Here is a 72,089-nt window from a genome sequence, read left to right on the forward strand (position 1 = left end):
CAATAAATGTGCATAATAAAAGTTATGAAGTTTTTAAGTTTTGAAATAACAAAATAAAAGTAATGAAGCTTCGTTTGGTTTTAGATTTTTGGCTAATAAAGCATAAAAAAACAAAATTGACTACATAAGCTAATAAGAAAAAAATATCACATCTAAACCATAAGCATTATACTTTTTCCCTTACAAAAGTCAGAAAAACTAAAAAAGCCAAACCAAACGAGGCTAAAAAAATCAGGCTAAAAAGTCCCAACACAAAAAAATCAACTAAAAAAGTCAATGCCAAACAAAGACTGAGTTAGGAGAAGTTATCAAGTGCTTTTGGGGCATAGTCACGTGGTGCCCAAAAGAACTGTGATTAGTAGAAAGAGTGGGCCTATAATTTTGTATTAGTGTAGGGGACATAATGTTTCATAATTGATAGATAACATTATCAAGTGATGCTCTTAGAATGCTTAATAATTTTTTTAGCACTTAATTAATTAATGCTTTTCAATTTCTTTTGCCTTTTTATAAGAGTAAAACAATCATATAAATAAAAATCATTTCGGACCTTATTGATTAAAAACAATGAAGTAGGATTTAATAAAGGATTTAATCGTGTATTTTTTTTTAAAATTTTTTAAATGCCCTTTATTTTCAATCATGATTAAATTGTATAGTGTAAGGAAAATAAAGAACATATATATTTCGTATATTTATATGCCCTTTATATTTCGTATATAGAAAAAATTATATGCCTTTTTAAAAAAAAATAATTTATATGCCCTTTATTTTTATAACAAATATAAAAAATTATATGTCCTTTTTATTTTTAATTTTTAGATTCATTTTTTTACACCATATGATTGAAAATAGAGGGCATTTAAAAAAAAATTTATTTAAAAATAAATGCATTATTTTTATGATTAAAAAATGTTTAAAAAAACCTCTATTACAAAAAGTATATAATTTTAAAATAGAAAGAATTAGAGAAAATGGTGTTAGTCTCTTACAAAACATATTTATTGTCTTTTCATATCCCCATAATAATGGAGGTGGTTAACTGTATTTTAATGTATCAGTACTTAAGGCTCGGTTTGGTTAGATAGATAATACATGAAAGTGAAAGAAAAAGAAAAAAATAAAATAAAAAATTATGTGTTTGTTTATGTAAAGAGTCTTAGAAAGTAATGAAAATTAAAGTTTCATGAACAACTCAAATTAGTTTGTTAGTTAACTTAACAATTTCTAATAAAATATACAGAGAAATTTATTTTTTTTCACAAATCTTGACCAAGTTTATTTTGTTTTTCTTTTTACCCATGTTTCTCTCCACAACTCCCTATTATACAGTAATTATATTTTTTCTCCATCATTTTCTTACAAAATTTTTCATCAATTCAAATACATGTAAAAAAATAAATTTTCTTTTCTTTTTTCCTTTCTTTCATCTCACTTTCTACCATTTTTATTTTTTATCATCAGTTTCTTTCTAAACAAACAGAGCCTAAGAGCACTTGTTAACAAAATCTTAAATTAAAATACGACATGAAAATATCTTAAGACAACCAATAATTTCTAATTAACCAACCAATAATTTCTAATTAACCAAATACGGAAACTTAAGCAAGATGAAGAGATTGGCAGTTTTGGAATTATAATAAAAGGTCTTCAATGCCTTGAATGTGTCTTTCTTTAACAAATCTCTCCTACATTTGTTCCCAATAACACGAGAGATTACGTGTTTATTTTTCATTTGTCATAGACAGATTACGTGTTTATTTTTCATTTGTCATAAACTCAATCATGTTAGACTTAAGTCAATTGTCATATTGGCCTATTTGAGATTGTTTGGAATGAACTATATAAGTGTACTTTTTAATTTTTTAGATAAAAAAGTAGAGGAAAAAAAAGATGATTATTTGGGATAACTTTTCGACTTTTTGCAAAAAAATGTATATTAAAATATTGTATAAATTAGCAAAATTACCGTATTATCCCTATGCCCTAAGCTACTGACAGTGACAGTTGAATAGTGCAGTACAGATTGCTTTGGAATGAGATGGTGAATATATATATAGGATGAGGTTTCCCTGTAGTCCCTCATCGGACTGGATGGCACTGTTGGGTCCGTGGGGGCCTATCAGGGTCCCGTTTCGATAATCCGAACCGTTCAATGTATAAAAATCGTCGAGTATTATATGCATGTAAAAAATCACGTTGATCGGATATCGATAACTATGTAATCAAATCAGTTTTGTATGAAAAAAAATGGACGGTGCAAAATAAACGGCTAACAAAAATCTGATTTGATCACATAGCTATCAATATCTGAAATTTTTTTATAGGCATATAGTACTCGACGAGTTCTACACATTGAATGGTTCAAATTATCGAAACAGGACCAGTGGTAGGCCCTCACGGATCCAACAGTACCCTTCAGTTCAATGAATATATATATCTAATTTTTTCATAAGATATATGAAAAGTACCCCATGGGCCCACACGTGAGCTTGTACGGGAGGGAACAATTTTGGCTTGCACCTTTTTTTTTTTTTTTTGTACTTTTTTGGTTAATAGTGATAAATTTTTGACTTTTTAATAATTTTTTGACTTTTATAGACTATACCAAATAAGCACTTGGTATTAATTTTAAAAACTTAAAATAAATTATATTTTTGTTTTGTATAACTTTTAATATTATGTGAAAATAACACGATGATATTTTCTTAAATTGTCAATAAAATTTGACACCCTCCCCGCAAAGTAAGTTGTCACATATATAGTTTTTTTGTTAAATATCTGTAACACTCTCAAAAGTTATAATTATGATAAAAGATATTACAGATTTTTATGTCTATGCATAATTAAGAGCTCCAAAATAAATTGAGAAAGCTATAAATCACAACTTAAAAAATATCACTTTTTTTGGGACAAATAAACTTAAAAATTCAAATAATTTAAAATTACAACAAAACACAATTAAATAAGTTAAATAAATTAATTTATAAGTATTATCAAACAAGGTCAAAGCAAATTTAAGATTTTATACATCATTCCTCTTACATTAATGACGCATATTTGTCACAAAATTGAGAGCACAGGCTTCTTCATCTACCAATTGAAAAGGTGTCATCACACAACTTTAATTAACTTATTTCAAAAGCAACATCAGACAATGGACATCCCCACAAAACCTTGAAAAGTTAAAGACTAGCAAACAAATTGCAAAGAACCTTCGTCTTCTTCACTGACCATGCATATGTGAAGGACAATCAATACGTAAGAGAAAAGCTTACCAACAAAACAAAACAAAAAACTTATGCAATTGCAAATTGCATTAAGTAATTAACGGATTAAGTTTATTGTTTTTTATCTGTGTTCTTTTTTTTTCTTTTTTTTCTTTTTTTATGCATATTACTAGTTATGGATCCATTTTTTAGGCGGGGTGGGCTTATTGACAGCTGGTCATGGTTTGAAATACTAGTTGTTACAGAAGAGTCATTGTTTGAAATACCAATTGATGGTGAATGTGATTCCCTAGATGAAGACATCGACTCCTTTCTCAGGTATTTTTTTAGAGAAAATTGGTGATAAATTCAAAGGTACATGTTTTGTAAAATATTGTGGTAAAACGTACATTTTGTTATTTTGAAAGACATTGGCCTTGTTTGGTTTGTGTTTTCCAAAAATTTTTGGGAAAAATTCTCTACAAATAAGTTTTCAAAAGTAATCAAACCAAACAAATTTTTTCAAAAAAATTTCCCAAAACTTGTTTGGTTTATAAGTTTTCCAAACAAATCTCTCTCTCATACACATCAAATCAATCACTTTTTCCAAAACTCTCTCTCAAAATAATTTTCCAAAACATCTTTTGAAAAAAACCAAACCAAACAACTTTTCGTACTTTTTATCTCTATCGTGTTTTTAGTTTTGTCCTTTTCTTAATCTATCGTTCGAATCTTTTTTTATTTGTTTAATTTTTAAACCTACTTGTCAAAATTATTAACCTATCTGTTGAAAACAATTTATCTGTTGAAATGTCTTATCTGTCCAAATTATATAATCTATCTATTGAAATGTCTAATTTGTTCAAATTAACACTTATCTGTTAATTCTTTTTATATATAACCTATCTATTAAAAAATCTATATGTTGAAATATGCCTTAATTTTTTCTTATTTGTCCAAATTATTTTAATATTTTAATCTATCTGTTGAAAGATTTGTATATATATACAAAATTTGAAAGATTTGCATATATAGATATGGCGACGATGAAATAGAAGTGAGGTGTGAGAATGAAGCTCAGAGGAGTTGCATGACATTACAATAGTAGAGAGAAAAAGAGAGAGAGATTTAAAGAGAGAAAGAGATTTACATAGAAATTTAATTATCTGTGAACAAAGCCAAAGAAATTTCAATTTTCTTTAGTTGAACCAAGAGAAATTCTCTGCAAGTAATTTTTCTAGATCGAAATTTTTCTGGAAAAATATTAAGAGACCTTAGCCATTATGAAAATATTTCACTAGTATTACCATCTTACGATGTTTGTTCATTTTTTAGAACTTGCTTTTTGATTTTTTTGATTTTTTTTTTTTGAAAAATCAGTAACTAGTTTGAGATTCTTTCTCTTGTTAATGCTGAGGTTCTTTCTTTGGAAAGAAATTGTCTAGAGAATTTCTCTGGAGAGAAATTCTTTGGGAAGTCCAGAATTTATCTGGAGAGAATTTCTTTGAAAAGTGGAAAAGAATTTTTCTGGAGAGAATTTTTAGGAAGTCCAGAGAAATTCTCTGAATTGAATTTTCTCTGAATCGATGTTGATGGACCTTAGATATTATGACAATATTAGATGCCTTTTATGTTACAAAATCTTAATACCAAGTACCCTAAAAAACATATCCCCATTTATTCACCTTATATCTTAATTAAAAAAATCAAAAAGGCACTACAAAATTCACTTTCCAAAAGACTTCTGTTCACAAGTGGGAAGCCATTTTTTTTTTTAAAAAAAAGGAAAAAAAATATTAGCATATATATAAATATACATGTCACCCTTGAAAAGGGGCAGAGCCAGGATTCATGGAATAGATCTGCCGAGTTGTTGATGGATCGACTCGAGTTTTATTTGATTAAATTATTATTAAATATTATATAGAATAATGCTTGGGACCCCCTTTTGGGGGTCACCCCCTCACCCCCCTTTGCCACGTGGCAGGGGGTGATTGGAGGAGCAGGAAAAAAAAGAAAAAGAAAAAGAAAAGATAACCAATGAGAGAGAGAGGGGGTCAAAGGGGGTGGGAGGAAAGGGGGAATGAATCATTACTCTATTATATAATAGAGATTAATTGGACTAATAAAATTATATAATTATAAGTGAATAATCTCAATTAAATATTATTTGTACAAGTTTTATCGTAAAGGAGGTCAAAAAGTAGAGATTTATAGATAAGCAAAAAACATGTCAATAGCTTTAGGCCCATAAAATTTCACAATTACTCCAATAAATAAATTATAAGAACTCAGAAGTCTGTTATATTCTTTCTCTAAAAATTTAATTTTTAGCAACATTTTTTTATCTAATATGATTTCATACCAATTAAATAAATTATATTATTTGTTTATCATAAGGTTTTTTAACATATGATTACTAATAAGTTTTTAACATGAGCCAGATTAACATTTTCAATAATATTAGGATGAGCATTTTTTTACTACAATTTGTTTATCATCTTAACCACTCATACTTGATACTAATGTAATACTGACACATGATATGATAAATAAAATATGATACAAAAATATAGTTATCATAACATTATTGTAAACATTTATGAGAATATTATATGAGTCATTAAATTTTGAAAAGCAACTCTACTATATTGTGAAATTTACAAATTTTTTGCAAGTGAAATTGAGTTTGGGAGCCATTGTGTAATATACAAGTTTTTCTTTTTTTTTTTTTTTTTTTTAGGAATAACATGCATATAAACTTGACAATTTTGAGAAAGTTGGAGGGTCAGGACCCTGCCTGCCTCCGCCCCTCCCTTTGAAATCGGGTCACTCTACGCATGTGATGCACTACAACAATAATCAAGGTTGCAACATTTTTTCCAACTGCACGACCTACCAATTTATGCTCACCCCACACTTTTTATGAATTACAGAAGTAAATTATGTCTCCATAAGTAAAGACCAATTCTTGAGACATTTAATTTATCATCTCTAAAAATTATTTTTAATAATATGTTTAGTAAGTGTCAAATTTTAATTTGTCAATCATTTCATCATGTGGGGTCTAATATCAATGTTACATAATTAGAAATCATTTAAAAACAATAAATTAGGAGAATATAGCATTATTAGTAAGTCAAATAGGGTATACGCATAATTGTAGAGTTTTATTTTATTTTATTTTTCTGTTGTGAATATTTTAAAATATTAAACTATTTAGGAAAGTAACCAATGTTTCAAATTATTTATCAAAATAATTGCTTTTTTTAAATTACAAAAAATAAGCCGAAAGCAATAAGAAAACTCATTGTTGATACGCTTACAGATATCTCCATCTAGAATACAAGTACTAATATATAAGTGTGTTCCCAATAAGCATAATAACTATTCTCGAACAATTTGTAACATTGAGTAACATGTCTCAATTAAATCAACCATAACTCTCGTATAAATGATATATTGATGAAAGTGTGTGTTAGACAAGATTAAATTCGACCGGCTAGTGAATAAAAAACCAATACTTAATATGAATGTATTTTAAAATATGTTGATACAGTTTATCTCAGTGAATGGAGCGAACTGGTCCAAGCTCCTCAAGTCTAAATCCAAATGATCGAGCCCACTGAATAACCTGCAAACAAGTTCAACGGGGAACGGGTTAGTCCCCCAGTGAACCCTCCGATGAGCAAGTTAGGAAGAGAAGTAGAGTTTATGGGGAGAGATTAGAGATAGAAAGCTTAACCTTTTTCTTGTCTTCAACATTCGCTTATATCCTTTGGCAATCATTTCGCTGTCTCTTCCGACCTGCTCTCCTCGCCGAAAGTCTATGTTGTAGCTTACCTTGCTCAGGGTAAGGGGTCCTGTTTCGGCGGAGAGGTGTTGTCGTAATAAATGCTGTGATGGGCTGCATTAATGGTGATGTACAGTGGCAATAACTTTGCAGATCTTTGTCTGCTGATGTGGCTCGTTCTTCTCTTGCCGTGTGTCTGAATGTCATTGGCTCTTTATGCCATGTTGGACTCTAGCTGTCCTGGACCTCACCAGTTGGGTTATGCACTGGGCTCCAAGTGATGGGCTTGGATTGTCCATAGGTGATTCGTGGCCTTTATGGGCTTATACATGTCAGTAGTCCCCCATTCCCGAGTGCAGCTTTAGTCCAACGAAGGGAATATTAATGACGTAGATGAGTGTGTTAGGGATTGGCAGGATGGAGGTCGACCGGAAGGGGTGATCGAGGGGGGTGAACCGACCGGGAGGTGGTCCGACTGCGCAGGGCGACCGAGTGGAAGGGCCGATCATGGAGAGGACCGACCGCAAGGTTGGCCGAGTGGGATGGTCGATACCAAGGAGGGCCGACCGCGAAGGGGGGCCGATCGCGGTGGTTGGCTGAGCAGGAGGGCCGATCGCGAGGAGGGCCGACCACGATGTTGGCCGACTGCGGTGGTTGGCCGAGCGGGAGGGCTGACCGCGACGAGGGCCAACTGCGGTGTTGGCCAAGTGGTATGGTCGACAGCAAGAAGGGCCGACCGCAAAGGGTGAGGTGGAGGGGCATGGGGCTCGAGACGCGGCGTGTCACGTGGTGAGTTGAAGTGGAAAAGACAGGGTAAGGGGAAGAGACAGTGGATCGTGGTCATACACGTGGCAACATCCCGTAGGGGAGGGAAGATTAGGCGTTGGATCAGAAATGAAACGGTAAGTCATTATGGGTGTTGAAAAGACAGTTTTGGCGGATGATTTTGAAAAGTTTTCAAATTGGCGAAAATTAATTGGGATCCTTGGAATACGGGCAAACCGTGGGCTTTTGGCATTATTCGATTCACTTACTTGTTTACGAAAAATCAAAATATTCCAAGTGTGAATTCCTTTGTTGCTCATGATACACCTCTGCAACACTTTTTCGATTTCCTTGTACCCGCCGCCGAAGTAATTTGAAAACATACCACAGAAATGGCCCAAGAAGGAAATGCGATTGTCAGGGTGGACCCACTTGGAGATGATGATGCAGTGGAGCTAGCGGCGCAGTATAGGACAGAGAGGGTGGGGGAGTGGTGGTACGATCCCATGGTTCCACCATGATAGCAGCTCCAAAGCCAATCAGCCAGGCGGAACCAGATCATTGGCACACGAAGGCTGACAAATCTACGATTACTGCGGCGGAGTTGGAGGCTATCCGTGAAAAATACCAGATCTCTGGGGAAATGGAGTTATTGCTGCTGACATCAATGGAAAGGCCGTCTGACGCCAGGCCAGGAGAGTTTTTCCTTTATGAGGAAGCTCTGAAGGGTGGATTGAGGTTGCCACTACCGCAAGTGGTAGTGGATGTGCTCAACCGTCTGGAGGTAACACCGGGGCAACTAATGCCGAATGCATGGAAGATCCTGCTGGCCTGTGCAAGTGCGTGACCGAAGGCGAATGGAGGGGAGGCCATGACAGTAGACGAATTCTTTGCATGTTATAAGGCCTCGGGGCAACAGGAGACGTGGGTCACTCTGCAGGCAGCAGTGGGAAAAGGGTTAGTGGCGGGGCTGCCGTCGTCGATCAAGGGGTGGCGACCACGATGGTTCTACGTGACTGCCAATGGGGGGCTTGGAGTGCGCACCATTTGGAAAGTACCCATAAGGTCTGTGGAGTTGAAACTGGGAACAGCCGTGGAGGGGAGGGTGAAGAGGGTGAAGGAGTGGAGGGAGAAAGAAGGGGCCAAATGGGACGAGCTTGTTCAGCCGTCTGCATTGCTTGAGGCAGGGTTGGGTCCAAAGCCAAGTAGTGGGGACCTCGACCGAGCCGAGTTGGAGGCGAGGAGAAGGGCTCAAGAGGAGGAGGATCAGGCCATCCTTGCTAAAGCCCAAAAATTCAAAGAGTCCTAGGCCGACCGACCACCAAAACCGGTTGCGAGGGAGAGGATTCGACCTCGCCCCAAACCCTTGGGAGAGAAAAACTTAGGCGATTTTGTGCCACGGCCGCCCCCAACAGACCCTTTGAAGGAGATGGAGGCGTTGGGCGTGGGGAAGAAGAAGAAGAAGAAGAGGGTGAGGCGGAGTGAGGGAGTGCTTGCCCAGAAGAGGAGGAGGGAGACAAGTGTGAAGGAAACCAGTGCTGCCAAGAGGGCAGAGGGTTAGAAGTGGAGGGGACCCCAGGAAGGGTAGGTGGCCCAAAAGCGGTGGATGTTGCTTCAGAGGGCATGGAGGTGGTGCCAGTGGTGGCGGTGATCACCTCAGGGGTCACGAGGGCCCCTCCTGAAGGGCAAGGAGAAGATGGGGTAAACGGCCCCGGCTCAAGAAGAGAAGAGCAGCCCCAGGGGGGCCCTACACCCCAAGGAGGGGGAGTTAGTCTGACCACAGCGATCTACCACGCTCGTGCGGTGGTTGGGCGGCTGGAGGGAGAAGAAGGCCCAGCTAGGGCTGGGGCAGACCGCCTGGTGGGGATAGTAGAAGAGGCAGCCCTGCGCTCGGCATCCAGATTCAATGAGGCTGAACTGTTGAGGGGGTTATGCTCCGCCCCAATGAAGGTAACCACCTTAGCAGGGGCTCTGTTGAGGAAAGCGGGGGTTGCCAAACTCAAGGCAGATGAGGCCAAGGCCCAGCTTGCGAAGTTGGAGAGGGAGAGGGCGAGTTGGAAAGCTGCCCATGCTGATCTGCAAGCAGTTGAGGTGGAGCTGGAGAGCACAGCCGCCAGGTTGTGTCGCTCGAGTTCCAACTTGCTGGCGAGCAGAAGAAGTTGGAGGAGGCCCAAAGAGCCTGTGCCGTTGCGGTCGAGCGACATAAAGAGGCCATGAGCAGTAATGAAGAGCTGGTCAGGCAAAAAGATGAGGCCGATGGCAAAGTGGGCGATCTCCAGAATGAATTGGAGGGCGAGCGCGCCAAGGCAGTAGAGGAGAAGGGGAGGCTTCAGAAGGAGTTGGAAATAGAGAGAGCGCAGGCGACGGCAGGGAATGAGAGCCTGAAGAAGGAATTGGAGGCGGAAAAGGCAAAGGCTGCGTCAGAAAGGGCGACCCTACAGAAAGAGCTGGACGAAGAGAGGGCGAAGGCAGCCTCTGAAAGGGCGGCTTATCCCGATCTATGCGTCGCAGTAGTGGAGCAATTCAAAGGGTCTGCCGAATTTCAGATGGCGGTTGATGCCGCGGTTGCGAGCAGCCTAACTAGGCAAGAATCTGGGAAGACGAGCCCATCAAGGACGACTGCTGGAGGCAGAACTGAAGCAGAAGTTATTGAGAGTTTCCAGTAGTCAGACTTTTATAAGCACGAAATGACTGAGTACTGGGACAGTGGCTGGAAGACGTTCAAACGTAGAGCTGAAGAGTTGCTCCCAAACTTAGACCTTAGTAGTGTAACGATTGGCGAAGACAATGTGGCCCAAACCCCCCTGGATGAGGGCATTGAAGAAGAAGACCTCCTCTCCAGTGAGGAGGAGTAACTGGGGAGGAAGGAGAAAGAGACTGTGCACCAACATTGTTTTTGTTGTTGTTGTTGTTGTTTTTTTTTTTTTTTTTTAATTGCTGTAATGAACTTTTGTATAAAGTTGTGGATAAATAAAATTTCAGTTGTGTTGTGCATTTCACTGTTTTTGCTTGTGCGTCTGAAGTTGAACTTATGATAAAAACTCAATGCAGAGTAAACGTGTAATAAAAACTCAATGCAGAGTGAAGGTGAGCTTGTAATAAAAACTCAATGCAGAGTAAACGTATAATAAAAACTCAGTGCAGAGTGAAGGTGAACTTGTAATAAAAACTCAATGCAGAGTAAACGTATAATAAAAACTCAATGCAGAGTGAAGGTGAACTTGTAATAAAAACTCAATGCAGAGTAAATTTAGAATGTAGTAAAATTACAAGTTTGCGTTTGCCACACTGCTCAAGTAGGTTAGCGGTTTTTCGGAGTGAGGCTTGGTTTGTGAGTGTGATTGAGAAAAGCATAACCTGACTTGTGTAAGAACGGTTTCGGAATTCGATTGAGCAAAGAGTGGTCTAGAGATTTGGAGCTGGAATTGTGACTAAGTGTGTCTACTAATTCCACGAGCATGGAATTTGCATGGGTGGTCTTGATCGAGTCCTGCATGCGTGCTCATTTGGGGCAAGACATTGTAGGTAACTGAGTCTGACTCTGAGACTGTGGCGCTCGGTCTGCCAGAGGATGTTAGTGCTCAGTCTGGCTGAGGCTTTTGGTGCTCGGTCTGGCTGAGGCTTTTTAGGCAGGCCGAGTACTTCATGTTCGGTCTGGCAGAGGCTGTTAGTGCTCGGTCTGGCCGAGGCTTTTTCATGCTCAGTCTGGCTGAGGCTTTTAGTGCTCAGTCTGGCTAAGGTTTTTGGTGCTCAGTCTGGCTGAGGCTTTTAGTGCTCGGTTTGGCTGAGGCTTTTTAGGCAGGCCGAGTACTTCATGTTCGGTCTGGCAGAGGCTGTTAGTGCTCCGTCTGGCCGAGGTTTTTTCGTGCTCAGTCTGGCTGAGACTTTTTAAGTGCTCAGTCTGGCTGAGACTGTTGATGATCAGTCTGGCTGAGACTTTTAATAAGTGCTGCAAATGAGAATGTTATTGAGACAACACATAGATAGCCAAGGTATAGATTTGTTGTCATGATCAGTGTAATTCAGTCGATACAAGTTTACATTATGTAACAAAACAAAAAGAAAATACAACAACTGAGCAATACAACAGTAGGGACTTACTGAAAGTAGCGCTTCAAGTGTTCAGCGTTCCAGGGGTGGGGGAGATCTCGACCTTCCATGTCCTGAAGTCGGTAAGTGCCCGGACGTGGTCGGGCCTTCACAACGTAAGGTCCCTCCCATTTGGGTGCCAGTTTGCCCTGGGTCGGATTTTTAGTAGCAAGGGTTGCTTCTCTCAAGACAAGGTCCCCTACAGCGAACTCCCTTGGTCGGACTTTGCGGTTGTAGTGTGTTCTCATTTTCTGTTGGTATGAGGCCAGTCGGACAGCAGTGGTTTCTCTGAGTTCTTCAATTAGGTCTAGGTCTGCCCGACGGAGCTCTTCCGTTAGTGTTGGATCCGGATGTAAAACTCTAGGGGTAGGCAGACCGACTTCTACCGGAATAACCGCCTTAGCGCCGTATGTTAAGCGAAAAGGAGTTTTCCCAGTGGGAGTTCGTGCTGTAGTTCGGTAAGCCCAAAGTACATTTGGTAGTTCCTCGGCCCAAAGCCCCTTGGCAGCTTCTAGCTTGGTTTTGATGATCTTCAGAAGAGAACGGTTGGTGACCTCAACTTGGCCATTGGCTTGGGGATGTCCGGGGAAAGAAAAACATGGTTGAATTTGGAGGTCTGCATAGAACTTCCTGTATTTGGCATTGTCGAATTGTTTGCCATTGTTGGAAACAATGGCCTGGGGAATGCCAAATCTGCAAACGATCGACTGCCAGATGAACTTGGTTGTGTTCCGCTTGGTAATGGTGGCAAGGGGTTCTGCCTCTACCTACTTAGTAAAATAATCAATGGCGACAATGGCAAATTTGGTCTGGCCTCGGCCGGTGGGTAAGGGGCTAACTAGGTCAATCCCCCACTTGGCGAACGGGTAGGGACTGCAAAGTGTGATCAATTCAGTAGGAGGTTGTAGACGTCCCCGAACGCCCCGGGAGGGTGAGGTCCCGTTCCGTTCGTTTTGCGGGTCTACTACAGTTCGGATTCAAATTGTCACGGTTCTTAATCTGAACCAAAGAGTCCAAATCTGGCAAATCATTTTGAGAAAACAGATTTTTAGAAAAAGAAGTGTCAAACATGGACTGCTTTGCCAGATATAGAGTCGTCACCTAAATATTTTATTTTGGAGAATTTAGGAAACCCTGACTCGGTGCCAAAGGCCACGTGTCCGTCATCACCAAAGTTGCCTCGGCTCGGGAACTTGGGTACGATTGGGGAAGGTCAGCTATGAGCACCCCCTCTCACCCGATCAAAGATCGGCGTCTACTAACCGTGATATCTTGTTTTGAAAGAATTATGTGTTCTTATTCCAGTTATTAGCCTAGAATTACTATGTTATGCGCACAGCAAACAAGTATAGACCAAATCGCCCAAATCGGAACAAAACATTGCATGTTTGTTTTGAAAATGGTTTGCTACTCGCAAGTAGGCTAAAATGCAGGTTTTGCCACCTTCAAGTGGGCTTTTAGAAAAGATGGTTTTGCCACTATCTAGTGGGCTTAAAATTTACAGGTTTTTAATGCGTTCTCCCAATTTAAGCGATTCGACCTCCATCCACAGGCATTCAAGCAGTTATATCACATAAGCAGCTAATCTCATGGTAATCATGCTATTATGGCAACACTCACATGCATGCGGTATGCTAAAGCATAAATGCTTACCGAGTACTCCGAGCCAAAACAAAAACTAGTTAATAATCATATGCATGATCCTAGTTCATGTTAAGATGACTAATGCAACACATGCAAGATGCAACTAAGATAGGCTCGGCTAATCTACAATGACATGTGAAATGCTACAACTAACACGTATTCAATTTGGAATTGAAATACAAATGCAGTTAGAATGATGCGCCGAGCCCGGTGCATGCAAGGCAAATGTATGAATGCATGCATGCTAAGCATAGGGTATGCTAATTTAAATATGCCCTAGTCTACCATCATAAGCGGGTAAATAAAAGGGAAGAAAGACGTGTGGTTGGAAGACATACACACACTCACGCACACTTATTACACAATTGCCCTCGCTCGGAGGGTCCGAATAAATATTACAGTTCGAATAAATAATACTAAATTACTTATTACAAAATTTCTAATCTAATTAACAAATTAAATGCAAAGAGAAGATGGCCGCAGCCCTCGCCTCGAGATGCGTGAATGATGCATGCTCGGATTTATCTTCCCCCGAAAGCCCGTACCATACCACTGTTGCCTCTGTTTACACTGCCCTGCTTCTCTGAAAACTGCCAAAATCCTGGGACAGGTTCCCTGAACCCTGTAGGACACCATCGGCTGAAGGGAATACCCACCGGCCACGGGACTTATCCATCGGCTGGGGTTTCATATTATCGGCCACCAATCCATGGCCGGTCGGCACTCTACAGTGCCGGTCGGCAAAAACTCCCTGCAGAAACTAGTTTTTGACAACAACAAGGACAGACAGTGTATGGCATGGAATTTCAAGCAAATGTATGCGCGGGCACACTCCCTATCATGCAAGGGACTCAAGGGAGCATGACCCTCGACCCTCGGGCCATCAATTATGCATGATGGCCTAAGAGGCCAAGTTTTGCAGCTTCGATATCAAATGAAATGCAAGCACAAAACACATCAAAGGGCCCCAACCCCTATCATGATTGATCAAGAGGCAAGGGATGCATGCTCAATGAAATGCAACCTAGGCATGGAGGCTAAGTATGCAACATGAACATGTAAATGAGCAATGTATACTAGGCGCGCAACCTAAACATGTAAGCAAACATGGCATGCAACAACATGCGATGATGGACTTAAACTAACATGGATAGCTCGCAAGCATGCCAAAATCAGTGGCCATTAGATGAAAATGAGACACTCGACATGCGTGCACGCATGCACGCAAATCGAGAACCGAACCTAAGGCATCAAATGCCACTCTACCAAAGCATGGCAAAACATGGAATATGGTATGTAAACATGCAAATTTCAGCACTGAAATATGATACAAAATAGTCCCGAATCATGGAAATATGACACCCGATGCATGAGATGAGCCCCGAAACTCAAAACTAGGCACATATGATGGCTTACAGCTATACAAAGCGTGCATTATTTGATCATGAAGCATGAAGATAGAGTCAAGGCAGTCCCAAAACATGCATATTTCCAGTTCAAAGCATGGCCAAAAGATGTTAGCAAGATGGACTAAAATAGCATGCAATTTTGACTAGCAAACATGGGTTGTATGGCAAGTATATGATGCACATGGAATCTCACCAAACCATCAAAAATCAGTGAATAAAACATGGGAAAATAGGCCCAAATAACCACTGATATGCAACCATGGCATGCAAAAATGATGAGTTACTTTAGAGGGCCATGCAAGGAGTTATTAAGTACATGCAAGATAGACATTTAGCAAGACCAAACCAACTCTGAAAATGAGTTCTGAGGGTCCTAAAACCCACTGAAAAATGCCTGAACCGAGCTCAAGATGTGTGCAAACATAGGCCCCTTTGTAAGGCCAAAAATGCAAGTAATGAAGACAATAAGGAGAGGGGATGACCCTCTCCTTCTTAGGACCTTAAGACACCCTCCTCACCACTGAAATCCCTTAAAATTTCAGTGGTGAGGAGGCCTAAACAAGGTGGTCCCGGAGCTCACAAAAAATGCATAAAAATGAGGCCAAACAAGGCCTAAGAGGGGGTAGACAACCCCAAACACAAAAGTGTTCTTAAACAAACTTGAAAAGGAGCTAAAAACAAGATTTTTTTCAGTTATACACTAAGCTCAAAACAGAAAGTAAGACAGGCTAAAAGTGTGTGCAAAAATGGGGAACAAAAAGGGAAAAGTGTGTTACCCTTGTAGCCAAAAGGTGACGGCAGCTCTTTGGTCCAGAAAATGAGCTTCTAGCCTCTGAAAATCAGCCTCAAGGTGTTTGAATGGATGATGGAGGTAGTAGGCTTGGAGGTGTAGTGTAAAGGGCCAAGAACCTCACACTTTAGAGCCTTCTAACACACCCAAATGAGGAGAGAGAGGGAGATATAGAGAGAGAGGGGGATATATATCAGATATATATGTATAGGTCTGGTTTTTTTGTTCAACCCATCAACCTTTAACAATGGAGGAGGAGAAGCCCTTAAATAGGCAATGGAAATGGCTCTAAGCTTCTCAAGGAAGCTAAGTGAAAGGGGCAAAGGAGTCAAGGCTTCTTGAGGAAGCCAAGATAAGGGGTCAAGGCTTCCTCAAGAAGCCTTGAGCAAAGGGTGCAAAAAAAGAGGTCAAGGGCTCAAAACAACCACCTATGTGTATGGGGGGACGTGTTTGTGCATCCCAGCTGGCACAGCTGGCATGCACCATGCTTGAGGGATGCAAAAGGGTCATATCGGCCATGAAAGGAGGTCATCGGCCAAATAAATGGCCGGTCGGCACAAAAAATGGCCGGCCTGCTATTTGTTCTGGCCGGTCGGCTAAATGGATGGCCGATAGGTGGCTTCCAAGGTCAAAAAGTGGCCGGTTGGTGTCCAGATTGAAGCCCCGGAAGTTAGCTTTCCAATGGCACAAACCTTGCATTAAAATTCCTCCTGTGGAAAAAGTTATGCCCATTTTGGTGAAGCCGCGCAGATTTGATCCAATCGGGATGATACCCGACTTCAACCAATCATATCTCCGCCACCCGGACTTGGCTCTAGGAGATTCTTGAGTGCAAAATGAAGCCCCAGAAGTAAGCTTTCCAACGGTGGTGGCCTCATAGCTAAAATCCAAGTATGCAAATGAATAAGCCCGATTCAGCGAGGGCTGCTCAACTCTCTCTTACCCGGATTCATGCCGAACTTCTCCCAAACTAGTTTTCTCCTCTCCTTTCCTCTTTTCTTCAACTCCAAACCCCTAAACAAAGTGTTTTGAAAGATTTTTTCAAAGATTTCATCTCTCTTTCATTCATCTCCAACTTGTCCTTGCTCGGTTTACCGAAAAGCGTAACATTTACGAAAATGTGAGCGTCGGAACATCGTAGGAATTTTATTTTCAAAACATTTTGAAAGAGAGGATTTTAAGATCTAAAATCTTTTGATCAAGATTGTTTTGGTCCAAAAGGGATATGAAGTTGGGATTTGACTCTCTCATTGCTGACGAATTTGAACCTTTGCCCTGCACACCTTTTACCACCAAGTAAACCATCAGTAACGCCCAAGTCTTAAGGGCAGTAAAAAATGGGGTGTCTACAGAGGTGCACGTGGGATACTGGCAAAACGCTGACACTTATCACATTTAAGCACAAAGTCAGCCGTATCTTGGTTAAGAGTAGGCTAGAAATATCCAGTACGAAGTATCTTGTGGGCCAAGGACCTGCCGCTCGAGTGATTGCCGCAGATACCCTCATGAATTTCTTGCATCACATAAGTTGCTTGAGTCGGATTGAGGCACCGCAGATAAAGGCGTGAGAAACCACGTTTGTACAAATGCCGCTGACGAGGATATAATTGGATGACCGGACCTTGACTTTGGCGGCTTGCTGTTGGTCGTCTGGAAGTTCCCCCATTGTTAGGAATAGAAAGATATCCAACGCCCAAGGGATGGGCTCATTTTGGAGGAATTGTATTTTATGCTGATCGGGGGAAATGGAGGGGTGGGATAGGTATTCGAGGCGGACACCACTGCTGAGGTCGGACTGGTCTGCGGAAGCCAACTGGGCCATCTCATCTGTCTTAGAGTTCTCTGCCCAAGGAATGTGCTTGATGTAGAAGGTATTGAAGAGGCGAACAAGGGGAAGTGCAATATCCCTGTAAGCCCGCATTGTGTCCTCCTTGGCATCGAATTCCCCCGTGATCTGTTCGATGATGAGCTGGGAGTCACTGAGCACTCGGATGTGGCTGACACCAATGTCTCTGGCTAGGCGAAGGCCTGCTATCAGTGCCTCATATTCGGCCTCATTGTTACTGGCCTCAAACAAGAAATGGAGTGCACATTTGAAATAACCACCCTCAGGGGTAGTGAAGATGAGGCCCGCCCCACTACCTTGCCTGCGAGATGATCCGTCGACGTTGAGGGTCCAAGAGTGAGGGTCTTCTGGCTCGATGGGAGCTGGTAGGGGTGGAGAGGCAGTGGTTGGGGTGGGATTAGTGAATTCCAGGATGAAGTCGGCTATAGCCTGCCCCTTAATTGCTGTTCGGGGTCGGTAAAAGATGTCAAACTGGCTGAGTTCCACTGACCACTGCATAAGTCTACCGGAAAGTTTTGGTTGTTACATGACCTTCTTCAAGGGTTGGTCGGTGAGGACCATTATGGAATGGGCTTGGAAGTAAGGACGGAGTCATCTGGAGGCGGTGACCAAGGCCAAGGACAAGGACAATTTTTCTAATAGTGGATAGTTTTGTTCCGCTCTCCTGAGGGCCCGACTGATGTAGTAGACCGGTCGTTGGACAGAGCTGTCTTCCCTGATAAGTGCTGCACTGACAGCGGTGTTTGATACGGCTAAGTAGAGGAAGAGGGGTTCGCCCATGATTGCCTGTGAAAGGAGGGGAGGGTTGGCCATGCACTGTTTCAACTGTTGAAAAGCCTCTTCGGATTCAGATGTCCATTCAAAAGTTTGCCGAAGAACTTTGAAGAATGGTAGGCACTTATATGTTGCGCGGGAAATGAAACGATTGAGGGCTGCAACTCGGCCAGTGAGTCTTTGGACCTCCTTAACCGTTCTGGGTGACTGCATCTCGACCAAGGCCTTGATCTTTTCAGGGTTAGCTTCAATGCCCCGCTGACTGACCATAAAACCCAGAAACTTCCCGGATCCTACGCCGAAGGCGCACTTCTCTAGATTGAGCTTCATTTGATACTTGCGTAGGGTGGCGAAGGTCTCCCGTAGGTCGGTCAGATGATCAGTGGAGAGTTTGCTATTGACTAGCATATTGTCGACATATACTTCCATATTCCGACCTATTTGGTGATGGAAGACGGCATTGACCAACCGTTGGTAGGTGTCTCCAGCGTTCTTCAATCCGAATGGCATTACTCGGTAGTGGTAGGTATCTCGGTCGGTGATGAATGATGTATGTTCCCGATCGGACGGGTGCCTCAGGATTTGGTTGTAGCCAGAGAAAGCATCCATGAAGTTGGGCATTTGATGACCGGCCGTGGCGTCGACCAGCAGATCTATACGGGGAAGAGGATAGCTGTCTTTAGGGCAAGCTCGGTTCAGGTCAGAGTAATCGACGCAGAGTCGCCATTTGCCATTGTTCTTGCGGACGAGGACCACGTTTGACAACCATTTAGAGTAGTCGACATTTTTGATAAATTGGGTCTCTAGGAGCTTGTCGACCTCTGCGGCTATAAGAGTATTGCGCTCCGGATAAAGATGCGTTGCTTCTGGTGGTAAGGTCGGAAATGAGGTTCAATGCTGAGGCGATGAGTTATGAAGAAGGGTCAATGCCAGGCATATCTGAATGAGTCCAAGCGAATACATCATTGTGCTCGGTTAGAAGGGCAGTAAGGTCGGCCTTAGCTTAGGGGGATAGTTGGCTGCCGATCTTAGCAGTTTTCATTGGGTTAGTGGGATCGATGGGAATCTCAACGAGCTCCTCCACCGGTTCGCCTCTGACCAGCTCGTCCTCATCTCGGGCGTCAAGTCCTTCAATGATCATGGCCTCTTTCAGCTTGACTTCCTTGAGTGAGGCGACATAACATTCCCTGGCTATGGTCTGCTCTCCCTGTACTGTCCCGACGCCCTGGTCGGTGGGAAACTTTATGGCGAGGTGGTAGGTTGAAGTGATAGCTTGGAAAGCGTTGCGGCGGTGCGACCAAGAATGATGTTGTAGGCAGAGGGACAGTCGACCACAAGGAAAGTGAGCAACTTGGTAGTCTGCCGTAGGTATTCGCCGATGGTGATGGGGAGATCGATGGAGCCGATGGAGGTCACGCGGTCACCAGTGAAACTGACTAAAGGGGTTTAGAGGGGAGACAGACTTTCCTCCCCAATTTTGAGCTGGCAGAAGCAGCTGAGGAATATGATGTCTGAAGAACTGCCGTTGTCGATGAGAACCCGTCTAACCATATAGTTGGAGAGAAGTGCGGAAATGACGAGAGGGTCATCATGAGGATAACGGATGCTAGTACAGTCGACGTCCGTGAAGGTGATGTGCTCTGTCCACTGCTTGGACTGTTTGGGGGGTCGGTCTACCGTGTCCACTGCTTTGTCCGAGCCTTGCCTTATCTTTCTAAGCTCTGCCCTCTAAGCGGAGCGGGATGGTCCGCCACAAGTAAGGCCACCAGAAATGACTCGGATTTCACCAACTGGCGGAGGGGGATTACCTGGGGGCCGAGGCTGTTGTGGGGGGCGGTCATGGCCTTGGTTAGGTTGGGCTGGCTGCCGGGGTGGGGTATGCCGGCGGTTGTTTCCGAGGGGCTCCGTTCTTTGCCTCTGTTATGGGCGGGTGTCCGTGAACCGGTTGAGACGCCCTTGACAAATGAGGGTCTCGACCTGATCCTTGAGGTTGATGCAGTCATCAGTGTTGTGGCCATGGTCCTGGTAGAAACGACAATATTTGGACTGGTCTTTCCGGTTGGAAGGGGTCTGTGAGGGTAGGGGCCATTTGAGGGGGTAATCCCGTTGGATCTGGTGGAGGACTTGTTCCGTGGGAGAATTAAGGGGTGTGTACCGCTCGAACCGACCGGCCGGTCGGGTCGGTGCCGACCGGTCAGTGCGAGGAGGTCGGTCGGTATATTGGGGTGTTTGGCTGTTATACTGGGTGTTTCTGGGTTCTGAGTTTTTTCTCTTTTCTCTGGGGGTCGGGTTTTTGGATATTGGATCCTGCCGAGCGGCTAGTGAATCTTCGACATTCATGTATTTCTGGGCTTTGGATAATAGAGCTGCCATGGAGGTCGGGGGGTTTTTGGAGAGGGCGAAGAGGAAATCGGACGATCGTAGCTCGACCATGAAAGCCGTGAGGATGACCTTATCGTCATTCTCCGCTACTTGTAGGGCTTCGGTGTTGAAGCGGGTAACGAAGCTGCGCAACGACTCCCCCTCAGTCTGACGGATGTTGCGGAGTTGGGTTGCAGGGCGGTGCTTCAGTGTCATGGGGAAAGCCCGACACATGATCTCGTCAGGGAAGGCATGGAGGATCATGAGGGTACGGTAGGTCTCCAGATGGTCGACTGGGTCCGTCGTACCATTAAAGAAGTAAATGGTAGGCATTTTGAACTTGGCGGGCAAAGGTTTGTCCCGGATGGAGGCAACAAATGGTGAATTTGCCGTGGTAGAGGGTTTGTGCTGAATGTTCTGCATGACCTCTTAGAGTTGGAGCTTCATTGCTCGGAGTTCAGCGTCTCAGAGGGGAACGTGGTCACCATGGTCAGTCAATGGAGGCTGGACGCTGCTGGCCTCCCCTTCAGGGGCTGGTGCTACGACCGATGGGTGTGTAGGTGGTGGTGGTGGATTTATATGTGGGTGGGGAGGTTGCAAACCTTCCAAGTTGGGTGGATGGAGTTGTGGAGCAGTATGGCTTGGGGCTCTTTCTTGGTTGGGGGGAATATCTGGAGGTGGTGGAGGAGGCATCGGAAGGTTTCTTTGGAGTAAAACATTTATAAAGGCCTGGTTTTGCTCGGCCATACGGTTAATGCTGTTGGTAAGCTCGATAAAATACTGTGGTGGGTTGTTTGGATTGGGGCGGTCGGCCTGATGGTCGGCAGCATTATTGTGAGAAGCCATGAATCTAGTCGTGACCATGCACTTTGACGGGTAGGAGAAAAAGGTTGTTGGAACGGGGTCTCCGGCGACAGTGAACACAACTGGCGCGAGGAGCAAAGCGTTCCCACAGACGGCGCCAACTGTTGATACAGTTTATCCAAGTGAATGGAGCGAACTGGTCCAAGCTCCTCAAGCCCAAGCCCAAATGATCGAACCCACTGGATAACCTGCAAACAAGTTCAACGGGGAACGGAGTAATCCCCTAGTGAACCCTCCGAAGAGCAAGTTAGGAAGAGAAGTAGAGTATATGGGGAGAGATTAGAGATAGAAAGCTTAACCTTTTTCTTGTCTTCAACGTTCGCTTATATCCTTTGGCAATCATTTCGTTGTCCCTTCCGACTTGCTCTCCTCGCCGAAAGCCTATGCTGTAGCTTACCTTGTTCAGGATAAAGAGGTCCTATTCCGGCGGAGAGGTGTTGTCGTAATAAATGTTGTGATGGGCTGCATTAATGGTGATGTGCAGTGGCAATAACTTTGCAGATCTTTGTCTGCTGATGTGGCTCGTCCTTCTCTTGCCGTGTGTCTGAATGTCATTGGCTTTTTATGCCATGTTGGACTCCAGCTATCCTGGACCTCACCAGCTGGGTTATGCACTGGGCTCCAAGTGATGGGCTTGAATTGTCCATAGGTGATTCGTAGCCTTTATAGACTTATACATGTCAAAATATATTTTATTTAGGGTAAGCTACAAACATATCTCTAAAATTTATTTGATTTACATATTGCTCCTTGTAATTTTGAAAATTACATCATACTCCTTTACGTTTCTAATTACATAATAAATAACTTTTTTTATTGACATATCATCAAGTCAATTAATAGTTTTTAAAAATATCAAAAATATATTTAAATTAAAAATTCAAATAATTTTATTACTGTATAAGAGAATAAATAAAAATTTATTTTTTCTATCAATTCTATTAAATAAAAAATTCTAATAAAAGAATGATATTTATAATTTTTAAAATCATAAAAAACAATTCACATTTTAAACAAATTTTAAATAATGTATTTGTAATTTATTCGTTAATTTAAAATTTCAACACAATGTGGGATGTGAAAAGTGAAGTAAGAGGAAGAGTTTGACCAGTCTTAATTCATCCCACAAATTTTACAAAGGGTACATTACATAATTCATTTGATGAGGGATCTTACAAATTTCAAGACCGTGAAAAGTAAATATCCTCACGCAATAGAGAGATCACACAATTGAGGATCACACAAGACCTTGAAAAGTTAAGGACATCACACAATCTCAAATCACCTTCGTCTTCTTCAGTAAACTTATATATACACGCATAAACACCATCATTTTTACAAAGGGTACATTACATAATTCATTTGATGAGGGATCTTACAAATTTCAAGACCGTGAAAAGTAAATATCCTCACGCAATAGAGAGATCACACAATTGAGGATCACACAAGACCTTGAAAAGTTAAGGACATCACACAATCTCAAATCACCTTCGTCTTCTTCAGTAAACTTATATATACACGCATAAACACCATCATTTTTCATATGGTCCACAATGGAGATCACACAATGGAGGATCACACAAGACCTTGAAAAGTCAAGATTATCACACAATCTCAAACAATTTGTAACATTGACTAAACAGCACCTTTTTTCATATGGTCTCTCATGCTGCCTTCAAGCTTCTTTGAGTGTGTTCTGGGGTATTCTTAAACAATTTGTAACATTGAGTAAAATGTCTCAATTAAATCAACCGTAACTCTCGTATAAATGATATATTGATGAAAGTGTGATAGACAAGATTAAATGCAACGGGCTAGTGAATAAAAACCAATACTTAATATATATGTATTTTACAAAACATTTTATTTAGGGTAAGCTACAAATATATCTTTAAAATTTATTTAATTCACAAATTGTTTCTTATAATTTTGAAAATTACATCCCACTCCTTCAAGTTTTTAAACACATAATAAATAACTTATTTATTTATTTATTAATATATCATCAAATCAATTAATTATTTTTAAAAATATCAAAAATATATTTCAATTAACAATTTAAATAATTTTATTGTCGTATAGGATAGTAAATAAAAATTTATATTTTCTATTAATTCTGTTAAATAAAAAATTCTAATAAGAGAATGATATTTATGATTTTTAAAATCATAAAAAACAATTCATATTTTAAACAAATTTTAGAGAGTATATTTATAATTTATCCTTTTATTTAAAATTTCAACACAATGTGACGTGAAAAGCGAAATCAGAGAAGAGATTGACCAGTTTTAATTCATCCCACAAATTTTACAAAGGGTACATTACGTAATTCGTTTGGTGCGTGCTCTTCCAAATTTCAAGACCATGAAAAGTAAATATTCTCACACAATGGAAATCACACAATGGGGGATCACACAACCTTGAAAAATTAGATCATCACACAATCTCAAATCCCTAGTTAAGATCATCACAATCTCAAATCACCTCCGTCTTCTTCAGTAAACTTATATATACACCATCTTTCTTCATATGGACTCATGCAGCCTTCAAGCTTCTTTGAGTATCTGTGTGTTTTGGGGTAATGCACAACTATTACTAGTGCTACTTCTCTTTTAGGCTTCCTTAATATTTCAATATCATTCATAATACTTGCTTCTCTTTATACTGTGTTTGGTTAGAGGATTCGAGGAGAGATTTGGAAAGAGAAATGAAAAAAATAAGTGAAATGTAAATAAGATATATCTACATTTCACTTAGTTTCACACACTTTTTCCTTTTCCTTTTCCAAATCCCTCTCTAAATCCTCGAACCAAACATAATATTAATGAATTAAGATTATTATTTTGAGACAAGCTGACTACTTCTTGTTGTGGTTTTTTTTTTTTTTTTCAGCATTACTTCTAGTCATTATGGCCAATTCACATAATGGGCATGGCACATTTGCTGATGAATCATGGCAAGATATGTATTTTAATAACACGGGATTTCAATCTGATAATATACCAGCTGAGTATTATTGCTCCCTTGATGAAGACCTGAAGTCGTTTCTCGAGACACAGAGAGGGGTGTCTCACACTGGTGAACTTTCTGTGTTATTTATTTATTTATTTATTGCTGAATTTAGTTACTGGCACTCATTTGTTTGAAATGAATTTATACAAATATTGTATTTTTTTTGAATTTTAATTTTATTTATAGAAAAGTAAAATTGTCTCACTCTTTATTATTAAAAGAAAAAATTATTAAAAAGTCCAAGTAAAGTATATGTACAAGACATTAGATTCAGTGAATATTTTCTGTTGCAAAAAAATCCATCATTTGTGAAATAATTTAGTGAAAAGTCCTTTGTTACCAATTTACTTCTTAATTTATCTATCAACTTTTTTTTTTATCTTTGGCTTTTTTGACTATCTGTTCAAATTTTTTTACTATTTGTTCAAATTTTCATCTATCTGTTGAATTTTTTTTCTTATCTGTTCAATTCTTTTCACTATCTGTTTAAAAAGTTTCCTTCCTAAATCCTGCATTCATTATGTATCTCTAAACTGTTTGATTATATCATCTACAATAAACTCAAACTGTCTTTTTTCTAGTTTAATTCATTTGTTGTCATTTCAATTGCCCAGTTTCCTTCCTAATTTGTTGGAGGCTTTATATATACACATATCTTCAATTCTTTTTACTCATCATTTACAGAAAAAACTCCATGGTCTGTTGAAGAAGTACTAAAAGTGATTGTAGGAGTTTTAAGTACTACGCCAAAGCCAGGTCAAAAGAAGAGGTAAGTTAGTTACAACACAATCAGAAATTACAAGAAATTATTTAGGACACCAACATTTAACCATGACATCCTTGTGAAAACAAAAACTTGTAAACTTTATAAGGGAGAATTACAATTCAGTCTAATAGACCAAAACTAATTACAAAGTAGAGGGTGCAACTCTTCATGTGGGTTTCTTGCACACGGAGAGTTGCAATCCCATCTTTGTGTAATTAGTTTGTCTTTTTTTGAACTAATTAGTTTTAGTCTATTACATGGAATTGTCCACTTTACAACATATAGAGCAAACCTTTCATATGTCCTAGAAATGGTAGACTCACAATTTTAGTATCGTAAGTGATTGAGGGCCCGAAATTTCGGGGCTCGAATGCCCCGAAATTCCATTTTAGGTAAAAAAAAAAAAAAAAGGGAAAAAAGAAAGAAAAAAAAAAAACAGTTTCCAAAATTAGAAATTAGAGATATTAGGAGCAACTTTTTTAGGGCCACCAATCATTTTCCTTTTAGTATAAGTTCTTGAGTGAACTTGGGGTATGCCCAAGTCAATACCCCAAAGTGGTGCCCCAAAAGTGTAGTGCTTGGTGGAAGGGTGGAGCCCACTACACTGTTGGGGCATAGCGGAACAAGATGAGCCTCGATATTTGGTGATTGTGGGGGACAGAAACACGTGGTGCCCCCAGACCACCTAATATTTGATCCAATCATAGACCCTCAATTTCACACAATGATATGAGAGGGAAGTTGGACCTATATATTTGAGCGTGGCATTAAAAATTGACAACTATCATATCACATTATTATAGGTCAAATTAAAAAAGTAAAATAAAATAAATTGGTGGTTTCAAACTTTTTTTCATTCATATCTCAAATTATGCAGGTGGCAAGAAATCGTAGAGAAGTATTTCCAGGGGGAGCAAACAGAAGAAAAATTGAAGGTACAGAGTTCATTTTAGCACTAATTCCAGAAAATCAAGAACCAATTCTCCAATACATATTATATATATATATATATAGAGAGAGAGAGAGAGAGAGAGAGAGAGAGAGAGTAATCACTTGGCATAGTGATCTATATTGTGGAGGAAAGCACAGATTTTCTTAGATGACGAAACAAAGGAAATTAGGAGATTTATTTTGTTTCAACTAGAAAAATCCTCTCTTTAAACCCGTAGCATCTCACTCTAAGCCTCCCTCTCTAAGCCTTCAGCTGGGTTTCAGCTGCCGGCTTCCTCACTCCTTGCACCCTTTTTCTCTTTTCCTTTATCTTTTTACTTAATAATATTGGAAGTTTGTCCTTCTAACCCTTCTTAGCACCACCGTCACCACACCGCCACTAGATCTGCCACCTTCCCTCCATAAATCCACCCTCACTAGATCTAGCCTAGAAAAATATAAAAAAATATATATATATTTTGAAAAATTCAAAAAATTCACTAAAGATTAAAAAAATTCAAAACCCACCTACACTTTCACAGTAACAACAATTTTATCCCCCCCCCAAAAAAAAAAAAAGAAGCAAAATAATATACATATATTAAAAAGTAATTGCAAAAATGGCCTTGAAACTAGCACTCAACCAAGCTAGAGGCCCATATTTTTCATATAAAATAAATATATGTAGTCTGATAGCACAATATATAAAGTGAAATAAAGAAATATTTATTCAATGTATTTACATTCAAGAGCTGATAATTGCTCAAATTATGTGGTGTTCTGACCGTTTGGTGAATGCAGCAAAAGTGGAAAGAATTGAAGAAGCATGCAACAAAGAAAACAGATGGTGAACAGTGGTTGTTCCATATGATGGCTGCCATTATTGAAGTTGACATACAATCAGATAAATCAGAAGTGTTCAATAATGTTATTAATGAGTGGTGTGTGACATCGGAAACAAGAGCTGACGCAATAGAGGCTTGCGACTGGCTGATAAGTGTAAAAAATATGGAGCTGGAACAACAACTCAATAAAATAAAGGATTACGTGACAGATGCAGAACAGAACCATGCATATGATAAAATTCCTTACTGGAGTTCTCAAGTGCATCCTTGATGAACTAGGGACGGCTGCAAGAACACATGGAGTTCTCAAGTTGTGTCTTAAGTTTAATGCTTTTTTTTTTTGGATTGGCAATCTCAAGTTTAATGCTTCTTGTGTGTTTTAAGGACCTTAATATGTCTGCAGTGTGGCTTTGAATAAATTTGAAGTATGGCTGGGACGAAACCGCGTAATCAAATCCCATGTGATTAGTGTGAGAGTTTGAAGGTCTCAATCTGTTCTAAAAATTAAAATCAAATAAAAAATCAAATTTCTTTATATGATTAATATGTTATGTTTGATTTTAATTGTGATTGTTATTTTTGGGTATGCCAGCATCATTGTAATAACAAATGACTTGGAATTTAGCTCCAGACACATGGGGAGAGAGAGAGAGAGCAGTGAGAGCGCCTTTTGACGATACTCTGGTGATCTCCTTCTAAACTTCTAGAGTATAGATCTATACTTCTAGAGTGTAGATCTAAACTTTTTATACTTGGAATAGGGATAACCCACAATAGTTCCCTCTTCTCTCAAGTCCTCTCCCATACCATTGTAGGTATTCTTTCTATTCAACTGTTGCTTCTTGCAGTGTCCGAAATACGGCGGCTGCAATGATGGAGTTGGGCAGCAGCGATGAGACGATGGAGAAGACGACAACTAGTGTTGATGCAAATCTTATTTGATTTGATATAGATCTAGCTTTCCAAATCACAAATTTGAAAAAATCGATTGTCTTTTGTGAATCATAACTAACTTTTTTAATGGTTTGTTGTTTGTAGTTTGATTGTTTGTTTGACCCTTTGGGGTCTTATTGTTTTTCTTTTGTTGTATGTTATTTGTTTTATTAATATAATTATTTTTCATGTTCTCCCAAAATAAAAATAAAAAAAATTGGCTTGGAAGTTTTATTAGAAATGTACAAATAATCACTACAACACATAAGAGTTTTAGAGATCAAATTTTTTAGTCTCTAAAAGTAAAAATTTTGTTACAAAAGACATTTAGAGACCAATTTCTATCATCGTGAGAATAATCGCTAAAAAATCATCCCGAAAAGTAAAAAACAAGGTTTTTAGAGACAAAATTTTGAAAATGTTACTAGTAAATACTTTGAGACAAAATAATTAAGGAATTGTTTGGAGTGTCCTAAATAAGTGCACTTTTTGTCTTTTTTAACTAAAAAGTTAAGAAAAAAATATGAATGTTTGGGTTAACATTTTAACTTTTTATGAAAAAATGTATATTAAAAAAATGTATAAATTGATGTGTAGGGAAAAATTAGGATTGAAAGTTTTGCAGCCGTACTTTTAACTTTCGGTAAATAGTGATAACTTTTTAACTTTTTGAGTAACTTTTTGACTTTTTAGCTTTTTTTCAACTTACCAAACTTGGCCTTAGTCTCAAAATGATTAATTTTTTTAAACAAAAAATTTGGTCCAAAAAAAAAATAATTCATCACTAATGTGTTGCTAAAAATATAATAACATTTTCTGCAATAAAAATATTTAGTCCCTAAAAATTATTATTCCTAAATTTTAATTTAATTTTTTTGTCGTGAATGTGTAATCATTTACACAATTTTTTGCACCATTGATCAGATTTTGTCTTAACGACCTGGTTCAAGCCCAAGCCGTCTGTCTTGCTTAGATGTTGTAAAGAGAATGAAACCAAAATTAAAAGCCAAATCATATATATATTATATATATATATATATATAATTAAATACATAAACAGTGAAAGTATGCCTCATAAATCAAAATCCATCAAGTTGCATGACACAACACCATAAGAATTTCTTTCTTACCTTAATGTTGTGTTTGGTTGGAGGATTTGAAGAGTGATTTGAGAAGAAAAATGAAAAAGATAAGTGAAATATGAATAAAATATACTTAAATTTCACTTAGTTTCACATACCTATTCCCTTTCCCTTTCCCTTTCCCTTTCCCTTTCCAAATCCCCCAACCAAACACAACATAAATAAAACCACCTTCGAGAGCCATCACGAATAAAACATTAAAAGGCAATTTACATCATTAGTCCCTATATTTTGGTCTTTATGTTATTTTGATCTCTATAATTTTCAATTAGCTCAATTTTGACCTTGAATTTTTTCCTTTGTTTCAATTTGGTCCAATTGGTTCAATAAATAGCATTTTTTTGCTGAAAAATGTGCATATGAGTTGCATGTGTTATACTTTTAAGAACAAAATTATAACCTTGATCAATTCCATAAGTTAACCTCAACAAACTCAGTGATCATTTTTCGTAAAAAATTCTAACAGAATCATCAATTGAACCAAATTGATACAAAATGTAAAATTAAATATCAAAATTGAGCCAATTAAAAGTGTAATAACCACAATGACACTAAGAATAAAATGTAAGGACTACTAGTATAATTTGTCCAATGTTAAAATATCAACTCTGGGAATAGCAAACCTCAGATCAATTTCAATTGGTGTTCTCTCTTTATATTTTAGATAGAGTTCAATCTAGAAGCAAAAATGAAAGGAAAAAACATTATAATTCAGAAGAACTATGACAGAGATTCTAGATTCGAAAGAAAAATAAACATAGTTCATATTTGAAATATCTTCTTGTTAAATATAAAGAATATATTATACTTAAAAAATTTAAAATTTAAAATTTTAAAAAATAAATAAAAACAGATGGTATAGAAACGTATACATACTGTGATCTCCAGACTTCACCGACCGTTGAGATTTTTGATGCCGCCATGAGAGAGAGGGTGCGGATGAGAGATGAATAAAGGTGAACCTGGAGAATAGGATAAGCCACTTAGGAATTTTGGGTTAACGATTTATAAGGACTTTTATCGCTTATGGGCATGTGCACTGTGTAGATTGTAGGGTATAAAAATATTTCAAAAAATAACTAGGGCAAGTTATAGTGACCACTAATGAAATTTAAGAAAATACAATAAATCTGATTAGTTTAGCGTAATTACACAGACTTATGTTGTAACAAGGCTAAGAACAACCCAATTACAAAATAGAATTGTACCTTACTACTACTATTCTTTCTAAGTAATTACAGACTTATGCTGTAATAAGGCTAAGAACAACCCAATTACAAAATACAATTGTAGCTTACTACTACTATTCTTTCTAAGCACGGCAAAGTTATGTTCAAAAGCCTTTGACTACTCCTCTATTATTATTGTTATCTTTACTCCTATGAAAATGAAACTCAACACAAGTCTTTGACTACTCCTACTTCTAGTCTGACACGGTTTGATTTAGAGGGGGTCTTCTATTCATTTGAACTGCTATTTATAGACAACAATTTCTCCGATCTTTTGGTAATCATCGAAACAGTTGAAACTGCTTCACACGTCCCCATGGTTGATCTCCATGTCTTCCTCTTTGCTGGATGCTTCCCTCCTTATTTTGAATTCAAATTCCTTTAGTAATCATCAGTGTAACTGCTTCTAACTGCTCCTTCCTTCAGCATGTTTACATGTTGAATTTTCTTCCCATAGCTCCCCATGTGTCCTAACAGTGTCTTGACTGTCCCGTGTCCTTATGTTTTTTAGTTGATTTAATTTAGATGCCAACTGAAAGGCATATGAAAATTTTAACCAAAATAATGGGGACATAACCTATGTTGGCTTTCTCCTCAAATTCTAACATAAAATGGAGTCAGTTAGAGTAAGCTTTCTTTGAAGACACTTTTTTTACAAACATTGGCTCTTGCAAAAAAAATGGAGTCCAAATGACATGAAGTGGCAATGGCTGGAAGGATAGGAAGTGCTCACATACACTAAAAGGGAGTTCAACATGGACAAGACAAAACATGGCATATTTTGAGCACTCATTCCGCTCATGGCATACATGGCCTATCATGCAAGACCAATCCCATGCCAAGGCAATTTTAGGTGGAGTTTTACAGTTAATTTATATATATATATATATATATATAAACCTGATGCCAGACCAATCCTGTGCCAAAATAATCAAGTTGTCACTAGGATGACTAGCCAAAGGATTTCCATCTCCAAGCAAACTCTATGACTGTGTTTAGATCATAAATTTGAATAAAGATTTGTGACGGGAAAAGGTAAATGAAAGTGAACACTTTTTTTCTTCCCTTTTCCTTGCCTTCCGTAAATGCCTACTCAAGTTCATCATCCAAACTCAATCTAAAACTTCCTGCAAAACTTTTCCATGGAGAACTTGATTGAAAAGCTGATTTGAACCCATTTCCAAACGGGCCCATAACTCCGCCATGGTCTTTGTAGCCCACACTTTGTTCTAGACAAATCAAATTTGATCAGTGCAAGCCCACAACATCAATTTCCCTTCAATTATCTCATGGACTGCGATGAATGTGAGAATTTAAATATACAAAGAAATAAATAAAATGCTATTTATTATCAAATTTAATTTACTTCTTTATTTTATATTATATATAAAGCTAATATAAATAAAATAATAATAAGACTTGCTATGATGTATGAAAAATCACATAGAAAGAGAAAAGCTGGTGTGAATTATTCTGGTGATCAAACATTTCACTTCTTACACATGTTTTTTATTGCACAAATACATATATAAGAAGTTAAATCAAAAGATGAAATAAATTCGGTGATAAACAACATTTCCCTTCCAAAAAATCACCCACTCTTGGTTTAAGCATTAAATCATCTCCACCAGCACTGAACGCCCATGTTTGAGACTTCAGTTATATAATTGTCCTTACTGGAAGCTTCTATTTCCACACAACAAAATGTTGAGTTAACAAAATTAGTGTATCTTTTTATTACGATTTTACCTCTTAATCAAACAACCACAAAAATTTTAAAATACAATTTCTCAATACACAACTTCACACACCACCAACCACCATCGCCGCCACAAACCCCACCACCGAAAACCCCCTATCGCCGCAAACCTCCCTCCCGCCATTCTGAAACTCCTTCAACCACAAAATCCCATTGTTGTGAACCCCCACAAGGACAAATCCCTCTCTACTGTGAACCCCCACTTTTGCAAACCCCCCTGACTGCCACAACAAGAGAGGGTGTTTTGGGAGGGGGTGGGGTGGTCAAGGAATGGGGCTGGTCATGGCAACAGATGGCTAGCCGACAATGGTTAAGGGGTTAGGTCTAATGTATGAAGGTCGAAGAGACTGGGAGTATTTTTGGCGTGGTGGGTTATGTACTCAACAAAATATTAAATTTCAAAATCATTTAGTGTGTATATTGAGAGAAAATATGTGTTGTGGTGATAATTTTTGGTGTGCGGAAATTAGGGGTGAACATGGTTTGGCTTAGTTCGGTTTTGAAGTAAACCAAAACCAAACCATTACCTATGGTTCCATAAAATTTAGACCAAACCGACCCATGAAAATCTTGGAACCAAATCAAACTGAATCATGAAAATGTGGTGTGGTGCGGTGCCGTGCGGTGCGGTGCGGAACCACAATTTCACAAACTTTGTTATCATTCACAACATAATCATAACTTGCTCAAAGATCAAGCAATATATTATCATTTTACAAACAAAATTGTTTAAATAATTGTTTAGAACTAGTTTTACTATTATACAATAACACTAGTTAACAACTTATGAATATATATAAAATACTAATAAGATACTTGATCATCTACCATAAATAACAAATTGTATATCTATCTATCTACCTATCTATCTATCTATACTATCTATATCTACACTATTATTAAAAGTGAACAACTCACTTGGCATCTATAAACTTTCTTCTCTCCTTTTGTCAATTCTCCATCCAAAAGGAAAAAAAATAGTAGTTACAAGAGGACAAGAAGGGCAAAAGACTTGAATCTATGGCCATTCACTTAACTTAATAAAGAACACTTTCACCACTTAAACAGCATAGAAGATATGTTTACAATTCAAAATTAAAATTTATATTTTAAGCACACCCATTGGGTGGGCTCGCAGCCCTAGTATGTATATATCTAAACTCCTATTTGGTTCCACATCAGAACCATAACTATAAGACCACAGACAGAACCGTAAAATACAGTTCACCTATTTTAAGAAACAAGAACCAGAACCATACATTGAAAAAAAAAACCAAATAGTGCTGTTTGGTTTGAATCGGACCGGTTTGCGATTTTTTCGATTTTTTTGCTCAGCCCTAGTGGAAATAGAAACTCCCATCCTTTATCAGATCACCATCACCACCATCGTAAAATCCACTCAATCTCAAGTGCATTATTTACCAAATAAACAAGTATAATCTTACCCACCAAAACCACAAATCTTGAAAATACTCAGTCTTTGACATTAACAAATTCAGTAGTCTCATTCATGTGGAAAAGTTTGTGTAGATAGCAAACTTAAGTTGAAAAATCGTGAACATATCTAATTTCAACTATTTGTAATCCATTTAAACTTGTTTAAATTTAAATCTATAACTATATTATAAATGAATTGTATATAGTAAACACATTTAAATTTGAATTTAGATGTGTCAAACATGGGTATCAGTTACATTTGAATAATAAACAAGCAACAAAACAAAGAATCCACTACCACCACCTCCACCTCGTAAAGTAAATAGATTGGTGGAGTTGATTTATACAACATGTACCCAATTCAATCCAATCGATTTAAACCTATTTATTAAAAGGGTGAGTTTGGATTGAGTTGTTTTAATACATAACTCATTTTAACTCACCCAAACCCACCCATTTACCACCTCTAATGAGAGGTCCCTATAATTTTAACAAAATGCAAGTCATGCTACATAACACGACTTTTCTCACCACATATTCCCACCGGGTGACATAGCACACTACTAGGTGCTTTGAGAACAAAACTTCTCTTAATGCGTAGTTGTTTTATATGTTTTTGTAAAGTAAAAGCATTCTTCTCATAAGTAGCGCGCACACAAAAAAAAAAAAAAAAAAAAATCAAATTGTGAACGTAACATATGTAAATATGTGTATACAAAAGAATAACAGACAATTTTGGAAGGTGTATGAATTTTCAGACAGCCTAACCCTTGACAGCCACGGCCACATATATTCAGGTCACATGATCTATATTCTTCCAGGACAAACTTCAATTTCTTGTGCAACCTCACGATATTTATTCATAAAGAAATTACATATTTGTTCACAACAGGAGCTTTTGACATATTTATTCATACTTGCATATTTATAAATCACAACAGTGTATTATACTGTCAACACATTAAAGTTTCAGTGTCCCAATATTCTGGTAAATAGATGAGTTTTTGTTCATGGTGAATCAACTATCAAGCTAAAACAGTGAATATACCTTCCCATGCCCTGTTGTAGTGTGACAAGTTGAATGCTTATTGTGTGTATAAGAATCTTAGGTCATGTTTGATTCACAACACTAATAGTGAAGTATTAATAATCCTATTAAATTAGTGTGGTATTCACTATCCAATTGGATTAATATCCATTAGATTAATAATCCCACCCCTACCCCATTACTAATAATCCTACAAATTTGTTGGATTAATTATCCATTGGATTATTAATCCTAAATCAAAATGTTAAAACAAACATAAGATAATTGGGTCCACGGATTAATAATTCCAATCCCATGCTTCAATCCACCCAATCAAGCATGCCCTTAAAGTATTCATAATGTGGTTTAACATATTATAAATGTGATTTGAAAGTTCAAGTGTGAAGTAGTGATAATGTTTATTTATTTATTTACATCTTCTCTATTATATGGTTGAAATGAAGATCTTTATTTCAATTTATACGGTTATAGAACACATGATTCAACTTCAATCCAAAATCAAAGTCTGTAAATGTGATGCCAATATGAATTTTAAAATATCACTTAATTGTTTTAAATTTTCAAAAAATAAAGATATGTTAATGCAGTTGTTTCACAAAGACTGATCATGAAATAAACATCTACATCTCTATTACGTGGATTTGTGATTTTGGTTCAAACAAACAAAAAATGAATAATAGTTTTTCTGGTTAGATGTCCAACTCAGGGAAACGAACAGAGAGAGTGAGAGACATAGATGAGCGATCTAAAACAAACTAAGAAACAAAGTAACAGCAGAGGCATGTAAGCACTACAATATTAGCATTATACTAATGAAAATGTTCAATGAAAAATCAAGAGAAAGGAGACAAACAAGGAAAATCGATGCTTTACACATAAAAAAGGGTCGAACAAATAATTGTAATTCATGCTTACTTGGTCTATTATCTGTGGACTAGCTGGTGGCATTGCAGCGGTGTGCAGTGAGGATTTGGGCTAGGCTTTCAAATTTGGGGAATTTTGTGAAACATGAAATTAGGGCTTGAAATGGAGAAGATTATAAATGTATGAGAGAGAGAGAGAGGGAGAGAGAGAAATCAGAGAGGAAAATGATAGTCGGAGTCGGGCTGCCCATATAGGCTTCACTTGGAAGAAGGTTTGGGTTTGGGTTTGGGTTTGGGTTTGGGTTTGGGGTTGGGGTTGGGTTTATTTTAGATAAAATAAGATTTTTAGTTCAATAAAATAAAATATAACATCAAATTCATAAACATTATAATTTTTTTTCATAAAAAATCAAAAAAATTAAAAAATCTTTCCAAAATAAAACTTTTTAGCTTTAGGTTAAAATTGTCAAAAAAAAAACTAAAAAGTCAACTCACCCCAAACAAAACCATGAGGAGAAATTTTTTCTATGTATTGGCAGGACGTGAGGTTATCTTTCATCAATAATAGAAAATGTTTGGTGGCCCAAATTTTTATGATTCGAATGGCTCGAATGTATTAAAATAACGTCATTTTACATTCAAAACAACGTCGTTTTGGGTGTTTCGAGCCATTCGAGTCATAATTTTTCGAGCTACCTAACATTGTTGCACCAATAATCTATATAATAAAATAAGAAATTTTTTGAAAATATGTCAAAATGTCTTAGAAATATATTTTGTTTTAAAAGTCGAGCTTAATTCCCAAATTTATCCTAGAATAAAGATTTCTTTAATTCTCACTCATCCATCTTCTTTTGCCCCTTTTTTTTTCACTCGTGCATTCTCTCTCTCTCCCATGCCCACCTCCCTCCATCTTGCTTTTTTATTTTTATTTTTATTTTTATTTTTATTTTTCCCCCTTTTCATTTTCCTGCATGTTTCTTTATATATTTATTTTTCCCCTTCTTAGTCACTTATTTTATTTACACCGTATCTTCAGATACATGCATACACTAGTAAATATATATGTCACTTATTATTTTTTTAAATATTCAATATAAATATAATTTTACTTTAAAAATTAGGTTAAAAATTAATTTTTTAATTTTTTTTGATTTTTTTTAAATGTATAAAAAATAGAGAAATGATATAATTTTAAAAAATCAAAAAGTTAAAAAAAATTACTTTTAATCGAGTTGCCAAAACAAGTCATAATAAATTTTACTGTCAAAATCAATTACAATAATAAAAGATACCACATGACATATATTCGATCCGTATACAAAAATTACTTCGATAAAAGGATTGTTTGGAAAAATTAGTATAATTTTTGATTTTTTATGAAAATATGTGAAGTGTAGGTTGGAGTTAAAGTGACGTTGTAAAAAAGTGATGTAACATAAATAAGAGACGATATGACCTAGATAAGATGATTATGACCCAAATAAAATAATGTACTATTTGAACACATACCAAACAAACTCTTAATCTGGGAACCTCCTAATAGCGAAATATCTATCTTTGATAACTTATAATTGGAAACACTATGCACCATAACTAAAAAGGAAAATAGTATAATTTTAATTTTTTGAATCATAATTTAATTAAAAAAATGTCGTAATTGAACACAACAACATGAGGCATAGCTAAAATAATGTTATAACTAAAAAAAAAATTAGTTATAACTAAAAATAAAAATGACATAATTAAAGGTGTATATTAGAATTTCCCAACTTATGATAGAAAAAAAGAAAAAAAAGAAAAAAAAAAGGAGATGATTGGGTAAGTTAGAAGAAAAAAAATATTTTCTTTTTCTTTTTTTTTTTTTATAGTCAAGCTGTAGATATAAAGCTATGAATTTTTTTTTAATTTTTTTATAGATAAGTGAGAAAATAAATAAAATGATATTGATTTCTTTCCTATCTTGTTTGGTTACAGAAGAAAAAAAAAATGATATAATGTTATATTACCAAATTAAACTTTTATAGGTGTTAGTTGTTGCATTTATTTTCTGGTGTGGCCCAATAGCTTATATATCTTTTACATATTTTATTTTATTTGAACTCCTAAGAATTCAAGGTTCAATTATTAGGGGTATTTTCTCAACTTTTTTAACTCAATGGCTGATAAAGGTATATTCGTATTATTCTTGAGATGTATTAAATTCAAGATCCTAAAAGTTCAATTCCGTATTGTCATTATGATTATGTGTATATTAATATTAACATGTGGTATCAGAACCTTAATTTTGTGAATCAATACACCTTAAAATAATAATCTGTGTGTTTAGTTTGAGTTTTTTGGATTAAATGTTTTCAAAACTAAGTTTTTTATTATTCATATTTTTTTTTATTTTTAGTGAATATTTTTTTAAATTTTTGGCATATTTTTTACTTTTTTAGATGCACCTTTCTTAAATGTATCTAAAAAGTAAAAAATAAAAATAAAAAAATTGAATATTTTAAAAAATTAATAAATACATAAAAATATGAAAAATATACTGAATTTTTATTTTTTGTATTTAGTAAATTTTTAAAAGATTTTTTTTACAAAAATTATACTTTTTATGTAGAGTTTGAATGAGCTGAATAATATATGTGTTCAGGAAGAAGTGAGGTTGATGGAGGAAGGACGTAAAACTGCATTAACTGTAACTCATGGAGCTATAAAGAAAATGAAGGGTAATTTTGTAAAATCAAAGAAAAACCCACCCAAGAAACATAATGGGCCTGGGAAAGAAAATCAGGTTCAAAATGGTTTCATTGTCAAGTGCTACTTTTGTGGCAAAAATGGACATGTGAAGAATGACTGCAGCAAGCGAAAAGCTTGGTTCGAAAAGAAAGATAAGAAATTTTCTTTTGTTTGTTATGAATCAAATATTGCTGAAGTACCTTTTAATACTTGGTGGATTGACTCTGGGGCCACGACCCACATTACAAATTTCATTCAGGGATACCTCTTAACTAGGAAATCGAAAGAAAGTGAAAGATTTGTCTGTATGGGGAACCGTCTCAAAGTTGAAATGGTAGCTGTAGGAACCTATCGGCTGATCTAGAGACGGGTCATCAGATAGATCTAGAAGACACTTTTTATGTTTCTTTAATTTCTAGGAATTCAGTTTCGTTATCCAAATTAGATCGTGTTGGATATTCAATTTTATTTAGTTATGAAAAACTCAATTTAATGTTTAATTCAATAACGACTAGTTTTGGTAATATATGTGATAATTGATATAAAATTGTCTTAAATCATGAATTTGCACAATTATTAGTAACTCTACATTCGAATATTGTTTTAAAACATGTTCTAATTAATGAAAAATCCTCAATCTTGTGGCATAGACGGTTGAGGCATATCTCTAGAAATATAATTGAAAAATTAGTGAAGAATGAGATTTTGGAAAACCTAAACTTCACTGATTTTGAGATATGTGTGGATTGCATTAAAGGAAAGCAAACCAAACACATCAAGAAAGGTGTCATAAGAAGTAATGAGCTTCTTGAGATAATTCATACAGATATTTGCGGGCCACTCAACATCTCATGTCTTAGTGGTGAAAAATATTTCATCACATTTATAGATGATTTCTCACGTTATGGATATGTGTATCTAATTCATGAAAAGTCTCAGGCTATTGACATCCTTGAGGTGTACATAACTGAAGTTGAGAAACAATTAAATAGAAAGGTTAAAATAGTGAGATCAGATAAGGGTGGTGAGTATTTATGGTAAATATGATGAGTCAGGCCAAAATCCTGGCCCATTTGCCAAATTATTAGAAAAGAAAAGCATTCGTGCTCAATATACAATGCTTGGTACGCCACAGCAAAATGGAGTTAATGAAAGGCGTAATCATACACTTAAAGATATGGTTAGGAGCATGTTAAGTTACTCAATTGTACCCATTTCACTGTGGGGTAAAGCTTTAAATACTGCAATGTATATCTTAAATAGGGTTCTTAGTAAGGCGGTTCCAACAACTCTTTTTGAGTTGTGGACTGGTAGGAGACCTAGTTTGAAACACTTATATATTTGGGTTGTCTAGCAGAGGCAAGAATCTTCAACCCACAAGAGAAAAAGTTGGACTCAAGAACAATATTTAGATATTTCATTGGTTATCCAGACAAGTCTAAAGGGTACAAATTTTATTGTCCTAATCACAGTATGAGGATAGTGGAGACTGGCAATGCTAGATTTCTAAAGAATGGTGAAATTAGTGAGAGTGAGAAAACACGAGTGGTGAATTTCAAGGAAATTAGGGTGCATGTGCTAACATTTGACCTTTATCGAAAATTTGTTGTTCCTCAAACTATTCCACAAGCTGAGGGAAATGAACAACATAATGAAAATCCTTTACCACCTCATGTTTCACCACTTCATGAAGATACCACAATTGAAAATATTGTAGAACCACTACAACCGGCAATTCTGAGAAAATCTCAGAGGGAAAGAATGCCTGCCATTCTAGATGATTACATGGTGTATCTACAGGAATCTGATTTTGATATTGGGATTAACAAAGATCCAGTCTCATTTTCACGAGCCATGAATGATGATTCTACTAAATAGGTCAATGCTATAAATGAATAGTTAAAATCCATGGAACTGAATGGTGTTTCGGATCTCGTCGAATTGCCTAATAATTGTATAAAGGTTAGGTGTAAACGAGTCTTCAAGACCAAACGCGACGCAAAAGGCAATATCAAACGATTTAAAGACAGACTTGTTGTCAAGGGTTTTACTCAAAAAGAAGGTATAGTGTCATGACCCGATCCCGCCCCTATGGATTAGGATCATAACCAGTCAGTAACCATGAGATTACCTACGGCCTCAATTAGAATTCAAATCATATTTAATGATAGGGGGCCAAATTGTGTAAGCAGAACTTACAAAGATTGTCCAATGAGCAGTGCATACATGGCTTAACCAAAAACTTCTCTCATATATGAAATAACTCACACCATACAAACATCCAAAGTATGTGTTACATAAGTCTAGGATCATCCAAAAGTCAGTCTTAACAAAAACCAAGGTGATACACAAACTTGGTCGCATATGACCACAAAAGAAACAAAACAAAAAAGAAAAAAGAAAAAAAAAGAAATCAAAAGCCTCTTACGTGAGGTGACCTTGGCTAACTCCTCAAAACTCGGGTTCTCACAGATCACTGGGGTTGGGGCTGGACATCCCGCTGCTCACCTACATACATATAAATAAAGAGTGAGCTAATGCCCAGTGAATAATATCAAAGTAAAGGAGTTCATGAATGAGATTCATTAAATCAAAATCTATGTATCTTATCCCAATACAAAATGACCTTGGGGTCCAATTTACATACAAAACAACTTTGGGTCCAATTCATCTGTACGAAACGACCTTGGGTCCATTACATGCAAAACGACCTTGGGTCTAATTCATATGTACAAAACAACCTTGGATCCATTCTATGCAAAACAACCTTAGGTCCAACATTTCATGTTCTCAATCGTGCGCACATTCAGATCCATGATCATGTTCACATTCGTATTTATATTCAAAACGATTCAAAACGGCCTTTGGCCCATTTAATAGTCACACAAAATGGCCTTAGGCCAAATTTATATCCTCGTCAATTAAACCAAATGGCCTTAGGCCCATTTCACATTTATACATCAATCACTTCACATTTTTCATTGCGAATCAAGCGGAAGGAATACTCATTCATAGTACTAATTCGGAAGTTTAGAAACTTACCACATAGGTAACATGTAGAAAATAATGCACATACAAAAATATCTTTACTAAGATATTACTCACAGTGTTCCGGTGCTTGATTCATTCTTGCACTTAACCCTACATAATTCATAACACATTGGGTCATAATATAATTCAATTCGTTCTTTAGTTTAATTAACTTTCTTAGGCTTCTTCTGTGCCCTTAATTCATTTACGATGCTCAATGTGTGCCTAAGAATACTCAAAAATGAAAGAGAACGACAATTAGAACATAAAATAACTTTTCAAAAGTTTCTGAAACAGGGCACTCTGCTCGAGCGGAACTTTGGTCGCTCGAGCGGTCTGTAAAACTTTGTAAAAGTACTGGTTGCATGATTTTTACGCTCAAGCGAGACTTCTGTCGCTCGAGCGATGAGTCGTGCAAAACAGGGTGTGCTCGAGTGCAAAGTTTGCCGCTTAAGCTACCGTGCAATTCTCTGTAAAACTTATGGGAGCTTGATTTTTATGCTCAAGCGACACTTTTTCACTCGAGCGGATATGTCGAATTTCTGAAATTTCCAAAATTTTGTTTGAAGTTCAAAACTTGTTTCCAAAAGCTCAAAGCTTGCAAGTTGATACCAAAAACATGGAAAAACATTGTAAAACATGAAAACATAGGTAATTTGAAACCAATTGTCCAAGCTCATGGTCCACTTTCCAAATCATTTCAAATTCTTTTTTGTCAATTTCAAAACTCATGCAACCAAGCTTCATAACTTCATGGATTATGCATGCATGTGAAATATATACTCTAATTCCATTTTAAATGGTACAAATAATGCTCAAAATCATGAAGCTCAACAAAATTATGCATGCATGTGTGATTTGGCACCCAATTCTTCATGTTAAGCTTGTATCCTACATTAATTCACCAATTCCTCTTGAATACACATGATTATGGACTTAAACTCATGAATTAAAGTTCAAATACTCACTTGGAGCCTTCAATCCTTCCAACTCTAGCAGAGTCTTGAGTCTAGCTTCCCAAAACTTCAACTTCTAAGTCAATTCTTCAAGAATTTGGCCTCTCTCTCTAAAACTCAAGTGTTCTCTCTCTAAAACTCTCTCTTGACAGATTTTTGAGCTCAAAGATATGAGTTAGCCCCTTAATTAGCATATATATAGGCTTCCTTAATCTTTTTGGCTAATCAAAGCTTAGGCCTAATCAAATAAACTTAATTAAATCAAATCAATCTAATTATTTTGATCCGAATCAATTTTTAATTAAATTTCACCATAAGCTCTAAAAAATTATGCTAATCACAATGATACAATCAATTTTGATTTCTAACGCCTCTACGACCCTCAATTTCGGTTTATACTAGCATACTGAACAGATTTTCCTACGGTGGACAAATGTGAATTCAAAACTACACATAATCACATATTTAGCATCTAAATTCACATCAAGAACATAACCACAAGTATAATAAGCAATTAATAGTATATCACAGAACGGGGTTTCACATATAAACTATAAAGAAACCTTCTCTCCAGTATTTAAAAAGAACTCGTTTAGAATCATCCTAGTATTGGTAGCTCATTATGACTTAGAGTTGCATCAAATGGATGTGAAAGTTGCTTTTTTAAATGGGAATTTGGATGAAGAATTTTATATGGAGCATGTCACGCCCCCGAAAATAATACAAATAATCCATGTGATGACCAATTCGAAAAACCGTCTCGTTTCTATTTATGTTATGACCGGTAAGTTGTTGAAAATTTCTTCTTAAAATATTTTCTGTTGTAATCGTCTCAATTCAGAGTTTTCACTTGTTTCGAAAGGTACGGGGTCAGCTCCGGGGTATCAGGAGTGAAGCCGAGGATTTTTCCGGGCTGGGGACCAGGGTCGCACGTGCGGGAGGTCAAGCCACACGTGCGGGAAGCAGAGGGTTGGGCTGTGTGCACACTGCCTAAAAGACGGGTGTGAAAGTGGAGGTGTAGGGGAGACCGCACGTGCGAGGGTGAGAGCCGCACATACGGGGAGGCTGCTCCGCACATGCGGGAGAGGGCGTTGCACGTGCGGCCAGGCGTGTTTTCTGCCTCGTTTTTCGTGCTTTACAGCTATATTTTGCTTTTTTGGCCCTTTTTCATCCATATCTGATTGTATCACTCTCTCTCTACAATGTTTCTCTCTTTTTTCTCTCATCTCTCTCTACCTTAACCCTCAAAGTTTTACAATTCCTTTTGATCTCGTAAATCCATTGGGATTTTGGTGCTAGTTCCTTATACCAAAATGATGAGCGTGTCGAGGGCTTCGTCTTGACCAGTGGAGATTGCATTCCAGCGAGGTTGATTTTTGAGCTCCTTCTTCTTTTCTCTCTTGAGGTAGGGATTTCCTTGGTCTTTTTCAATATCTCTTTTATAGATAGACATGTGGTAAGTTTTTATTATATAAAAACCATGTTGTTATGGATTTCTTTTCAAAATCATGAATAGGGATCTAAGATGGGTTATGTGAGGTTGAGATTTGGAAAATTTATTGTTGTAGGGTTAATTTTGGGAAGTAGTTAAATTTGTTTATGTAGAGAGAGGGAGGTGAAGCCTAAAATTTTAATAAAAATGCTCATTTGATAGAAAGGATTTTAATTGTGGAATAAGCATGTTATAAACTTAGGGATTTAAATGATGAATTGTTGAATTATTAGAGATTAATTAAGCCTCACAAATTCTTAACATTGACTTAGTGTTGCGTTGTTCAAGTTGATTGTGGTGAATTGATAATGTGCACATTGAAAAGAATGGAATTAACCTTGAGATTTGAATATTATTGGGTTACACTACCGTTAAATAGAAATTGAGTAATTTATAACTGTGTTACCATGATTGGAAATCCCCTATTTGAAATGAAGGAGAAATTATGTCAGTCATTTTTTTTTTTTTTTGTGAAAGGAAATTAATGGAGTGAGGCAAAGAGTGAAGAATATAAATGAGGAAGAATAAGATAGTTGATTTTGAAATGGAAGAAATGAAACGCCAACGCTGTATGAACTCGGAAATTAACTTGAAATTGAATCACAAATATATTTTATTTTTACTATTGTTGTGATTGGATCTAACGTTCCATGGGAATTGGTTAATGGTATTATGTGTTTAATACATACTGTTAGAGGTTTTGTCCTTGGTCATCGGTGGAGGATGACATTGTGAATGTTGAAATGATTATGTGTCTGTAGTACACTTGCGTTATCTATGAATGTTGTATAAAGTGATGGTTGGAGAATATGTAATGCACTGAGAATCAGAGGTACCATTACCTTCCAGCCAGAGCCTGGAGAATTGGCAGAGATACCATTCCTTTCCAGCTGGTGTTTGGTAAATTGACAGTTCATTATGGAAAGATATATCATTAGCTTACCATGCTTCGAGCAGGTAGAGCAGGGATTATTTATCATTGTTGTTTTAATTTGACTGTGTGTGTCATGTGTTATGATGATTATGATTTTATAGGTTGAATTGTCTTATATGCAGAGTATATGTGTTCATGTATATTTGGACGTGCTAGAGAGTGGTTGAGGGTGTTTCCTACTATAAATTATTTTGTTGAAGGTATCTCGTTGAATTTCGAGTTTAAGATTGAGAAAGTGATGAATGTGTGGAGACAGGCTTTGGTGGTATATTGGGTACAAATAACGCGAAGAAATCGAATTTGGCGAATGTACTCCAAAAAAAAGAAAAGAAAAGAGAAATAAAATGGATATTAAGTGGTATTTTGTCACAAATGGAAAATACGGTTATTATGTAATAATTGTTAAATGGGTAGTAAAAGCGAAACTTGGTGTTGTTGAACAAACGGAATGTTTTTGAGAAAAGTATTTATATAAGTATACTTTGGTTATAAAATGTCGCAATATTTATATGGTATGAGACTAGCATTCATGATCATAACTATCTGTAAGTTGTTATTGTTGAGGATCATGTTGAGATCTCTACTAGACTTTATATTCATCCCACATTGCTAATCCTTTTTCAATTGAATATTGAAATGTTCTACAAGGTCATGGATCTTCCTTATTTATTGGCCACGGAGCCTTTTATTTGTAGACAGAATGCCATTGATGTAAAAGGGTTAAACCCTTCCTCTTGATTTAAAGGATGTAAGCCTATGAGCAATTTATTTAGATATAAATTCATGTTACATTCATTTTATATTCGAATTAGAGAATTCTTACTCATGTATTCTATATATATATATAATGAGCTTCTGTATGCAATCTCTGAAATTGAACTTATAATAATGGCTTTGGTAATGGAAATCCGAGTAATAAAAAGTGGGGTGTGACAATCCAACTCATAAGCAATGAGAATATAAGCGGAATTAGTATACTTTCATATATCAAAATTTATATTACAAAAGATATTACATGCATCATATTTTCATAAATGTTCATTCTGAAACTACAGCATGTAACACTAATTAATAACAATAAAATAAACGTCCTACGGACTTACATCTTTCCAAGACATAACTTGGTTACAACAAAAGAGAGTCATAAGCTCTATACATTTAAAGCCCTTGGCTTGAAAAAATAGTTAAACACAAAAATAACAAAAAAATAGAGCCTCCAGCTCCTAAGTCTTTCCAAGCTATGTTCTTGGAGGAAGCATATCACCTGTACCTGAAAATGGTTTCCCAAGTAGGGTGAGCCAAAGCCTAGTAGAGATAGGCTAACACAATATATGAGGTTTAACTAAGATATGAGTGTTAGATAAATACTCAATATACATAACCAACTTACAACTTTCCATAACCATTCAACATTGATATTCACATCTCAATCTATTTCCACCTATTCATTTTAAGTCAATTCATGAGTCTAGTTCATTGTTATTTAAACAAGCCAAATGAGACTACAACTCATTGGTTCACAATTCAACAACATCTATTATTCATAACACTTCAACATGCCATTTTACGGAATTTTTATCCGAGGGAATCGACATCCATATATATATACAAGATTTCGGGACTTTCACCCTGGACACTTCGACCAACTTAATTTTAAATGGAGTCCATTCCATATCTCCTCACAAACAATGGAGTACATCCCTTTTCTCCTCCTAAACAATTATACATATACAATGTATCCAAAACATCGTCATATACAATGACTATCTATAACACGTGTTCAATGATTTAATCATACCGTCATGTTCAAAGACATAATTTAAATGGTTAGTTTCAATTCACCTAATCTTCATGCAATTTCTACAACAATCATAGCTATCCTCCACAAATAGCCCAAAACAGATATTTCTAAACAGATATACAATCTATATAACAGATATTTTATCAAATTTCCATAGGTGAGTAATTTAACAAATCCAACTACACCATTCATTCATACATCCTCTCAATTTCACATTTTCCATAACCATTCCATTATTTATACAAAATAATTATTTAACACAAATTAGGACAAATCTCCCCCCTTTCAAATATTAACCCTAAGGCCAAATTTTACCATTTTAACCAAAGGTAACCTCATGTTCAAAGTCCCAAATCCATTTATAGAACCCAACATAGAAACCCCTCTTTCAATTTGAGTCAAAACCCTAACTTTACCCAAACCACACCCAAAACTCGTCATTTATACATAACCACAAATAATTAGGTTAAAGATTATAACAAAGTGTAGAATATCCCTACCTCAAGAGTAGAAGCCAAAGAAGAAGAAGAAGAAGAAGAAGAAGAAGAACTTCAAAAAATGCCCAAACTCGTTTTTACTCGGATCAAATGGAAGCCCGCGGAATGCTCTATCTTTTCTCAAAGGAAGTAGGGTAGAGATGTTTAGATCTTGGAGTATTTATAGAGAGAGAGAGAGAGAGGTTTGATTTAGGGTTTTGGGGTGAAAAGATACAAAATTTTTGTGTAAAAATGAGCTGCTGTGAACTGATATACACGAGGCTCGCTCGAGCGAAAGAGTTGTCGCTTGAGCGACCAGACATAATAAGTGACCTCACTCGAGCACAAGAAATGTCGCTCGAGCATAGAATACATACCTTCAGAAGTTTTATAGATGCACACCGTCGCTCAAGCGCAAGAAACCTCGCTCTAGCAAAGAACTTTACTTTTCCAGAAATTCTGCAGGTCTAGGGAAAAATACTGGGAACACTTAAATCTCGCTTGAGCGCAAGAAACCTTGCTTGAATGAAGAAGCAAATTTCATAAGGCTTGCTCGAGCGCAAGAAGCCTCGCTTGAGCGACGAAGCAATTTTTTGGACAACAACAACTTAAACAACTAGCAACTAACCTGCTCCAAACATGCCCAAGGCATTCCAATACTCAAACCCAAAGACAAATGAGGGAAAACAAGACATAGGTAACAATATTAAACCACAAAACCCGAGTCCGGAATATAACAAAGGTCAAGTCAAAACTGGGATCACTATAACCTTCCCCCCTTAAAGAATTTCGTTTCCGAAATTTTAAATCATGTTTCAAGATCAATTAAACTATTCCCAACCATGATAGTTTATCAATTCCAATCATCATGCCTCATTTCTCGGTCATTCAATCCTTTCACAAGAGAACAAATCCACAATAGATATATCTCAACATATATTACCAATATGCATCTTCCGAAATTTAACCAATTTAAATACGTACATCTCATATTTCCAAAACATATTCAATGTTTATGATAAATTTGCATTTCCAAAACTTAAACAACATATACAATGTTCAAATTAAACTTGCGTTTCCGAAACATATTCAACATATACAATGTTCTCATAATTCAAAACATATACAATGTCTTTATAGTTCATGAACAAAACTAAAATCTCAGCATATACTCAAACATCAACAAATAAGCCCGGATATTTCTCTCAAACTTCCAATTCACATTCCCAAATTGCTTCCTCAACCCCGTGATGTTTCCATAATACTTTGACCAAAGGAATTGTCTTGCCTTGCAAGACTTGGTCCCGTCTATTCAAGACTCTCATCGGTCTTTCCTCATACGAGGCATCCTCATCTACCTCTAAGTCAGTCAAATCCAACACGTACGATGGATCCGGCTCATACTTCCGAAGCATACTAATATGAAATATGTCATGCACTCCAGAGAGTTGTGGTGGTAACGCCAAACGATAGGCAACCTCCCCAATCCGCTCAAGAATCTCAAAAGGTCCAATAAACTGAGGGGACAACTTCCCACTCTCCCCAAATCTCATAAGACCCCCGCCTTGGTGATATCTTCAAAAAGACTGATTACCCACCTCGAAAGACAAAGGTCTTCTCTTATGGTCAGCATAACTCTTCTGGCGACTCTAGGTTGTAACCAACCTCTTACGGATAAGTGTCACTTTTTTCGTCATTTCCTGCACTAACTCTGGACCCAACAGAGGTGCATCACCCACCTCGGCCCAACACACTAGGGATCTACAAGGTCGACCACACAAGGCCTCAAACAGTGCCATGCCAATACTCGATTAGAAGCTGTTATTGTAGGCAAACTCCACTAAGGGTAAGTGTCTCTCCCACAATCCTTTAAAATCTAGAACACAGCTTCGAAGCATAGCCTCAAGGATCTAAATAGTACGCTCGGACTACCCGTCAGTCTGAGGATGCGCAGTACTAAAAGTCAACCTAGTGCCCAAGGCACTCTACAAGCTCTGCCACAATTGAGTTGTGAAAGGCGGATCTCTATTTGAAACAATTGTCACAGGGACCCCGTGCAACCTCACTATGTCCCTGATATACAAGTCATCAAGATAGTCTATCAAATCACTTACGCACGTAGGAATAAAATACGCTGACTTGGTCAACCGGTCAACTACCACCCATATGGCATTACTACCCTGTTGAGTCCTTGAAAGGCCCATAACAAAATCCATCGTGACATTCTCTCATTTCCACTCAGCTATAGGCAAGGGTTACAACAAACCCGCTGGCCTCTGATGCTCGGCCTTCACTTGCTGACAAGTAAGGCACTTTGATACAAACATGGCCACATCCTTCGTCATACCTTTCCACCAAAACTGGTGACTCAGATCATGATACATCTTCGTGCCTTCCGGATGCACCGCAAGGTGTGAATGGTGAAACTCTCGGCGTACTTCTTCTCGGCAAGACTTTGGCACGAACAAATGATCACGGTATCTTACACTCTAGTCGGGATACACAATCAAGCCCTTCTCTACCATCCCATTGGAGATCTTCTACCAAGGGATTCTACTTCAAGGTCACCCTTCTGTGCTTTTAACACTCGGTTCACAAGTGTAGGTTATGCAACTACGAAAAACAAGGCTGCAGACTCAACAGACTTACCTAGATGTAGGTCAAACTCACCAAGAGTACCTAACATTTCCCATTCTCGGATGACAATACAAGCCACACTACTAATAGACTTCCTGCTCAAGGCATCGGCTACAACGTTGGCCTTCTTGGGATGATAATGCAACTCAAAGTCATAATCTTCTATGAACTCCATCCACCTTCTCTGCCTCAAATTCAAGTCCTTCTGTGTGAACAGAAACTTTACACTCTTATAATCAGAAAACACCTCAAATTTCTCACCATATAGGTAGTGCCTCCAAATTTTTAAGGCAAAAATTCCCGCTAACTCTAAGTCATGGATAGGGTAGTTCCTCTCGTGGGTTTTCAACTGCTGTGAGCAATAGACAGTAACCTTCCCCTTTTGCTATACACAACCTAAACCTTCCCGTGAAGCATCACAATACACTGAATATCCTAAACCCCTCTTTGGAATAATCAAGATTGGAGCGGTGGTAAGTCTAACCTTAAGCTCTTGGAATGACTTTTCACAAGTCTCACTCCACACAAATTTGACCCATTTTCTTGTCAATCTAGTCAAAGGTGGAGCTAATCTAAAGAAATCTTTCACAAGTTGACGATAATACCCAGTAAATCCCAAGAAACTACGGATCTCGAAAACATTCTTAGTTGTGCCCAATCTTGCACTGCCTCTATTTTGGATGAATCTACAGTCACCGCTTCCCTGGATGCCACATGGCCTAAGAACTGAACTTCCTTTAGCCAAAACTCACATTTTCCAAACTTAGCATATAGCTTGTGGGCTCTAAGCAACTCAAGCACCACTCGTAAGTGTTCCTCGTGTTCCTCTTTAGAGGGTGAGTAAATTAAAATATCATCCACAAAGACAACTACAAAATGGTCTAAAAACTCTCAGAAGATTTGGTTCATCAAGTCCATAAATACAGTTGGAGCATTGGTTAGCCCAAAAGGCATCACAAGAAACTTATAGTGGCCATATCGCGTACGGAATGTCGTCTTTAGGATATCCTCCTCCTTTACCCTCAACTGATGGTAACCCGATTTTAGATCTATCTTAGAGAAACAACAAGATCCTTTCAACTGATCAAACAAGTCATCTATATGTGGCATTGGATATTTGTTCTTAACAGTAACCCGGTTCAACTTCCAGTAATTGATACAAAGTTGTAAGGCTCCATATTTCTTTTTAGCAAAGAGGGTTGGTGCTTCCCAAGGCGAAGTACTAAGGCAAATAAAACCCTTATCTAGTAATTTCTGGAGTTGAATCTTCAACTCACTCAACTCAGCTGGTACAAATCTATACGGTGCCATAGAAATCGGTGCCGTGCCAGGCACTAAATCAATAGAGAATTCGATCTCTCGGTAGGGTGGTAAACTAATAAAATCCTCGGAAAAGACATCCAAGTACTCACAAACCACTCTTGGCAACTCAACTCGGGCCTTATCACACTCACTACTCAAAAAGCTAGCGAGAAGACAGCTAAGTTCACTCCACCCACGCGGATCATATACCGGTGATAAGACTCTATCCACCCAGTCCCCCAAGAAATAAAAGCAATCACCACTCAAGGTACATATAGTAACCCTCTGACGGTAGCAATCTATAACAGCCCGGTATGACAATAATCAGTCCATACCCAAGATAACATCAAAGCTAGTCATATCAAGCAAAACAAATGCAAATGGAATTCGATGATCGGCAGCCTCTATGTCATAACCTCAACACCCCTGTTTCAGAATAACCTCACCATCAATAGGTGACTCTACACAAATAGGGGATGATAACTGTGCCAACTCCAACCCCAAAACTGATGTAAATGCAGAAGATATAAAGGAATATGATACACTCGTATCAATCAACACACTAGCAACTGAATTGCAAAACAAGAAGGTGCCTCTTATAACAGATGGAGCCGGTACAAGGTCTGGTGCTGTAACAACATACACTCGCCCTGTTGGCCTCTGATCTACCTGCTCACCTCTCGGAGCATAAGATTGCTGCATTGATTGAGCCGAAGAGGCTCCCTGATTGGCTCTCGAGGCTTTGCTGACTGTGCTGGCTGGTGACTTTGTGTCTGCCTCGAGCCAGACGCACTAGGTGTGCCACCTAACTGTGGACAAAACCTTTTCAAGTGCCTCGTCTGCCCGCACTGATAACAAGTGAGCGACTGGCCTCTTCTCTGACTCTAGCCCTGAGAACGAGTCAAAGATGATGCTGTTTGCTGCTCTCCTCCCCTCTGTGGGCAAGCTGGAGACTTGTGGCCCAACTGGCCACACTTGAAACAAGTGATGTCTCCCTGACCATTTCTCCCAGAACCCGAACTCAGCACTGGAAAGGTAGACCTCAAATGCACTCCCTGGGACTGTTGGGGATTTGAACCCCTCAGCCTTTTACTGTCCCCATGTCCATCCTGACTCCTCCTAGAGCCCCTTATCCTCTCCTCCTCTGAATGCATGATAGTCTCAAGATGGCCTGCAGCCTCCACAAGGCGCCCATAGTCCCTAATCATGGATCTGGCCACTCTAAATATGAGCCCAGTCCGTAATTTCTTCTCGAACTCCAAACATTGGCCCTCCTCTGTCGCCACTAACTTTGGTGCAAACCTCGACAAACTAGTAAACGTGGCTTCAAACTTAGCCACTAGTGTGTTCAACTGTTTGAGCTGAGAAAACTGATCCCTCAACTTCTCCTTTATTGTAGCAGGTAAGTACTTATCCTGGAAGGCATCAACAAAGGCCTCCAAAGTCCCTCCAATGCGCCTCCGTGCATACTTCCACTACTGACCTGCGTCTTCCTTCAGCTAGAAGGATGCCAAGGTCACTCTCAAACCTATGTCTTCGATGCCAAGTATCTCAAAAGTTTTCACCATCTGTTCCAGCCACTCATCAGCCTTCAGTGGTTCCTTAGGGTCACCCAGAAACTCGTCCAGATTCGACTAGAAGAATTCTCTCTTAAGGAAAGACGGCCCTGCCTCAGCTACTTGGGCCTGGCCTTGATTCTCAGCCCTGAGAATGTCCATGGATTCCCGCAATGCTCCAGCCATCTTGCGGGCTAAGGTGCCCATGACACCAACCTGTTCAGCCACATTGGCCTGACCAACTCCCTCCTCCTGCGTCAGAATTTCATTCGGTATAGGCATCTCGTGCATACCACGCCTACCACCACCACGTCCACGTCCTGAAATCCTAATAAAGGTAATAAAAGATGTTAGCACATTTACAAATGTGCCGAAGCTAATTCACTCACGTTCTAATACGATGGACAACTATAACTCACTCCACATAAGTACATAACCACATAGACACATACGAATTTCCTTCCTAGATAGTGACTGTTCCGCGGCGTTGCTAGAGTTCCAATTAGAAACAACAGTGATCAAGTGCTTTTCTAATAGGACTTCCAGAAACTCATAGACCCAATCAACATCTTAGGAACTAAATCTCATACCCATATAATCACATAAGCATGTTATCATATAAGCAGATAACCTCTATACTTAAGTCTCTAACAAGCAAGACAAACCCATTGTGGTACTAACCACTTCTCACGTACCCAAAGTATTCAAACTCAGTACACTCTGATACCAAGTTGTCATGCCCCCGAAAATAATACAAATAATCCAACTCACAAGCGATGAGAATATAAGTGGAATTACTATACTTTCATATATCAGAGTTTATATTACAAAAGATATTACGTGCATTATACTATCATAAATGTTCATTTTGAAACTACAACATGTAACACTAATTAATAACAACAAAATAAACGCCCTATGGGCATACATCTTTCCAAGACATAACTTGGTTACAACAAAAGAGAGTCATAAGCTCTATACATTTAAAGCCCTCGGCTTGACTAAACTATTAAACACAAAAATAACAAAAAATAAAGCCTCCAGCTCCTATCCTTCCAAGCTACGTTCTTGGAGGAAGCATATCACCTGTACCTGAAAATGGTTTCCCAAGTAGGGTGAGCCAAAGCCCAGTAGAGGTAGGCTAACACAATATATGAGGTTTTACTAAGATATGATTGTCAGATAAATGCTCAATATACATAACCAACTTACAACTTTCCATAACCATTCAATATTGATATTTACATCTTAATCTATTTCCACTCATTCATTTTAAGTCAATTCATGAGTCTAGTTCATTGTTATTTAAACAACCCAAATGAGACTACAACTCATTGGTTCATAATTCAAGAACATCTATTATTCATAACACTTCAACACGCCATTTTATGGAATTTTCATCCGAGGGAATCGACAACCATATATATATATATACAAGATTTCGAGACTTTCACCCTGGACACTTCGGCCAACTTAATTTTAAATGAAGTCCATCCTCTATCTCCTCCCAAATAATGGAGTACATTATACATATACAATGTATCCAGAACATTGTCATATACAATGACTATCCACAATACATGTTCAATGATTTAATCATACCGTCATGTTCAATGACAAATTTAAATGATTAGTTTCAATTCACCTAATCCTCATGCAATTTCTACAACAATCATAACTATCCTCCACCGATAGCCCAAAATAGATATTTCTAAACAGATATACAATCTATATAATAGATATTTTATCAAATTTCTATAGGTGAGTGATTTAACAAATTCAACTACATCATTCATTCATACATTCTCTTAATTTCACATTTTCCATAACCATTCCATTGTTTATACAAAATAATTATTTAACACAAATTTAGGCAAATCTCCTCCCTTTTCAAATATCAACCCCAAGGCCAAATTTCACCATTTTAACCCAAGGTAACCTCATGTTCAAATCCTCAAATCCATAGAACCCAACATAGAAACCCCTCTTTCAATTTGAGTCCAAACCCTAACTTTACCCAAACCACACCCAAAACTCATCATTTATACATAACAACAAATAACTAGGTTAAAGATCATAACAAAGTGTAGAATATCCCTACCTCAAGAGTATAAGCCCAAAAAAGAAGAAGAAGAACTTTAAAAATTGCCCAAACTCGTTTTTACTTGGATCAAATGGAAGGCCACGGAATGCTCCACCTTTTTTCTCAAAAGAAGTAGGGTAGAGATGCTTAGATCTTGGAGTATTTATAGAGAGAGAGAGAGACAGAGCATTTGAGAGAGAGAGAGAGGGAGAGTTGATTTAGGGTTTTAGGGTGAAAAGATACAAAATTTCTGTGTAAAAATGAGCTGCTGCGAACTGATATATGCGAGGCTCGTTCGAGCGAAGAAGTTGTCGCTCGAGCGACCAGACACAATAAGTGACCTCGCTCAAGCACAAGAAGCGTCGCTCAAGTGCAGAATACATACCTTTAGAAGTTTTACAGACACACACCGTCGCTCGAGCGCAAGAAGCCTCACTCGAGTGAAGAAACAATTTTCTAAACAACAACAACTTGAACAATTAGCAACTAACCTGCTCCGAACATGCCCAAGACATTCCAATACTCAAACCCAAAGAAAAATGAGGGAATACAAGACATGGATAGCAATATTAAACCATGAAACTCGAGTCCAGAATATAACAAAGGTCGGGTCAAAACCGGGATCACTATAGAGCAGCCAGTGATGCACCCATCATGAAGGGTGATAAATTAAATGAAAAACAATGTCCAAGCAATGACTTGGAAAGAAAACAAATGACGGACATTCCATATGCATCAGCAGTAGGGAACTTGATATATGCCTATACATGTACCAGACCAGATATTTGTTTTGCAGTTGGAGTGTTAGGAAGATCCCAAAGTAATCCTGGAATGGAACATTGGAAAGTGGTGAAGAAGGTTATGAGGTATCTTCTGGGAACAAAAGACTATATGCTCACCTATAGAAGATCAAAACAGTTGGAAGTGACCGGATACTTAGACTCAAATTTTGCTGGTTGCTTTGATAGTAGAAAATCTATATCAGGTTTTGTTTTTCTACTAGCCAGTGGAACAATTTCATGGAAGAGTGTGAAACAATCCACTATTGCTTTATCTACTATGGAGGTTGAGTTTGTGGCATGCTTTGAGGCTACAAATCATGCTTTATGGTTGCGAAACTTCATCTCAGGACTTAGTGTTGTTGACTCAATTGCTAGGCCGCCGAAGATATATTGTGACAATATCGCAGTAATTTTCTTCTCTAAGAATGGAAAGCACTCCAGTGGTTCCAAACACACGGAAGTAAAGTACATAGTTGTTAGAGAAAGGGTCCAGAAACAACAAGTGTTTATTGAAAACTTAAGAACCTCTCTTATGATTGTTGATCCATTCACAAAGAGATTTCCATCAAAGACATACAAAAAACATGTTATTAGGATGGGTCTTTTAAGCAACCCATGATGTATATGGTTAATTTTGAGTGCTTATTTTTATTTGACACTATTTGTGCAATAATAATTTTGTTTCTTTTTTTTCCTGTTTCTAAAACTATGTATACATTAATTTGAATATTGATAAACAGGAAATGTCTTAACAAGACAAATTACAGGGGCCTTTCAGGCAAATAATTACATATCCCGATATGGTCTGGGTTAGTGAAGGTTATTGATGGTGTGGTGCATAGAAGGAAATATGACATAAATGTTATATAACCATTATGACTCACACTGGTGATCTGAAGTAATCACAGTATTATAGTTTCTAATATATCTGAACCTATTGGCTATTTTTAAAATTTCATGATCACATGTCAAAGTTTTAATGTGAAATCCAATGAGTCAATTTTTTTATAAATTGCATATTTTTGAAAAAAAAAAACTCATAGTTGCATCATAATCGACTTAATGGGCCAAGTAGGAGAATGTTGTATTTATTTTCTAGTGTGGCCCAATGGCCTACATATCTTTTACATGTTTTATTTCATTTGGACTCCAGAATTAGATAAAACCAATATTTGAGATAAAGTTCAGTAATTAGAATTTTAAATATGGAATAATTACTCTTCTAAGATAAGAAGGAAACCTTGATGGACAAGAATTCATTTGATAGAGTTTATTTGGCCATCTTCTCTTCTCTATATAAGGATGTGTGACTCCCCTTTCATAAGAGTAGTATTTTTCCATCACTCAAAGTTTTATAGTCATCCTAATTATGAGAGACAAAGAGAAAAAGGTGAGCCAAGAATTCAAGATTCAACTATTAGGGGTATTTTCTCAACTTCTCTAATTTAATGGCTGACAAATGTATGTTCGTTTTTTTCTTGAGATGTATTGAATTCAAGATCCTAAAAGGTTCAATTCCGCATTATCATTTTAGTCTTTTTATTTGTTTTGTATCTAAAATGATAGTTTTGGTATTATAACAAAATAATATTTAGTGGTTTCATTTCTCTCTATTTCTTTATATTTTTTGGAGACATTAAAAATAGGAGTTATGAGAGAAATGTATTTCTCTCCATTTCTCTTATATTTGGTAATTCAAACAAAAGATTGAAATCTATTTCTCTCTATTTCTTTTATTTTCTCTCAAAATCACTCAAACTAAACAAAGTGTAAGAGATGTACTATACCATAAGATGTGAGAGACTTCTCTCTGTTCCGCAGTTGAACTTGGATTAAAACTTGTTGAGTATATTATTTTTGAAAAAAATTACTTTGATGAGACATATAATAATACTTAATTAAATCACATTTATGCTAACAGTGAGTATGATTTTAAAAGTAAATCATTGATACAAATGTTATCTGATCAACTAATTATTAATATCTCATCAATATAATTTTGGGCACCCAGACTAAAAATCCAATCCTCAACTTTCTTTGCCCAAAAGTCGATACTCTAAAACACTTTGTCCAACAAACTCCTAAAAAATGACCAAACTGCTCAGGTATATATATTATTTCTCAAACCCTAACCACAAACCAAACTGTGTCCTCTCTCTCTCTCTCTCTCTCTCTCTCTCTCTTCTTTATTTCCATCTCCATCGCCGCGGACACTACCGCCTCCATCATCTCCCAATCTCTTTTCCTCGTCTCTCTTTTTTTCTCTTTCTGCCGTGCTCGTCGAACTCAAGAAACACCTCGCGGGTGAGCTGGATCGGATCTGAAAATTCAACAATCTCATCAATTTTGGGAATTTCAGCCTCGATCTCATGCTAAAAAGGCTTCACTACCTGAAAAAATGAAAAAGATTTCGAGGAACAAGAGGTTAATGGTAGAGAAATTTAGCTTTGAGAAATTCAATGGCCCACGGAGCGCTGCCACCGCTAGAGTTGAGTTTGGAGATGAGGAAAAAAACAAGGATGCATCTCTAGTACCGCCATACCGGAAGCGCCGTATAACAGTGTTGCACTTAGTTAGGACTAGGGTGATGGAACAGCCAATCTCTTATATATATATATATATATATATATATGTCTATAGATCTAATCTATTATTACCTTAGTGCTATATATATATATATATTTGATCTGTTGAATAGTTGTTTGTGTGTTTGAATAATCACTAAGCATGATTCAGTGGACCGATTCACGTGGGCGTGATTTCACACGATGATTTCAGATCACCAGTAATAGAGTTTGAAGATCCATTCAATCTACTCTCAATCTCAGTTTCTCTCTCTCAGTAATGAAAGTTTATTTGTGATTTTTTGTTGTTGTTGAACAGATATGTTTAAAAATTGCACAGATAAAATTGATATGCAATTTTTTTTTTTTTTTAGATTGAGATTGATATGTAGATTGTTACAGATGTTTTAGAGTTTTTTATTTTTATTTTTGTCGTTGTTGATGATTTGTGTTATTGATGATAATGATCTGGATTTGTTTTTTTCTCTTTTGTGTGTGTGTGTGTGTGTTGTTGTTGTTGTTGTTGTTGTTGCTGCTGCTGCTGTTGCTGATTGAAACACATGGAAAAAGAGATATTAACGAATATCTCTTTATCTAAACTATCTGTTCAAAATTTGAATAGATAGTGGCTTTGGTGTATTTTAATAACAAAGATTTAAACAATAAATAGAATTCACTGAAAAAATTAAATAGATAATAATATTTGAATAGATAGATTTAAACAGATAAGAAAAAAAATTGAACAAATAATAAAATTTGAACAGATAAGGGGAAAAAATTGAACACAGAGAAATTTTTTTGAATAGATAGATATAAATTTTAAAAGATAGAAAAAAAATTTGAACAGATAGTCAAAAAAAAGTCAAATAGATAAAAAAAAATCAACAAATAAATTAAGGATTAAAATGGAAAATAAAATATCTTTCAAAATAAATAAAAGGACTTTTCATTGAACTATTTCATAAATGTTGCATCTCTCACTAGCAAAAAAATATTCACTAGATCTAATACGTTAGATACTCTCTGAATTAGATTTATCATCAATTTTCTCTATAATTTTTTTGTAATAATAATATATTTATTTAATTTTACACATTAAACAAATAAGCCCAGAGAAGGCCCACCATTACAACTAGATAGAAACCTCCTCAAATAAGATCTGGTAGTATATAGAGGGCATTTGAGATAATCTAAATAAGTATATTTTTTGAATTTTTATGAAAATATGTGCAAAAAAATAAAGAGATGATATAACCTAAAAAAATAAAAAAAAAGTACACTTTTATAGGAGATGCCAAATAGTGCCATAATATTACAATAGAAAGTAAAAGGTTAAATTACACGTTTCGTCTTAATACTTTTAATTCAGATTTTATTTTGATCTCTGTTCTCTATTATTTTAGGTTTAATAATTTGATTCATAAATTTTAAATTAACTTTTAATTTAATATATTTATTCATACATTTTAAAACTTTTTTAGTGTGTACTTTTAAAAATTAACAATTGTTTTAAAATTATTAATTTTAATATTTAATTTGAACAAAAAAAAATTATACTTAAAATATAAAAATTAAAGGATTAATTACTCAAAAGTCCTATCTACATATTGAGTAGTATCTTAGGTCCTGTCTAAGATTTTTTGAATTAATAAGTCCTATTTTCAGATAAAAAAATGTTTCTTCCCTTCAACAGAAACAATTACATATATAGACAATAGACATCACGTTATTTACTAAAAAATAAAAAGAAGTCAATTATGGTAAGTAGATGAAGATATGATCTTGAAGGATTTCTTGGTTTGTTTTGATTCGTTATTTTAGAGAAATTGATTTCGATGTTTTCAGAGAAATTGATTTTAGTGATTGCTTCTAGTTTGTTAGCTGCAATTTCGATTTACAAATTGAAGAATTGATTTGCTGGATGTTTGATTTTCGATCTGGTTTGTAGGTAGGTATGATTTTGATTTTGTGTATTATGTGATTTCAGGTTTTTTATTTTATTTTATTTTATTTTATTTTGATTGAGTTTATTTTTGAGAATATGTTGAATGATTTCGATTCACGAATTGAAAGCGTGATTTGCAGGATGATTTCGATTTATGAATTTATCATGTGTTTGATTTTAGATCTTGTTTGTAGGCATGCATGATTTCAATTTTGTTTATTATGTATTTTTAGATTGTATTTGAGTTTTGATTGAATTTACTTTTGAGAATTTACGTAATGTATATGTTGAATAATTTGAGATTTTTCTCTTTTCTCTTTTGTTCAATAAAATACACATTTATTTTGAAAAATTAGATTGTAGTTTGGAATATTTTGTGATTAGTAGTGTTTGAGTTATAGATATTTACATTTGTGAAAACTGGAAAAGTTCTTAGTATTTGTTATGAAGTAGATTTTGTTCTGCTTTTGCAGTTTCAGTATACTAAGAATTATTCTAGTTTTTATTCATGTGATCTTCTTTTGTTTTGATTCAAAGATGACTGAAGGTTCTATGAGTGTCCCGATTTTTTTGTTGTGCAAGTATAATGGTTGCACATTTACAATTAAGATTGATCGGAATGTTACATATGATTAGTTGGTTCATCAGCTGTGCTTGAAGTGGAATAGTTTGTAATATGATAACATTTGCTTATCCTACTCATTGCTTGAATATCCTAGTTGTACATTGGACAATAATGAGAAGTTAAAATTGTTGTTTGCATTAGTTGTCCATTTTGATTCGCAGTGTGTTGATATTGTTGTGAGAGGAAAAAATTCAACCATTGATAATGTTAATAATTGTGGTAATCTCAACAATAATGGATGAAGAGAGTTGATGTTAGAGCTTGAAGATTGTGATCTTTCATCGTCTCATAACAACGGTTGTGAGGCCCCTGAAAAATGTATTCTCTTTAAAAACCCTAATGTTTGAATTATTTTATTAAAGCCCCTCAGTTCCTTGAATTATTTCGAATCTTGTCAGTTAGCATTTTTTTTATTATTTTATCAAAGCAGGAATTTTTCTAGCTAGATTAGGTTCCCTAACCTAATTTAATTTAATTCTACACGAGTAAGGTTCCAATACATGAAATTAACTCCAAGCCCTTACTTCTTTATTTAAATTCAAAATTTATCCCAAAAACTAGTACTTGTACCCTTATACCATGAGTACCATCAATCAAGTGAGATATATATATATACACCTTGAGGAATGTGCCCTAAAACCTAAATTAATTAAAAAATAGCCCCTTCACCCTTTCCTAGGGCCGGCCATTCTAGGAGGAAGTGAGGATACAATTTTCTAAGTCTATCATCATGAAAATCTAGAAACTCACAAACCTAGTACCCTAGACCTAGGATGCTAATTCCAAAACTAGTTTCATTACAACCAAATGTTGCCTAAACCTAAGAGTAAGCCTCCCAAATCATCCCTATTCCTTTAAAACTTCAAACAAATCCTAACCTTTCCATCCATTTCTAACTAATGGGCTTTTAGGACATTTTACATCAAAAATTGTCTATATATACCAACACCCCCCTAGCTTGGCAAGCACAAACAACACACTCACACACACATTCGGCTAGAGGAGAGGGAAGAGAGCAAGAGAGAGAAGTCTAGAGAGGAAGAGGGAGGAAGAAGAGAACCTTCTTGTGCGAAGCTTAGTAGGTAAGCCACAACACAACCTTCTCTTTCATTTTCCTTTTTTAATACATGTTTCTAAGGGTTCTAAACAATGTTTTCAGATCTGTTATTAATGAGTTCTTATGTTAAAAATGCTAAGGGTTGAGTATTGATTCCATCTCTCTTGTATTTTCTCTATTTTGGCACAAAACCATCTTTTTCTATACCAATCTCTCAACTTTCCAAGGGCATTCTTTCAAGCAATTTTTCTGAGTTAAATATATGTTAGTTAGCATGTTTTCTTCACAAAAGAAACGAAAACTTTCCCTTGGTGGAACCCTTTCCTCATAAAACTTCTTGTTTTGGGCATAGTACCTTAGAATCTGTTTTTGCAGCCCACTTCCAGAAATTCTAGAAAAATGTAGAAAATTATTCTGGACCTCTATTTCATGTGAAAATCTTCCTTGAGGAGTTAGCTTTCAACTAAAATTGGTTTCATCGAAAAACATTAAGCTGTTTGCAAGAAATCAAATATTCGTAACGGTCAACGGATTTGGACAGAATCTGGATAGCGCTGGAATATTTTCTAAATAACTTAGAATCTGGAAAAGCAATCCCATTTCCGAAAAATGTTCTAGAAACTAGATCAAATTCCCTACGAACCATAGGAAGACCAAGTCCGGTGAAGGATCTAAAATAGACCTTTCATTTTAATCTTTATGCGATACTAAATCTGGAAATTTTATTATGTGTGGATGTTTTATACCCTTGAGTTCATGAGATTACTTATTAGCTTATGATCATATCTTGGCATGATGTTATATGTGTTGTGGTTATGTTATTTACCTTTCTCATCTTAAGAATGCATGTTTATATGGATATTATTGTCTTATAAGTTAGACTAACCTTGATTTAAAACATTTAATTCAACGGGAAACCTAATTGGGAGGGTATTGGGTTTTCAAGCACTTGATGAATGAAAAGATGAGAATATGTGATATATGGTTTGTTGGGATGCGTTCCCTATTTGGAAGTTAAAGTCTTGCGCAAGTGGTTTTCGGAACCCTTGAACGGAGCGGTTGTATTCGGACCCTAGGTGGTTTGGTGTGAGAAGGGATTTGGGCAAGGCCTTATTTTACCGTCTCTTTTGAGGCCCTGCGGTTGGCGCTACGCGGTAAATAACCGTTGGTAGGCGTTCGAGGTTAGTTCTGCAACAAAGCAACAAAAGAGGGGGCATACCGAATAATCCACGTCCGATTCTTGTGGTTGAAAGGACGAAATCTCTTTGGGGATTTCTAGTTTACTAACATCTAACTTGTAACCCTTTATTTATTTAGTTGAGTATCATGCTTTACTACTTGAGGTTATATTTGTAATTGTGTATTAGACTGGGAAAAAGGGACGGGTGTGTGTGTGTTTACTGGGCATTCAAAGCTCACGGCGTATCATGCCAGGTGCCAAAGAGGAGCTTATAGCTGGAGACGACGAGCCTGAAACCTTCGAAGACTTTTGGCTACCTTAGGAAAGTTAGAAATTTCTTTTGATATTTTGTAAGGCTCATATGAAGATTTAAATTTTCGTTTTGGGATGTAATACAATAGAACAAGCTTTTGATATTAAGGATATTCGTGGTTGTTATGTACTTATATTCTAATATTTATGTGTTTGAACCTTATCGTTGCTTATGAGACCTTGTGTCAATACCTTTTAATATCTATCAAAAGGGTAGTGCGCTGCCTAAGAAAGCTGGACTTAGAAGGGAGGCTAATTTGACTCCTCCGGCGATTTGGGATCTTACTTGGTTATTGACCATAGGACTCATTAGTGACTCTCCCTTGACTGCAACCAATAGTGTAGATTTGGGGCGTCACAATATGGTATTAGAGCCTAGGTTTCACCCTTATCCATGCGTTTCGACCTGCGGTTAGAGACTACCTTGCCCAGACTATGTTATATTATTACACTACCTATTCTATCATCTAAAAGACATAAAAAATAGAATCTTTCTTGACCTATCTTAGGGAATTTCTTCGAATTTTGGGCACACCAACATCAACTCATGAGGACCTACTTCGGGAACGTGAAATGGACAGAGTCAAGGCAGGCGCTAGAAGTCACAAAAAAGCATGCAAAAGGTGACTAAACCAGCCATGGACAGAGTCAAGGCGACCGCGAGAAGTCACAAAAAAGTGCCTGAACTAAGCCTCAAAATGGTAGAAACACATGCTCCTTTGATAGGCCAATAATGCATGCAAACAAAACAAGAAGAGAGAGGATCACCCCCCTCTGATTTGAGGCCTCAAAATTACATGCCTACCACTGAAAATCCACTGGATTTCAGTGGTTAAAAGGCCAAGCAAAGACTAATTCAAAGGCCTCAAGGCATGGCACAAAACAAAGCCAAACAAGGCACAAAAGCGGGTAGAACACCCTCAACACCCAAGGATCCTCAAACAAACATGTTAAGTACTCAATAATAAAGCTTTTTGTAGTTTAAAGTTAAGCCAAGAGAATCATGCAAATATGGCTAAGAGAGTGATCAAAATAGAGCTAAAAAGGGAGAAAAGAAGGTTACCCTTGAAGCACTACAATACCGGCAAATTTTCTGAGCCAAAACCAACTCTTGAGCTCCCTCAAGACCCTTCAGCAACTCAGCAACAAGGTAAGAGTGTTTGGCTATGAGGTTGTGTGTACAAGTGTGAAGCAAAGCACCAATATATATAGAGAGAGAGGGATATAGAGAGAGTGTAAGCCTATGCTCTCAGCCAAAATCAAAACCTCTGGAGTAGAGAGGGGGCTCTCTCTTATAGAAAAACCAAAGTTAAAGCTTTTTAGAGAAGCTAAAACTTGGATGCAATCCCTCCATATACGTGTATGGAGGATACAGCCTGTGCCCTCCAACTAGCATAGCTGGCATCCATACAATCTACCAAAACAGAAGGAGAGGTGCCGACCACTTCAAATGGTCTTCTAGAAAAAAAAGTGGTCGGCCAGGGGAATTGGTGGTCTCCACACTAAAAGCAAGCCAATGGTGGGGGGGAGACCAGAAAAGGTGGCCTAAAGACTAAGAAAACCAGTTTCCCGACCAGAAAATCGGCTGGCGGGAAGAAAAGTGGTCTCTGAGGGAAAAACTGGTCTCCCACCCTCGTATCACCTTCCAAACAAGGAATACAAGATTTGTACCAAAAACAAGCCAAAACGGATGCAAGACGAGAGTTCGGGAGGCAAAGCGCGCAGCCGGGAGCCTCGAAAACAAGCTGTCGAGCACCAAAAGTGGTACACGACCACAACAATGGTCCCTCGGACCCCAGTGTCCCTCTAGGGAGAGGAAGCAAGGTGTGGTTCAAAAACCAAGCCAAACAGAGAACGTTAAGCGGTCCCGAGACAAGGCGCACGGCCGAAGGCTCCAAAAATCGGAAACTAGTCTCTAAACGAGAAAAATGGCCTACGACCACGAAAAAGTAGTCTACAACCACAGAGAGATGGTCTATAAGACCTCTTCCTCCCTCTGGGAAGGGAAACAAGGCTTTGGTCCGCAAACCGAGCCGAAGCACAAAGAGTTCGGAAACCCGGAGGCAAGGCTCTCAGCCAAGACTCCGAAGCTTGAAACGAACACAACATGCGTTATCACCGAGTGCTCAATCGATGACGTCTGAGTCTTAAGGTCGGTAAAAAATGGGGTGTCTACAGTTGTCCCTCTTTGACAGAACTCGAGAGTCATAAGTGACGGAAGTGAATGTCAAAGCCCAGAGACGACTCATTTTTGACAAGGCCGAAGACTTAGACAAACAGGCGAGATAACATAGAGACGTGCCCGCAGGCAGGGGCAAAATGCAAAAGACATGCACGAGGCCGAACATAACTTATGATCATGCAAAGAAAGCTGTAACGAAGCAATTATACACAATAAATGCGATAGTTTTAAGCGAACGAATACAAATCAAACTACATTTCATGCAGAAAGAATGTGAGAGAATCATACAATTCTCGCTACGTCTCACGCGGAGAATACAATACCGTTCGGCTCATCTGGTCGCGCCAGCTTCAAATGAATTGTACATACAATATCGTGCCTGCAAAAGGATGAAACTCAACAGGTACAATATCGTTAGATACATGGATGACAAGGCAAGTGAAAAGTGCGTGACAATGCAAGTGGAGGGGTGTATGACAATGCAAGTAACGTGCGTAACAACGCAAGGCAGATGCGCATAATAATGCGAGTAACATACGTGACAACACAAGTAGAGATCACGCAAGTAAAGAAAGTGCATAACAATACAGGAAATGTGTGCAACAACGCAAACAAGGTGTGTATAACAATGCAAGAAAATAAAATGTGCATGACAATGCGAGAGGAGTGCAACTTCAATAGTATGTTCGAAACAAAACGCCAAATAAGGAAATACAAGCCTTAACGCGAGCGATTTAACCGAAACCTCCAAGTTACCTCTCGGAGGGGTTACACCGTATTCCAAAAGTATACACCTTGCCCATGATGAGTAATGATGAGCCACGCATTGAAGATTCGAATTTGAAGTCCCCGCTGAGACAATTTCGCGTCGAAAAGTGTACTTTTCTTGTACTTTCTCAAGAGTCGAGGAATCCAATCACCACCAAAGTACATAGGGAGAACAATGGAGCTCTGAAGATCAACCAGGAGGGTGGCCGACCAGTTATATCAATGGCCGACCAATTGTTGCCTAAAAAGTGGTCGGCCGACCAGAAAAACTGGCTGGCCGACCAGTTTACAAAATCTGGGGCAGTTTTGTCTTTTCATGCTCGGCTCTTTAAGTTCACACATCCAAATCAATCTTGCTCACAACTCTAAGGCCGAAATACATCCCTCTTCCTTTCTAGACCATTTTCTCCTTTAGATCTGCACTTTATACGCGTTTTCCAACGCCTCACGTGAAGTTGTTTCTCGAAAACTTTCGATTCTCTTCATTTTGAACCGATTAAAATTCAATTTCGGAGCTTCTTTTTCCATTTTCACCACTTGAGGTATGTTTGTCTCGAAGTTTGGCACCTTTTCTCGGGCGTTGACTTTTTCTCTTCTCGAGAGTTGACTTTTGTTGACTTTTTGCAATTTTGGCTCATTTTGCTCATTTTTGCTCATTTCTTCAGATGGCAGATCACTTTCATCATGACAGAGGTTCTCCACACGTCGAGGACGAGCCAAATATTATGTCATTGCCTCCAAGGATACGACCGTTTGATCCTACAGCATACCACTCGGAGGAGCACATTCTTCCTCCTAGCACCTTCTATCACTTTGCCGACTTCGCGCGGCAAGCACCCGCGGACGTACTGCTACAGGAGCCAGAGTCTCACCTATCTCACCAGGCGCGAGAGGTACGTACTTCACTTTTACATTGTCTATAATGTATTCCGCATTTCCTGCACATTTTATGTTTTTGCCATGCTCGTTCTGAACACATTCATATGCATAGTACTTCTGCTTATTCTGGCATATGGCTTGCACACAGCACAATACTGATTTAGCACGCAGCTCATTTAGGATATGATGCCGACTTGGCACATAGTTCACCACAATATTCTGTTAATTTGGCACACAGCTCACTGTGAACACAAGATTCATTCTGAGTACACAATTCGTTTCAGGCACACAGCACATTTTTGGGCACACAGCTTGTTCTTGGGGCACACGGCTCATTCTCGGGTGCACAGCTCATTTTCGGGCACACAGCTTATTCTTTTCGGGCACACAACTCATTTTCAGGCACACAACTCTTTTTCGGGCACACAGCTCATTCTCGGGCACACAGCTCGTTTTCGGGCACGCAACTCATTTTCAGGCACACAGCTCATTCTCGGGCGCACACCTCATTTTCGGGCACACAGCTCATTCTCGAGCACACAGCTCGTTTTCGGGCACGCAGCTTGTTTTCGGGCACACAGCTCATTCTCGGGCACACAGCTCATTCTCAGGCACACAGCTCATTTTCATTTCTAAACCCACAGCTCATTCACTTCATTTGCACGTAGCTCATACATTTCACTCTGAACACGCAGCTCACACATTTCAACTCTGAACACGCAGCCCATACATTTTCATTTCTGAACACACAGCTCATTCACTTCGTTTGCGCGCAGCTCATTACATTTATATTTTGAAACTGAATACATCTGTTCGTTCTGAATGTAGGTATCTTCCCGTTCCACACGGGGTTATGGATCGATTATTGCTAGGGAGTGGTATATGGAGCTCCCAAATGCTGTTCGCCATATCGTGGATGAGGCAAGATTGGACCTTTTTGTGCGGGCTTATCACGTCATCTGGCGAGTAAGACTCTCATGGGGCACTTGTGGAGAGATGGTGGGACACCACCAACTCGTTCCATTTTTCATCTACTGGGACATGACGATGACCCCATATGATTTCTCCATGCTGACGGCCCTTGATGTGGTAGGCCAACCGATCCCCTATGATGCAAATATGGGCGAGTAGAAGGCTGCTTGGATTTATCTGCTGGGAGCCCGCCCGCCAATCGACAGATCATCAGGTAGGGTTAGGTACACCTGGTTTTCTGAGCGGTTTAGGAGGACTTTGCCCGAGACCATCGAGGCCATACAGCAGTATGCTCAGGGTTCTTTGATGTTCCTTCTCGGGATCACTCTGTTTTCCGACAGGGGGAACACAGTTGGACTTTATCTGCTCAGTGCTTTGGTAGACCTATCACAGGTCAGTCAGTACGATTGGGGTGGCGCTGGCCTCGCTACCCTTTATTGCTACATGAGCGCGACCTCCCGCAGGCGGGGGAACATAGTAGGTGGCTACTGGCGAGCCTGGGAGGTATGTTCTGCCCTCTTTGATTTACATTTCTGCTTTTCATGACCTGTACACTGCACACGGCACACATTACTTTCTGTATTCTACATTCTGCACTCAGCATTCTGTACTCCCTTATACATTCTGTATACTGACAGCTACTGTCTTGTCTTTCACAACTATGGATTTACGCCTACTTCCCGACACTGGCTCCTGAGCTCGAGGTTGAGGTACCTCTAGAGATCCCTTTCTCTCGCAGATTTGAGGGTCGGTGTCGGCCGAGGCCTCGGGAGACTTTGCTATACCTCCGGCAGTTCTTCGACACTGTACGGGCAATAGAGGTAATCAAGAACTCTTAATTATGCGGCTTTGATTCATCTTGCATATTTATGACATCTAATCCGTTTATGAACTTGCCTTCCGTAGATTACTTGGCAGCCATGGGCACCCTTGTTAGGAGATGTCCGGTTCCAGTTCCCTAGGGCGTGAGCCGCTTCTCGATACAGGGTTTTATTTGAGGGGCTAGCTGGCAGGGCCTGGTTTCTGGGGAATCACTTTTTGCGTCAGACGATGGGCAGCCCTGCTCAGGATATCCCCTCAGCACCTCTAGAGGATATGCGGTCCACTGAGAGACTCACTCCCCAGGAGGTCGAGGTCCTTATGTTGGGTACTGATGTAGTTCTATTGCTGGAGGAAGGGGAGTACGCGACCTACCACCATACGTACTTAATGCCCCCATTGATAGGTGTCCGTACCCCCATGAGGAGATCCGCTGACGTTCCATCATCGAGTCGCGCTCGAGCTACAGATATCCCTTCCACTAGCAGGGCTAGCACATCGAGAGGCAGGGCTAAAGGGATGCCCTCGATTTGCGAGTATGCTGGGTGGCCGGATCTCCCGACCAAGCTGACAGGTTGAGAGTATGGGACACCATACCAGATCCCGCTAGAGCTTCCATGGCCAGATCACCAATAGATCAGTGACCCTGACTTACCACTGGTATATTTTACAGTCTTGATTTATCACTCAGATATTTAGACACCCATTCATTCACTGATGACTTGCACTTGTATCTGCAGGCTCCCAGAGAGTATACTGAGGGGCTACTCGGAGTGGTGGCCTCGCTCGAGAGCATGGTCCTGCGGAGGGAGACGCTGCTGTTCGCCGCCAGCGTCTCAGTACTTTTCAATTTCCTTGAATTTATCATACTTCTGATGACATACTGAAATTGAACATTTCACTACATTGATTGACTGCATGTGTAGAGCACATCTGACACATCACATTCACATACTGTATCTGCATGCACACACTCTATGTAGCATTCTCGCATCTGCATCTGATATACATACTTTGGCTGATGTATTTAAAATGCCTTTTTTCAGGTCCCGCCGCTACAGACCAGGTCACCCAGGCCTTTTCAAGGAGCTGGGAGAGGGGACTCGACTCGTAGCCGAGGCAGACGTAGAGCGTCGATCAGAGATAACGAGGAGTCTGCGCATTCTCAGTCAGAGACATCCGCAGGCAGAGAGGATGACTCCGGTTCCAGTTCTGAGAGCGGAGGTGATGCCGAGGAGGATTCCGATGACGGCAGCTCTGATTCAGATGATGATGCTGGTGGGGGTGGTGTAGAGGCTGCTCAGCCGAAGATGATGAAGAGAGCCTCCCGATCTTGAGCCCGACAGCACTGATGCAGATGTTCCTACTTTATTTTCCTTTTTACATGTAGTTGTAGCACATTGTACAGCGTTAGGCAGTTTTATTTTCTTTAAAACTTGTACCCAGTTGTAAAAATGTTGTAAAAGGAAGCTATGATGGAATGAAACAACTTTTTGTTCAAAAAGTGTTGTATTTTGTACTCTTAACATCGCATCGCATCATTTTGCACAAAAATGAGATTGAATGGAAATTGAACATTGTGTATTGCCAAGTCAGGTAGTGAGCCAACATAGCGAAATAAACAACTTAACTCACTAAGAAACAACAAAACCTTAGCAAGTTTACAACTCGATAAGAAAAAACTTGACAACATGATAAACGGAGAGCAACAACTCGATAAGCAAAACTCAACAACTCGATAAGCGACACTTAACAACTCGATAAATAAAGAGCGACAACTTGATAAACAAATAGCAACAACTCGATAAACAAACGCAGTTTGGACAAACGGAGCGAGGGAACACATCCGAAACAGAGGTAAACTCGGACCTTTAGTACTCCCAACACATAGAAAGGCTAGGAGCTCTCTTCTAGAGGCTAGGAAAAGGCTAAAAACTAGTTTTTCTCCATGGCTGACCACCAAAAGTGGCTGGCCGACCAGTTCTTATTCTGCAAACCAGTTATATGGCCGGCCGACCAGAAAATCTGGTTGGCCTGGTGACCTCCAGATTTTTGACACTTGTCCTCCCAACAGTGTCTTATCCTCCATAAAGGTTCCAGCTTCGTGGTTCTCTCATTCCATCTCAGTTTTGCATCAAAATAGAGCATTTCTCGTCCAAAATCTCACAACTTGGATTGCTACCTTAGACGACTCAGAAAAGTTGAACTTCCAGGGCTTCGGCATAAATGCACTATTCACGTTGAGTCACACCCCGCTGCACTTTCTGTTTCTCCATGCCGCGGTAAGGTTTTGGAATCCGGTAACACATGTCTTTAGCTTTGGTGGGCAAGAAATGTGTCCTACCTTCGAAGACTTCCAAGCTTTGATGGAATCCGAGCGCAACGAAGAAATCTTGCCCCAGCTTCGCTTTAGCCACATCCAAGCCTGAGGACGAATGTGTGGGCTTACTCTGCATGACGCTCGGTCATTGATTTGTGACAGAATGCTGGACATTCTGAGTTTGATTCATCGGTTTTTCGATGCCGGCGACCGCGGCGACCATCATTGGCAGGGCTTTCGGTGACATGCGCTTTGCTTGTGCATGCTGTCCCATTTCTTGCTTGCCCCAAGCTCCGGAGGGTTTAGCACTCGTTTGATCAAAGTTATCCAAGGCTTAAAAGAGGGTAAGAGCTGTATTGCCATGACATTGGCCTAGACATTGATGGGCTTGGATGTTTTCCATCGCCGGGAGACGACCAAATTCGCGGGGAGTCCACTACTGTTGCAGGTAATGTTTCCCACCCTGTCTCACATATATGTTGCTCACATCACTCGGCCCTCAGGCTCGATTTTTCTCTCAAAACCCTTTTCTCTCATCGTACATCTCTCTATTCTTTAATCTCTCATTTTTCATCCCTCCCTAGGTGTGGTTGATGGATAAGTTGCAGGTTGTGGACTCATGCCCAGTGTATTTAGCTCGTGGCTATTTCTTCCGATGACGTCTGGTCGATGCCCTTGATGAGGGATGGTGGTTCGATTAGATGTGTAGTTTGTCTGCAGACCGCATTACTTGGCGGTGCCCTTGGCTCAATCTACCAGCGATGAGCTTCAGCATGTCTCGACAGACCGGGATTCAATTGATCGGCCTGACATACTGTGTCTTCTACTTTTCTTTTCGGTTCCAACATCAGTTCGGACATGATCAGACTTGCCCGGCAGAGGGGGTAGAGTATCCTGCTGCATTTCCAGTCCGAGGCACACAGCTTGCTCGGTATGCCACGGCATGGAGGACTAGAGAGCTTCTGGCCCCCGCTCCCACTTTCAGTTACACCCTCTCTAATGAGTACATAGATTGGCTCAATGAAGAGGCACAGGTGGGGCCTACTTTGGCATCAGCGGCTTTGACCGGCTCTGGGAGGGGGCGCAGGGACACCTGACTATGCATCGGATTTATTTGCTTTTAATCAGAACTTTCAAGTTTTCTTTATGAATGTAATGAAAAGCAACTTCAATTTTGTA

General features: G+C 38.1%; 1 long non-coding RNA gene and 1 pseudogene across 1 annotated transcript; one reads left to right on the forward strand and one right to left on the reverse strand.

The window, feature by feature from the left end:
- Positions 1-29,911: 29,911 nt before the first annotated feature.
- LOC145822543 (uncharacterized) lies at positions 29,912-35,723 on the reverse strand. Its single transcript, XR_014363949.1, has 2 exons — positions 35,561-35,723; positions 29,912-30,134 (listed from the first exon to the last, which is right to left on the reverse strand). It is a non-coding gene; the product is annotated as an uncharacterized LOC145822543 (long non-coding RNA).
- Positions 35,724-55,219: 19,496 nt separating this feature from the next.
- On the forward strand, positions 55,220-55,906 carry LOC145821541 (secreted RxLR effector protein 161 pseudogene; annotated as a pseudogene).
- The last annotated feature ends 16,183 nt before the right edge of the window (positions 55,907-72,089 follow it).

The sequence above is a fragment of the Camellia sinensis genome, chromosome 3 (genome assembly GCF_055761805.1).
Source record: "Camellia sinensis isolate YWXY chromosome 3, ASM5576180v1, whole genome shotgun sequence".
Classification (NCBI taxonomy): domain Eukaryota; kingdom Viridiplantae; phylum Streptophyta; class Magnoliopsida; order Ericales; family Theaceae; genus Camellia; species Camellia sinensis.